This window comes from Piliocolobus tephrosceles, chromosome 14, assembly GCF_002776525.5.
Source record: "Piliocolobus tephrosceles isolate RC106 chromosome 14, ASM277652v3, whole genome shotgun sequence".
NCBI lineage: Eukaryota > Metazoa > Chordata > Mammalia > Primates > Cercopithecidae > Piliocolobus > Piliocolobus tephrosceles.
This window is the reverse complement of record NC_045447.1, coordinates 87799716-87871804: the sequence shown is the minus strand read 5'-3', so window position 1 is coordinate 87871804 and position 72089 is coordinate 87799716.

The window sequence follows — 72089 nt, the reverse complement described above, 5'->3', positions numbered from 1 at the left end:
TTTACTTAGTATTATTAGCTTAATTTCATAAATCTTATAAGTTCAAATAAAATACTATTTTGAAAAGTCCAGAAATCTTTGCCTAAATATTAGCATCTTCTAAAACTATAAGATAATTAGTAAAAGTACTCACTTGAACTCTTAAATTTTTGTATATGACCCATTAATCACATCTCAAGATTTTTCTACCTTCCAGGGAGATAATCTGGGGTTATCGTTACAATAATGTCAAGAGCAGTTCTCTGGACATTTTCAAAAAATACTGGACTATTCTGATGACAATTTGTAGGTGTGTGTCTATACTCCCATTGACCAATTTATGAAGTTAAACCAAATCCAGATAAGGCAGTTCAGGCAAATTGTCTGCCAGATGCTTAAGGAGTTACATGACTCTGACTTGCCAGAGTTAGCAGAAGAAAAGGAGGAACAAAGTAGTCAAAATCTTATCTCAGAACAGCCAAGAACATTCCATTCACTAGAGGTCAATGCTTGACATTCAGGGTCCTGTGCTTGGGAGGCCTTTTCTTTTACTACTTGTAAACTGTCTTCCATTGCTGAAGTCATTTTTTTTTTTTCAGTTTTGGTTTAGTTGTTCAGGGCAGGACACTGTGCTTGTTTTTAGTTTATTTTGTTTGTTTTATCTTTTAAATAAACAAATAATTCTGTCTTAAAATAATACAGATAAAACACAAATTCTCAGAGATTCCTCCCTTGGTATTGACTACTCACATTGGGCCTTTATGAAACTTCTGAAGATAGCCAGATTTTTCTAAACCCATCTATTTTTTACTTATCAAATGTTATCCCTGTAATTTATGTGGCATAGGGTTTTAAAGGCTTAATTTATTTGCACTCAAAATGCATAACGTATTTGGGATACTTTTCCTTCTTAGATTGCTATGACCTATGAATAATTTAGAAAGCTATTAAGTAGTGCTCAGCTTTACTAGCTCCAGAGAAGAAAACATTTTTATTAGTCATTGCCACCAGCATTGGAAAAGTTCAATAGTATCTTCCGGATTTATACTGAAACCATGGAGAGGTAGATACAATCCTGGATATTCATGTGGCCATTTCCTTAAAATGATTTGTCATTTCCTTCTTTCAACCAAGAGTAACTTTAGATAGATAGATAGATAGATAGATAGATAGATAGATAGATAGATAGATACATAGATAGATAGATATATACATAGATACATAGATAAATACCTACATGTGTATGTGTGCACATGTTTAAAGCCTTGAGAATATGGGAAACCTTAGGAAGAGTTCTAATGGTGAACTGTAGAAATAAGAACATGAACTGTTACTCTGGACTCTAACTATGCTTCTGTAGCAAGATATCTTTTCTATTCCTGGGCATTGACTCCTTCAATGATGACAAGTTGAAGGCAAAAATATGAGGGTTTGTAATCAGGAAAGAGCAGTCAGCACTATTTTCTAGGTATTCTCTTGGGACTATGATGTCTTCTCTAGATATAAAGAGATAGCAAGAAAGTAGAAAAAGAAAGTAAAACTAAGGAGTAAGGATTACTAAGGAGTAAGTATCTCCCTAAAAAAGACTCTGGAACATAATTTGGTAAGCCAGTTAATATTTTAGCATTATTCATTTGACAAATATTCATGGAGCAATGAGTACATGTTGGTATTGGGAATATAGTAGTGTATCATTTGAGTCAAGTTCACATATGAATTCCAAAAAGCCTAATGTTACAATGACTTAAATAAGATAGACTTTGATTTCTAGTTCATGTAAAAATTTGGCTTCTTCTATCTTGCTGCTATTTTAGTTTCATCGCATGACCATTGGCAAAAATTTCATCCATGATGACTGTATTCTGACTAATGGAAAGAAGAAAGAAATAAAGAAAAGGCAACCCTCTTCCCCAATCCTTATCTTTATAAATATTTTCCACAATGCACATAGAACACTTTTACTTGTATCCCACAGGCAAGAACTTAATAATATGGCAACAACAAGTACAAGGAAGTCTAGAAAATGTCTATTCTGAGTGTCCATGTTTCTAGCTAAACATTTCCTAAAATCTTTGAGGAAGTCAATTTGTTTCATAAAGGCTCATGGAAATTAGGCAAATGGATTTTTGTTGATACATAAGCCAGAAATCTAGAGGAAAAAATGAATGCTACTGATTATGGCATATTTGTGGCAACCAGAATTCAAGAGTGATTGTAGCAGAGCCAAGGCCACTAATGCAACAGCATTCTCTAGAGTTTCTTTTTCTAGAGCTTATCTTCTCTGTCAAAACCTTGGTGAATTCTGGAATGTGCGAATGTAGTTGATGAAGATATGATTTCCTGGCATTACTGATGATGACATTTTACTCCCGCAAAGGACTGGGATGCATATCTGAAGGAAGAAAGATCTAAGAGAGTAGTTGACTTAGAGATCAGTTTAAAGAAATAGGGTTTCTAGCCCTCTAAGTTAATCCTGATCTACTTATTAGATACCTCTTGACGTAGTTAGCCAGTACTTTGAGTCAGTACAAAGCAATATTTTATTCCTATATTTTAAGATGTGTATAAATTAAAGAAACACAGAACATTCCGGGTTTTAGCTAAAATCCTATCTACATAAAACCCAACTTAAGACCAAGTTCAAATGTGTTTTGGATTGGGAGCCTTGTCACTTTCAAACAAATCAACCACATGTAAGTGACAAGGTATGTATCAAGGCTCTGTATGTATTTACATTTTTATTTCACATATTCTCCTGGTAAACAGAGGAAATATTTTTAGTTATCAGATTGGTGTTTAAAGGATGTTAACTGGGATAAAATATTAATGAAATATTGCATACTTTGATTATGTTGCCATTCATAGGATTGCATCATGCATATTAATAGGCATGTTTGACTCTTTCAGTGGGATAATCATTCAAACATATTGACTGAATACCTAGCATCTGCCATATAAAGGTACGACATTGAGGGTTAGAGGTATACATTGAAATAAAATATATTATTTGCCTAAATAAAGTTTACAGTTAAGTTGAGTAAAAGGGAAGATCCACTAAATGCCAAATTAGTGAAGCAGATAATAAATGAAATTTGTAGGAATCCAGGTAAATAAAAGATTACTTTAAAGATGGGGGAGTAGGGGTTCAAATAAAAACTATTTCTTGATATATTTATTGAAGGATGGGCAGAATTTAAATAATTTTTAACGTACACAGTTATTTTAAGGTAAAATAGATTATTTTTAAGTACTTTGGATAGAATTATTCTCTAGGTATAATACTTGAAGTCATGTTTATTTTTTGAAGGGAATGTATAGTCCAATTGTTTTGTAAGTAATGCGATGGTGTGGAGAGCATAAAACCCCAGATCAGTGGAATGGGTGACTTCCATACTGAGTGATGTTGCAATAGGGCCCAGGTCACACTTTTCATAAATACACCACTCTTTTTGTGGGATAAACTGGGAGTGTTTTGAACCAGATGAGTCTTTCCTTTAGTGCATAGTGTCTACCAAGCACTCATGGCACAGAGTTTTATTAAGGAGGCTAATTAACATAAAACAGGATATAACAAACAATAACTCATTAGCTGGAAAATGAAATTGATATACGAACCCCTGGATCCACCAGATTCTATTGTTTTGGCCTCTGTTTTACCTTGCTCACACTGAGTGAATATGGGTTGGTTCAGTCCTCCCTGGACCCACTGCAGGATTATGCAAATCCATTTACTACTCTGTGCAGTTAATAACCAGTTCTTCAGTCAGCCACAGTCACACATGCGTGTTTTGCTTCTTTAGATTACTTTGATGTGTGCTCACCATAGGTAGAAAAACATGAATAGTTTCTGCAAAGAGACATTTTTAGTCTCTATTCTGTGCTGAAATCCAGAGTCTTTGGTGTCATTTCTAGCCTCTATTAAAATATTTTATTCCATAACCAAATTATAAGCTCCCCCTACTCTATGATATTTCCTGTGTCATATCAAGTTTATAATTATCAACTCTACCATGGTTAAACTGTATGCTGTTAATAAGTATATGAAGATTATCAAGAAGTTATATTAAATTCTTAAAGATTTCCATAGTTAGATTCTAGAAAAGCAGAGATCTTTCTGAAATAATAAATTGGTTGGGGCTGGGAGCGGTGGCTTATGCCTGTAATCCCAGCATTTTGGGAGGCCAAGGCAGGTGGATCACCTAAGGTTAGAAATTCAAGATCAGCCTGCGCAATATGGTGAAACCCTGTCTCTACTAAAAACACAAAAAGTAGCCAGGTGTGGTGGCGGTTGCATATCATCCCAGCTATTTGGGTGGCTGAGGCAGGAGAATTGCTTGAACCAGGGAGGCGGAAGTTGCAGTGAGCCAAGATCACACCATCACACTCCAGCCTGGGCAACAAGAGCAAAATTCTGTCTCAAAATAAATAAATACATCAAATAATAATAACAATAATAATAAATTGGGTGTAGGCAACCTTAACATTTTCCAAATGAGCACATCTGATTTGTGAAAATGGCTCAATTCTTCCTTATGAAGAAAAAGTGAAAGATTTTTTTTTCTTAAAGACATATATTAAAGTAATTTTTGTGTGTAAAATATCAAATTGAATGTAAATATCTGGGAATACATATACATGAGATTGCACTGGGGGTCTTAACACACTGCATGGCACAAAATATATAGAACCAAATATTATGTTAAATTTATAGATAAAGTCTAATATAAATTTTCTCACCACTCAAGTTGGTACATATCTCTTCAGAGCACAAAATACTCTTGGCAACCAAAAACAAATTTTAGAAATAAGCAAGGCCTTTTTTCTAAACATTAAATAACTTGTTTTTTTTTTTTTTTTGAGATAGAGTCTCGCTCTGTTGCCAGACTGGAGTGCAGTGAGAAATCTCGGCTCACTGCAATCTCTGCCTCCTGGGTTCAAGCGATTCTTCTGCTTCAGTCTCCCAAGTAGTTGGGAGTACAGGCACCCACAAAGACACCCAGGTAATTTTTGTATTTTTACTAGAGACGAAGTTTCACTATGTTGGCCAGGTTGATCTTGAACTCCTGACCTCATGATCTGCCTGCCTCGGCCACCTAAAATGCTGGTATTAGAGGTGTGAGCCACCACACCTGGCCTACTTTTTGTATTTTTAGTAGACACGGGATTTCACCATATTGGCCAGGATGGTCTCCATCTCTTGCTCATGATCCACTGGCCTTGGCCTCCCAAAATGCTAAGATTACAGGAGTGAGCCACTGTGCCTGGACTGAACCACTTTTAACAAGGCTAAGCTTATGTAAATGAGATAATAAAATAAAAATAGAAAGTTAGTATAAACATTGAACGTTGAATTTTGCATTTGTATCTTTTCAATTCACATGATTTATTTTATTCTCTCTTCTTAACAACAAAATCATCTCTTTAACTCTCGACAGTTGACTAAACCTATGAATCATTCTGATTTAAATTTTGACTTAAATTTGTTATTTTTTCCACATCTTTATTGAAGAATAATAGACAAAAAAAATTATATATAGTTAAGATGTATAACATTATGTTTTGATATATATATATTGATGTACATATACAATGATTACCACTAAAATCAAGGTAATTAACATGTTCCCACCTCACACAGTTACCGTTTTTGTGGGAATATTTAAGATCTACTGTCTTAGCAAATTTTGAGCATATAATACAGTATTATTAACTATAGTCAACATGATGTACATTAGATCATCAGAACTTATTCTGCAAACTGCAATTTTTTACCCTTTAACTAATATCTCCTTATTCCCCCATCACCCTGTCCCTACACCATTCCACTCTCTGTTTCTATTAGTTTGACTTTTTTATACTCTATGTACAAGTGAGATCATGAGTATTTGTCTTCTGTGACAAATTATTTCAATAGCATAGTATCCTCCCAGTTCATCCAATTTGTCACAAATGGCAGAATTTTCTTCAGCCTTTATTCGTCATACACTGTCCTTTAAAAATCTACCTTTATTCATTCATTGATGGACATTTAGCTTGAGTCCATGTCTAGACTACTCTAAATAATGCTGCAGTGAACATAGGACTATAGACATCCCTTCAAGATACAAATTGTATTTCTTTTGGGTATATACCTAGAAGTAGAATTGCTGGATCACATGGTAGTTCTATTTTTAATTTTTTGAGGAACCTCCATACTGTTTTCCATAATAGCTATAACAATTTACATTCCCACCAATAGCATAGAAGGGTTCCTTTTTCTCTACATCCTCATCAACAGTTGTTGTCTTTTTGATGACATTCATCCTAAAAGGTGTCAGATGGTATTTCTTTGTGGTTTAGATATACATTTCCCTGGAGGTTAGTGATGCTGAGCATTTTTTTTGTTTTGTTTTGATGCTGAGCTCTTTTTTTTTTCATATACTTTCTGGATCTTTGTACATTTTCTTTTGAGAAATGTCTATTCAGATTCTTTGTCCTTTTTTTAAATTAGTTTATTTATTTTTGCTATTGAGTTGTTTGAGTTCCTTATATATTTTGGACATTAATCCCTTATCCAATAACAGAATATTCTATTAAATAGTTTTGTCTTTTAATTTTTATATTAGAGTTAAAAGTGATTTATCTATCACTCCAGTGTTCAAGTATTCTGAATTTGCCTATATTTTTGCCTTTAAGATGAATTTTATACTGTCATATGTTGTCATTTTCTTACTGCTCTTTTGTTTTAACTAGAAGACCTCCCTTTAACATTTCTTGAAAGGTAGGGCTAGTGGTGATTAACTTCTCAGCCTTTGTTTGTCTTGGAAAGTCTTTATCTCTCCTTCATTTTGATAAGATAGTTTTTCAGGATATAGTATTCTTGGTTGGCAGGTTTTTGTTTGTTTTATTCGGCACTTTGAATATATCATCCCACTCTCTCTTGGAATTAAGATTTCTGCTGAGGAATCTGATGGTTTTATGGATATTTTCTTATAGGTAAAGTCACTTCTCATGTGCTGCTTTCAAAATTCTTTCTTTGTCTTTTACTTTTCAGAATTTGATTATAATGTAACTTGGTAAAGATCTCTTTAGTTTTTATTTATTTGAGCTTCATGGATGTGGATGTTTATTTTCCTTTACAGATTTGTTTTTTTTAAAAAAATAAGTGTCTGCCCCTTTATTTTTCTTTGCTCCTTTTGAAACACCATACTTCATACATTCATTTGCTTGACAGTGTCTCATAAGTCCTGTAGGCTTTCTTCACTCTTTTTATTTTTTCTTCTTTGTGTGTCTCTGACTGGGTAATGTTAAATCACCTGTCTTTGAGCTCACTGATTCTTAAGTCTGGTCTTTTGATCAAGGCTGGTGTTGAGGCTCTCTGTTTTTTTTTTTTTTTATTATTATTTATTAAAATTAAAAAAAATTTATTTTCAGCGATTGCGTCCTTCAGCTATGGAATTTCTATTGCTTTTATTTTTATTATTTTCATCTCTTTGTCAAACTTCTCATTGTGTTCATGATTAATTTTATGATTTTGTTTAGTTGTCTATCTATGTTCTGTTATATCTTACTGAGCTTCTTTAAGATTTTACATTAATTTCCAGGCTGTTCACAGGTCTCAATTTCATTAGGGTGAGTTATTGCTACTTTACTTTGTTCCTTTGATGGTGCTGTGTTTCCCTGTTATTTGAGAAACTTATAGCTTTGTGCTGGTATCTGCACATTTGAAGGAATAGACATCTCTACCAGTCTTTATATAGGGGCTTCAAAAGGCAAAGCTCTCATCAGTTAGCCTATTCAGAAATTCTAGGTGGACCAGCTGGGGTCCAAAAGTGAGGTGCAAAAGTAGGTATGCTGCTAATGTCATCAGTCAGGCTGGCCTGCTGCCTGGGTCATCAGATGGGTAGACCTGGCACCTGGGACCACAGAGGCTGACGTGGTCCCTGAGTTTGTGTGAGTCAGCCTGGAGCCTGAATCATGGGGGACATACTGGAACCTGGTCTGCAGGGACTGGACTCGTGCCTGGTGTATGCAGTCAGACCTGACCCTGGGGTTTGCAATGAAGTAGAGTGCTCACTTCAGTCTCCTTCCCCCACATGGAGGAAGTCTCTCTCTCTCTACCAACCTGCACTACATGGGCTTAAAGGAGGATATACATATGTATATATGTATGTATGTATAATGTATGGATGCATGAATAATGTAAAACTCTCTTATTTACCCCCATCAATGTGTATTTGTTGTTGTTGTTATTTCTGTGTTCTACTCAGGTACTTTAATCTCTCACCGAAGAGAGCTCTAGTGAAAATATTTTTATGCAAGGACAGTTATTCAAAATGATGTTTCTGTGAGTGAACAGACACTGGAAACAATTCATCATCATGCGAATGTCCCTTTTCAGATCAACTTAAAGTTGTTATTGGCAATGATGAAGAGAGATATTAGAAAGTGAAATCACAATACACATTGAGATAAAAAACAATAAGTACATTTTCATGGACAGGTAAAAGCATAGTCACAAAGACATTTACATACACCTCATTGTATGCAGTGGAAGACATAGACTGTCTGTTTTCTTAATCTGAAAGCAGTAGGCCAAGAATTTTGCTTCTGTGTGGCAACAGAAGTAAAGTATTCCACGTGAAATAGGACACTGGATCTAGCCTGGCTCCTTGACTTTAGGAACTAAAATGAAGCAACAGTAACATAAGCCACAAAGGTCTGTTTTCCTGCTACCCTGAGCTAAAATTTTTCAGAAAGCTATGGGTTTGAGAAGGTAAGTGAACCAAGGCATGGCCTCACAGGAAGGAAGTACTTTGCTGAACAAATCACTGACCTACAGGGTCACCTCAGAACAAAAGACAGTGTGGGAAGACATTCCAAAGGTGAGACATGAGGAAGTGGCTAGTGGACACAGTGAAAAACTACTAGGTCAGAAAAGGCAAACACACCAAACACATAAAGAGGAAAGCAAAGAAAGGAAGGATAGACATAAATACACATATATAGTTATATATATAGTTTAAAATATTATGTGTGATAGATCACTCAACATAAACTAGCAAACTATAATTCCAAAACATATGAGAGAAAATTTAATTCTCATAACTGCATTCAAGAAACAAATTCTCAGAACATGAATTTCATCTAAATGCACTTAATTATGAAGAATGTTTTTAAAATATTTTTAAATAAATACCTTTAGAATGTTTAGTAATAAATGTGTATTATAATCATAAAAGAAAACTAAATTATGAAACATAATAAGACATAAGGCAAAAAGAATAAATACATAAGTGAAAGAATCAATAGAAATCCTGAAAAGTAAAAAAGGTATTCAATTTGATGTAAAGATAACATTAATGATTCAGTATGACAAATTAATACACTGGAGAATATTCAGATACAATCAAGCATAGAGAAATAAAGAGATACTGAATATGAAAAAACAGGGAGTAGAAATTGAAAGGTCACAAAAATGCATAGAATAGTTTGGAGTTCCTGAAAAACGATATAAGAAATGGTACAGGAAAAATATTTCAAAAGATGTAATTTTCCACAATTTCTTAGAATTAAAGAAACACTTGAATATCAGTGTTAAAGATGTATTTTCTTAATATAATTAAATAGTTCAGAAATATACACACACATATGGATAACTGATTTTTAATAAAGGTTCCAAAATAGATTTATAGAAAAACAGTAGGGTTTTCAACAATTGGAACTGTGACAACAGGATAATCATACAGGAATAACAATGAACTTGACCATTATCTTCCATTATACAAAAACTTAACTTGAAATGGTTCCTAGTCATAGTTATAATAGATAAAGCTATAACAATTCTATAAGTAAAATATCATGTTAATCCCTCTGCTCAAACCAATGATCTTAGTTTGCATTAACTATTGATTAAAACTTCCTTATCAGATGATTGTAAGATTGGAATTTTAGTTTTTAAATTTTACATTAAATACACACAAAAGGGCATCAATGTTTCCGCAATCAGTATCTACTTATTTTATGTATATATCAGAATTAAATACTGATGAACAAAAAATGTAGCATAAGACAACTGGTGAGGAGTTAAAAATTATTCTAAAGTTTTAAAATAGTATAAGGAGAAGTAGACAAATAGCTATATATGACAAAGATGATGAAAGAATAAACAATAATACTGAAAGAAATAATAAAATTTGAAAAGAAATAACAATTATTCCCATTAGAAATCACAGACCTCACTAACAACAACTGATAAGGCAGCAGAGTAAGAAAAACATCTGCAGCCCTCACCTTTCCTATAGATAACTTAGAATATAAGTTTGCATGCAAATTTTTATGATTATAACACTGTACATAAAATAACGACTAAAACCAATAACGATGCATAGAAATTAAGAAAATGAATATTACTGTTGAGTTGCTCAGATAATCAAAAAACAAAGGAATTCACAAGAAATCATTAAAAAATAAATGCATGGAAAATATGATGGAATTTGTTAGTTCTGATAATAAACATAATTGGCTTAAACTTATCTTCTACAACAGAGTCTCATCAATTGTCTTACAAAACAAAATCTAATTACATGCTGGTTAAAATATATATTTAAAACAAAACAAAGTTGAAAACGGCAAAGATAAAAAAAGGTTGAAAATTAAAGACTAGGTGAAATTTTATTAGGTAAAAGGAAAGTCCATAAGTGGATACTAATATTAGAATTAAATAAAATACTGTCAAATCATGTAAAGAGTGTGATTACATATTGATAAAACCTATAATTTATAATAGTGATATGGTAGTGTTTTTCATCAAATATCTGTAGAGATTTCACTATTGCTTTTCTGTTTTTTTAAATAGTGGGAATGTATTAATGTCCAGTTTTGACAAGCCCTGGTTCTTATTAAAATCAATTCTAATAAGGGAGACACAAGGAAATTTAAAAGTGAATACATAATTAATTTGTTCTATTATTGATGATATCTATAAGCAAAATAAAACAGATTAGTGAAGAGAAGAATGATGGAGATATAGCATTAGGAAAGAGAATCATGGCCTCTCTTGGAAAAGAACATTTTCACCAAGAACTAAGCAATGAAAAGGATTTGCTTATGAGGAGATTAGCAAAATAACTCTCTCAGCAGAGAAACTACAAAGTGCAAACATCCTGAGATCAAAGCAGAGGTAATGAGAAAGGATTCTCATTTCCTGCTAGAAAGTGAGGAGAGACAGGTAAGCCAATACCAGATCACATAGGGTGGGTCAGTAGAAAAAGTTTGGATGTACTATATATAATGGGAAAGCAGAGGAGGGTGTTTGGTACAGATGATGTGTGAGAAATTGATCAAAACTCTAAACAAGAGAAAACTGGGATATCATATTGGCATTTTGCAGAGGTGCTGAAAAAAAATATTGGTGACTTGGTTCCAGGTCAACAGTACAAGCTGAAAAAGGAACATAGTAGAGAAGAATATATGCAGATAGATTCAGGAACTATTTGGGTTAGAGGACTGATCATATTTTGATGGGTAGAATGTGGGTGGTGATAAAGGAGGATCGAAATCAAGGATGACATTTAGACTGACTAAAAAAAAAATTCTCTTCTGGATGTGTAAATTGGAGCTTGATAACAGATAACCCAAATGGAGGTGTCAAGTAGGTTGGAGGAGCTCAATGGATAAATCAAGTGTGAATATATAAATGTGGATGTTATTTGCACATTGATTTTATTTGAAACCATAGTGCTGAATGAGATCAATCGGTAAAAGTACATAGAGAAAAAGAAAGACTTACCTAGGATTTTACAATGATGTGTCTATGAAGAGATTTGACTGAAGAAAAGAAAATAGGAGTATGTATTGCAATGGGTATGACAAGAAGGAAATTAATACGATGGGAACAAGTCAATAAAATAAGTAAAATAAAGCTTGCATTTAATAACACAAAATGTGCACAAAATGCTTAGAGAAAAATGATAATTTAGGGCAAAAAACTCCATAGAAATATATGAGTATGCTATGTTTTTCTCATTGTTATTAGTTAATTATCAAAATGTATCAGCAGAAAATAATCAAATTGCTTGAATATACAAATTGTCCCAAATAAACCGTGTTGCATGACTAAAATTGTTGAATTTTTAGCAAATAAAAATGCAAAATGCAAAAAAAACTATCAAAACTAAGAGCTACCACAAAAGATGCACTCAAAAACTGTATATTTTTTAAAAATAAAAATACAGATTATGCTTTTGATTAAATAACAAAGTAATAAAATAAACACAAAGAAAGTAGAAGTAAAAATATGTATTTATTGGTACTACTGCTACTAACAGTATCAAAACATTATAAAGGAGCCTCATTATTTATTCTTATAAATATAAGCAACAAAATACATTAGCTGAAATTCTGAAAAGTCTATTCTTAGAAAATGTAACAGTTTAAATATGTAATGTACATATTTGGTAAAATTAAAAATGGTTATTTGAAAAAAGGAAAAAATCCTTCTTACAAATAACTAAAGAAAATAGAGTAAATACAAAATGGACAAACTCTTACACTGATCAACTATGAAAATGTTGCCAATAATATTTATTACGCTTTAGGTGGGTACTCTCAAATACTGGTAGTCTTGCAAATAGATAAACCTTTTCTGAAACATAACTTTACAATATATATAAAAAGCCCTAAAAATTTTGTGGTAAGTTTCATTTCTGACGTCATATTTATTTAGGCAGAGGAAATATTCAAATAACAATCTATTATTATTATTACCATTATATTATCATTCATCTCATTGACAAATCAAAAACATTACTTAAAGGTACCACAGTGAAGTGGTTAATTTCACTATAGTATTATCCAAATTATTTAGTTAGTTAAAAAAAAGTTTTCAAAGCTATTAAAGGAAATAAACAATGTTCTCACTTGGTGTCAAGTGAAAATAACTCCCAGGATATTGTACATAAAATATCAACTCAATTATGTAAAATGTATATAACCATACATAAACCATGCAACTACACAAATCATCACAGGTCCTAATTAAATAAAATATGTTTAAAAGCCAAAAATTGTTATCTCTCCATGATAATTTTATGGATAATGTTTATGTAGTTCTTTATATCACTCTATTTTCCAAATATTTCACAAAGAACATATCTTTAGATTCAGAAATGAATAACAAAGAACAAGGCTTAAAAGATTTTTAGAGAGAAGAAATGGCAGTTGGATTCTGGAAGAGTGAATCAGTACATAAAGTCCAATAACTTCAGGAGAGAAAGTATAAATTTATAATGATGTACGTAAGGTTTTAAATGGGTTGAAACTCATTTCAGTGGATCTTTGAAGGTAAAACATTGGAACAGTGTTTTAACATTTTCTCCCACGACACTGATAATGATCTCACAAAGTTGTTTATAATCATTTTATTGCATTCATCAGCTGAGACTAATTATAACTCAGAGGAAAATCATCCTTGCAGAGCGCATTCTAAATATTAATAAACATAAATAATGCAAGTTTACTATTAAAGTGATTCAAAACAACAAACAGAACCCACAGGGAGTTTCTTAAAATTAATCTGGTTCCACATAAATTCTGTCTTAACATGTTCAAAGCAACAACATCCCATACCACAGGATATATTAACTTTCTCCTTTCTTTTGTTCTGTTTTCTAATTTTATTGTACAACATAATAGATGTGAGTGGTTGGCAGTTCGGGAAAACTTCAGTGGTAACTTACAGTAATGAAAATGAAACTGATATAAACATCAGTTGTCTAAGAAAAAACTGAGAACAAGTTGCTCTTGATATTGATATTCTAACCATTTCTAGACTGACAAAAATGGACAACTGACAAGGATATGAAAACACAACTTTCTAACTTCAAATATGTATTTTAAATGACTGGGTTTCAAATCTCAGATAAGTGGACACATTTTAGTTTTTAAGAAAATCTCCTATCAAATTTTAAGGAGTCTTCATTTTGATTGTCTTAGAGTTGAAAATATTATATCACACGCCCAAAATGATTGGCTTTATGACCTTGAGCAAATTAACCTTTTGGATTTGACATCTGATAATTGGTGATAAGTTTTTCTCCCTCGTAAAATTGTTAGTAATATGAAATATGATATGATATCTTAAACACAGAATACAAACTTTATTTATGCCCGTTTCTATTATTACCACCACATTTTCCTTTCTGGCTGTGTTTGCCGTTACCGTTTATTGCCATTACTCTCCTGTGTTATAGGAGTCATTAAATTTAAAGAAACATATGGATACTAGTTTCAGCTTTGCCACTTAATATGTGATTTCACCTTTGACATCCTTACTCTCTTCATTTGTTAAATGCCATTAGCAACACATGATATAGCTACTCCAAATACATTGGCAAGGATCAAATAAAACTAATAATTTAAAAGACTACTTGTAAACTATAAAATACTATTCAAAGGCTTATTTCCTATTCAAATACACTCCATGTACTCATGCTACTATCAAAGATACACAATGCCAAAACTTAGGCACAATCTGACATGAAAAGAACAAATGCTTCCAAACATTTGAATATTACAATGTTTCTCAATGCTTTAACATATCATAGAGGTAACTTTTTAGAATTGTAGTGATTTTGTTCGGATAAAAATATACAAATTAAAAAAAAAAGTGATACTTGCTTAAAGTTTCCTCTTGTCATCCAGAACCATTGGTGTTAAATAGACACAACGTATGTTTTCTTGGATAATGTCAAAAGGTTTGTTTTTCATTAAGAAATGTTTAATCCATAACATACAAGAAATCTTAATACTATTTTGATATTATTTGCAATTCCTTGTTATCTTAATTTCTAACATGACTAAAGGAAAAATCTTTTGTTTCTTCCCTTCTCTATAAAACTACAAATTTTATTTTGGAAAGAAAAAGGCGATTTGATAAATATAACTAAGATTACTATCACATGAAAGTTAAAAGCATTTCAAATTCAATAAAGGTAATGGATAAACAAAACTCCAAAACAGAAAGTTTGGCTTGAAACATATACTGCATTTTAATTATCACATTAAATATCACATATGGCAAACTCTTAGTAAACTTTAAAGTCATAATCATAGTTGAGAGCCAAACTGCTAAATAGGTCATATTTTAAGTGAAGTGGAGAAATATCTAGATTTAATGCTAGATGATTCAATATTATGTATTTGGTTAAACCATTCATAAATCCAAATAATTATTGAATAGGAGAAAACACAAGAGTAACCAACTTACATTATTTCATATAATTGTTAAAATTACTAAAACTCTTAATATTTTGTTATATTATTTTATATTTGCAGATTTTTCTGCTCACTCTTTGATCAGATATGGTAAAATCCTATAAAGAGGTTTCATTGAGAAGTCGTCTCAGGAAAGTGGTGGAATTTAAAAGTTTTCTCAGATTCAGAAAATTGTGTAAATTAGTTTTCTCAAAACTTTTCCAGGAAATAGAATGCTCCCAAACTCATAATATGAGGCTAAATAAGTTTGAGGCTCAAACTGGACAAGGATAATAAGATAAAAGAAAATTAGAGTCACTTTCATTTATGAGCATAATTATTAACAAATGATAAAAAACAATATATGCTGATGAAGTGAATTTCATCACAGAAATGCCAGGCTTAATTGATTAATTCAGTTTACCACATTTACACCTTCCAAATTCCAACTCTATGGTTCATCTCGGTATACCCCCTTTCTTTTCTTCTATTTCTCCTTGTTTTCTCTTTTATCTTTCCCTAATCCCAACCTCTCCCCAGCTCTCTCACAAATACCCTGAAGTTTTCATATGATTAAATTAACTTAGCCTCCTGTCTCAGAGTAAAGATATCTTGAAAAACATACTCAGACTTATGTGTTACACTCATGGAAACATTTATGTTTCAAAGATGTGTATAGGAGTAAGACAATAACACCTTCATTTAGAGTGTTAGTGACAATGCAAGAGCCATTTTGAAGTTGGAATGAAGGTGGCTTCTATCTATCTATGCAAGTTAACTATGGTTTCCGTCTATGGGAGAGATCACAGAGGTGCTTGCTACTATATACAGACTGAGTTGTTTTTTTGCTGCTGTTTCCTTTTGGCTCCAGAACATGACAATTTCCTTTCTTTAACTTTTCCCATTTGTGTAATGTTGATGTGTAGTTTTCATTCCATAGCCAGTAATGGTTAGATTATTTGGCCTCGTACTAAAACCTGTTCTTAGGATATTTCCTTCAACATTTTTTTTTTTTTTTTTTTCATGCAGGGGACTGCCTCGCTACAAGCCAAAGGGTTTTACTTGCCATACTCTGGCTCAAAGTCCAATATCCAGAGATAATTTCTTCTAATAAAAACCTTTCTCATCTTCATTTATACAGAGTTTCTAAAAACAAAATTAGGCATTTTGATTTTTACATTTATATAATAACTTTACTCCACCATAAAAGGTGGAGTACTTTTTATCTACTAAAATAACTTACAAAAGTAAAATACGTGAAAGAATAAAATCTTTATACATTTTTAAAGGAGCCAGTGAGAGTAGATGGTGTCAAGTATTTAGAATGTCTAAAATTAGGCATTGAATGTGGTAACCAAGACAAAATGGAAACTTAGATTATAGGATTTATTTTTGTAACCCATCCCATCTCACAAATACCATGAATCTCACAGCTGACATTTCTTTTTTTCCCCATATATAGAGGATACAGTTCTACAATAGATATGGAACAGGAAGAAAATTATAAAATAAATTTATTTCTATTGCTCTCATCCTTAAGGGTGTCCTTTTGAAATATGGATAGAAAAGAAAACATGTGCAAAGTGATTTTCCTCTAGATGAGAAAATAGGAGAAAAAATAGGACAACCATTCCTGCATCCCTATCACTCTGCTCTTCCCCAACAATAAGGAAAGAATGCATTGAAGGTACACTTGCAAATGTATATTTTGATCTTAACTGTCAGTGGGCAATATTTTTGTAAAATTTCCTAACAGAAAAATAATTAAACTGGAAGAAACTTGAGAGATCTAATAATTTTTCTTGGGATTGAACTGTTCAGAACAGATGGTTATCTCTTTTATTTTTAAGGATTTACACAGCTATCTATGATGTGATTTTATATCCTGGGTGGTCAAGAATGAAGTAAACCTTGTCCTCCTCAATTAACAACAACAAAAAAGTGCAAAAACAAACCAAAAAGGCTAAAACATCAAAATGTTCCGTGAGATAATATTTAAAACAGATTTTCAATGGAGTATGTTATAAGTGATTTGAGTGCAGATGTGATTAAAAAACATAATTTTCTTAAATACAGTCATACGTTATAGCATCTCCTAAAATACTCCATAGATTTTTGTTAAAAACACAGTAGGAAATTCATAACAAAAAAATAAAATTTTTCTTAGTAAGAACCTTCACAAAGTCATCAATTTACAGATATGTATTACAATTGCTTTTGATGATTCAAAAGAAGGAACGCTTACATAAGCATGTTCTATACATATCCTGTAACTTTGTTTTCTTTTTCCCCCATTGTGAAATCTTAAGTTTATAATGCCCTGTAGGATAGAGTTGGTTATCTTTCTTTAAAATATTGTACAACCACATGTATCTATAGAGACATAGGGACAATTACTAAAATATCTAAAATAATAAAACATGTCAAGAAAATAAAAGCACATAGAATGTATAAGGTCAGTATAAATGCCAATGTAGTTGTGATTGATCTCTATATGCTACCTTCATAGTAATATAGTAATCTCTATATTACTACCTTCATAGATTTAATTCAATTTAGAAAACAAGTTATTAAAGTGAATTCCATTTGTGTTATGTGCAGAAAAGTTTAGAGTGATAATAAAAATGCTTCAATAATTAGACTAGTTTTGGTATTCAGCAAATCTTCCTATATATGTATTTTTTTGTCGTTTGGTTTTTTTTTTTTATGATACTTTAAGTTCTGAGATACATGTGCAGAATGTACAGGTTTGTTATATAGGTATACCCGTGCCATGGTGGTTTGCGCACCCATCAACCCGTTATTTACATTAGGTATTTATCTTAATGCTATCACTCCCCTAACCCTCACCCACTGACAGGCCCTGGAGTGTGATGTTCTCCTCCCTGTGTCCAGGTATTCTCATTATTCAACCCCCACTTTTTACTGATAAAATGTGGTGTTTGGTTTTCTGTTCCTGTGTTAGTTTGCTGAGAATGATGGTTTCCACCTTTATTCATGTCCTCTGCAAAGGACATAAACTCATCGATTTTATGGCTGCATAGTATATCATGGTGTATATGTGCCACATATTTTTTATCCAGTCTATTATTGATGGGCATTTGGGTTGGTTCCAAGTCTTTGCTATTGTGAATAGAGCTGTAATAAACATATGTGTGCATGTGTCTTTATAGTAGAATAATTTATAATCCTTTGGGTATATACCCAGTAATGGGATTGCTGGGTCAAATGGTATTTCTGGTTCTAGATTCTTGAGGAATCGCCACACTGTTTTCCACAATGATTGAACTAATTTATAATCCCACCAACAGTGTAAAAGCATTCCTATTTCTCCACATCCTCTCCAGCATCCGTTGTTTCCTGAGTTTTTAATGATCACCATTCTAACTAGTGTGAGATGGTATCTCACTGTGGTTTTGATTTGCATTTCTCTAAAGACCAGTAACGATGAGCTTTTTTTCAAATGTTCGTGGGCCACGTAAATGTCTTCTTTTAAGAGATGTCTGTTCATTTCCTTCACCCACCTTTTGATGGGGTGGTTTGTTTTTTTCTTGTAAATTTGTTTAAGTTCCTTGTAGATTCTTGGTATTAGCCCTTTGTCAGATAGATAGATGGCAAAAATTTTCTCCCATTCTGTAGGTTGCCTGTTCACTCTGATAATAGTTTCTTTTGCTGTGCACAAGCTCTTTAGTTTAATTAGATCCCATTTGTCAATTTTGGCTTTTGTTGTCATTGCTTTTGGTGTTTTAGTCATGAAGGCTTTGCCCAGGCCTATGTCCTGAATGGTATTACCTAAGTTTTCTTTTAGGGTTTTTATGGTTTTAGGACTTATGTTTAAGTCTTTAATCCATCTTGAGTTAATTTTTGTATAAGGTATAACAAAGGGGTCCAGGTTCAGTTTTCTGCATATGGCTAGCCAGTTTTCCCAACACCATTTATTAAATAGAGAATACTTTCCCCATAACTTGTTTTGGTGAGGTTTGTCAAAGATCAGATGGTTGTAGATGTGTGGCATTATTTCTGAGGCCTCTGTTCTGTTCCATTTGTCTATATATCTGTTTTAATAGAAGTACCATGCTGTTTTGGTTACCGTAGCCTTGTAGCAGAGTTTGAAGTCACATAGCATGATTCCTCCATCTTTGGTCTTTTTGCTTAGGATTGTCTTGGCTATATGGGCTCTTTTTTGGTTTCATATGAAATTTAAAGTAGTTTTTCTAATTCTGTGAGGAATGTCAATGGTAGCTTGATGGGGATAGCATTGAATCTATAAATTACTTTGGGCAGTATGACCATTTTCATGATACTGATTCTTTCTATCTATGAGCATGGAATATTTTTCAGTTTGTTTGGGTTCTCTCTTATTTCCTTGAGCAGTCATTTATAGTTCTCCTTGAAGAGGTCCTTCACATCCCTTGTAAGTTGTATTCCTACGTATTTTATTTTCTTTGTAAAAATTGTAAATGGAATTTCACTCGCGATTTGGCTCTCTATTTGTCTATTATTGGTGTATAGTAATGCTCGTGATTTTTGCACATTGATTTTGTATCCTGAGACTGCTGAAGTTGCTTATCAGCTTAAGGAGATTTGAGGCTGAGACGATGGAGTTTTCTAAATATGCAATCATGCCATCTGCAAACAGAGACAATTTGACTTCCTCCCTTTGTATTTGAATACTCTTTATTTCTTTCTCTTGCCTGAATGCCCTGGCCAGAATTTCCAGTACTATATTGAATAGGAGTGATGAGAGAGGCCTCCTTTTCTCGTTCTGGTTTTCGAAGGGAATTCTTCCATCTTTTGCCCATTCAGTATGATATTAGCTGTGGGTTTGTCATAAATAACTCTTATTATTTTGAGATACATTCCATCAGTACCTAGTTTATTGAGTTTTTAGCATGAAGGAGTATTGAATTTTATTGAAGGCCTTTTCTGCATCTACTGAAATAATCATGTAGTTTTGTCATTGGTTCTGTTTATGTGATGGATTACATTGATTGATGCAACCAACTTGATTGTGGTGGATGAGCTTCCTGATGTGCTGCTGGATTCAGTTTGCCAGTATTTTATTGATGATTTTTGCAACGATATTCATCAGGGATATTGGCCTGAAATTTTCTTTTTTTGTTGTGTTTCTGCCAGGTTTTAGTATCAAGATGATGCTGGCCTCATAAAATGAGTTAGGAAGGAGTTCTTCTTTTTCTATTGTTTGGAATAGTTTCAGAAGGAATGGTACGAGTTCCTCTTTGTACCTGTGTTATTACTCAGCTATGAATCCATCTGATCCTGGGCTTATTTTTTTTTTTTGGTTGGTAGGCTATTAATTACTGCCTCATTTTCAGAACTTGTTATTGGTCTATTCAAGAATTCGACTTCTTCCTGGTTTAGTCTTGGGAGTGTGTATGTGTCCAGAAATTTACCCATTTCTTCTAGGTTTTCTAGTTTATTTTCATAGAGGTGTTTATTCTCTGATGGTAGTTGTATTTTATTCTCTTTTTCACTTTTTATTTTGTCTACTTGATTTTTCTCACCTTTCTTCTTTATTAGTCTAGCTAGTGGTCTATATATTTTGTTAATCTTTTCAAAAAACCAGCTCCTGGATTCATTGGTGTTTTTGAAGGGTTTTTCGTGTCTCTATCACCTTCAGTTCTACTCTGATCTTAGTTATTTTGTGTCTTCTGCTAGCTTTTGAATTTGTTTGCCCTTGTTTCTCTAATTCTTTTGTGATGTTAGGGTGTCAATTTTAGATCTTTCCCACTTTCTCCTGAGGGCATTTAGTGCTATGAATTTCCTTCTAAACACTGCTTTAGCTGTGTCCCAGAGATTCTGGTACATTGTGTCTTTGTTCTCATTGGTTTCAAACAATTTATTTCTATCTTAATTTCGTTAATTTACCCAGTAGTCATTCAGGAGCAGGTTGTTCAGTTTCCATGTAGTTGTGCAGTTTTGAGTGAGTTTCTTAATCCTGAGTTCTAATTTGATTGCACTGTGGTCTAAGAGACGATTTGTTATAATTTCTGTTTCTGTTGTTGTTGTTTTTCATTTGCTGAGGAGTGTTTTACTTCCAATTATGTGATTGATTTTAGAATAAGTGCAATGTGGTGCTGATAAGAATGTTTATTCTGTTGATTTGGGATGGAGAATTCTGTAGATGTCTATTAGGTCCACTTGCCCCAGAGCTGAGTTCAAGTCCTGAATATCCTTGTTAATTCTCTGTCTTGTTGATTTGTCTAATATTGACAGTGGGGTTTTAAAGTCTCCCACTATTATTGTGTGGGAGTCTAAGTCTCTTTGTAGGTCTCTAAGAACTTGCTTTATGAATCTGCGTGCTCCAGTATTGGGTGCATATATATTTAAGATAGTTAGCTCTTCTTGTTGCATTGATCCCTTACCATTATGTAATGACCTTCTTTGTCTTTGTTTTATCTTTGTTGGTTTAAAGTCTGTTTTATCAGAGGATAGGATTGCAACCTTGCTTTTTTTATTTTTTTAAGTCTTTCCACTTGAGATGGGTCTCCTGAATACAGCACACCAATGGGTTTTGACTCCTTATGCAATTTGCCAGTCTGTGCCTTTCAATGGGGGAATTAGCCTGTCTACTTTTAAGGTTAATATTGTTATGTGTGAATTTGATTCTGTCATTATGATGCTAGCTGGTTATTTTCCCCATTAGTTGATGCAATTTCTTCACAGTGTCAATGGCCTTTATATTTTGGTTTGTTTTTTTAATGGCTGGTAATTGTTTCTCCTTTCCATATTTAGTGCTTCCTTCAGGAGCTTTTGTAAGGCAGGCCTGGTCGTGACAAAATCCGTCAGTATTTGCTTGTCTGTAAAGAATTTTATTTCTCCTTCACTTGTGAACCTTAGTTTGGCTGGATATTAAATTCTGGGTTGAAAATTCTTTTCTTTAAGAATGTTGAATATTGCCCCCCACTCTCTTCTAGCCTGTAGGGTTTCTGCAGAGAGACCCACTGTTAGTCTCATGGGCTTCCCTTTGTGGGTAACCTGACCCTTCTCTCTGGCTGCCTTTAACGTGTTTTCCTTCATTTTAACCTTGGTGAATCTGAAGGTTATGTGTCTTGGGGCTGCACTTCTTGAGGAGTATCTTTCTGGTATTCTCTGTATTTCCTGAATTTGCATGTTGGCCTGTCTTGCTAGGTTGGGGAAGTTCTCCTGGATAATATCCTGAAGAGTGTTTTCCATCTTGGTTCCATTCTCCTCATCACTTTCAGGTATACCAATCAAACGTAGGTTTGATCTTTTCATGTAGTCCCGTATTTCTTGGAGGTTTTGCTCATTCCTTTTATTTTTTCTCTAATCTTGTGTTTACGCTTTATTTCTTTTTTCTTTTATTTTTTGAGACGGAGTCTTGCTCTGTCTCCCAGGCTGGTGTTCACTGGCACCACCTCAGCTTACTGCATTAGCCATCACTGCATCAGCCAGGATGGTCTCGATCCTGACCTCGTGATTCGCCTGCCTTGGCCTCCCAAAGTGCTGGGATTACAGGCGTGAGCCACCGCGTCCCACCTAGGCTTTATTTCTTCAAGTTGATCTCCAATCTCTGATATCATTATTCCATTTAATCGATTCAGCTATTGATACTTGTGTATGCTTCATGAAATTCTCATGCTGTGTTTTTCAGCTCCATCTTTTCATTTTTGTTCTTCTCTAAACTGGTTATTCTGGTTAGCAAATCCTCTAACCTTTTTTCAAGGTTCTTAGCTTCCTTGCATTGGTTTAGAACATGCTTCTTTAGCTCTGTGGAGTTTGTTATTACCCACCTTCTGAAGCCTACTTCTGTCAATTTGTCAAACTCATTCTCTGTCCACTTTTGTTTCCTTGCTGGTGAGGAGTTGTAATTCTTTGGAGGAGAAGAAGTGTTCTGGTTTTTGGAATTTTCAGACTTTTTGTGCTGTTTTTTTCCCATCTTCATGTATTTATCTACCTTTGATTTTTGCTGTTGGTGATCTTTTGATGGAGTTTTTCTGTGGACATCCTTTTTGTTGATGTTGACGCTATTCTTTTCTGTTTGTTAGTTTTCCTTCTAACAGTCAGTCACCTCTGCTGCAGGTCTGCTGGAGTTTTCTGGAGATCCATTCCAGACCCTGTTTGCCTGGGTATCACCAGCAGAGACTGCAGAACAGCAAAGATTGTTGCCTATTTCTTCCTCTGGAAGCTTTGTCCCAGAGGGGCATTTGCCAGATGCCAGCCAGAGCTCTCTTGCATAAAGAAGCATAGGGGTCAGGAACTCACTTGAGGAGGCAGTCTGTCCCTTAGCAGAGCTCAAGTGCTGTGCTGGGAGATCCACTGCTCTCTTCAAAGCTGGCAGGCTGGAATGTTTAAGTGCACTGAAGCTGCGCCCACAGCCGCCCCTTCCCCTAGGTGCTCTGTCTTAGGGAGATTGGAGTTTTATCTCTAAACCCCTGACTGGGACTGCTCCCTTTCTTTCAGAGATGCCCTGCCCAGAGAGGAGGAATCTAGACAGGCAGTCTGGCTACAGTGATTTGCTGAGCTGTGGTGGGCTCCACCCAGTCCAAACTTCTAGGTGGCTTTGTTTACATTTTGAGGGAAAACCATCTACTCAAACCTCAGTAATGGCAAATGCCCCTCACCCTACCAAGCTCGAGCATCCCAGGTCAACTTCAGACTGCTGTGCTGGCATCACAAATTTCAAGCCAGTGGTTCTTAGCTTGCTGGGTTCCATGGAGGTGGAATCTGCGGAGTGGGATCCGCTGAACTAGACCACTTGGCTCCCTGGCTTCAGCTCCCTTTCCAGGGGAGTGAACGATTCTGTCTCACTTGCATTCCAGGCACCCCTGGGGTATGAAACAAAACTCCTGCAACTAGCTCGGTGTCTGCACAAATGGCCGACCAGTTTTGTGCTTAAAACCCAGGGTCCTAGAGATGTGTAGGCACACGAGGGGATCTCCTGGTCTTTGGGTTGCAAAGACCATGGGAAAAGCATAGTATCCTGGCTGGAGTGCACCATTGCTCTCCGCACAGTCCCTTACAGCTTCCCTTGGCTAGGGGAGGGATTCCCCAACCCCTTGCACTTCTTGGGTGAGGCAGCCTCCCACTCTGCTTCTGCTTGCCCTCCATGGGCTGCACCCACTCTCTAACCAGTCTCAATGAGATGAACTGGGTACCTCAGTTGGAAATGTGAAAATCACCCACCTTCTGTGTTGATCTCTCTGGGAGTTGCAGACTGGAGCTGTTCCTATTTGGCCATTTTGCCAGCCACATCCTGCATATTTTTTTAATTGTCATTTTGCAAAATCCTGTTTCAATAAAAAAATGCATTAGTCCCCTCTTATCCATGACGGATACATTCTGAGCCCTCTAGTATATGCCTGAAACTGCAGGTAGTACCGAACTCTATACATATCATGTTTTTTCCTACACATACATATCCATATTAAAGTTTTATTTATAAATTAGGTATAGTAATCTTGGGCTTTAGGCCATTATTAAGGAAAATCAGTGTTGCTTGAACACACGCACTGTGAGACAATGACAGTTTAACTGATAAATTACAAGGCTACTAAGTGACTAACAGGCCAGTACATTGACAGGGGTTTATATGCTGGACAAAGAAATGATTCACATTCTGGCTTGGATGCAGTGGAACAGTGTGAGATTTCATCATACTACTCAGAATGTTGCACAATTTAAAACTTATGAATTGTTTATTTCCAACATTTTTTTATTTAATATTTTCAGATGGCAGTTTATGTGGGTAACTGAAACTGTGGAAAATAAAACCTCAGCTAAGGAGGGGGTTACTGTAGTGTCTACCTGCATGTTTTCTGGGTGCATTTGTGTATAATAAACTATAAATTGATTTAACATATTAATTCCTATTATATTTTCAAGCATCACACCACCATCACAAGAAACATACATGACAATAGGGTTATTTTGGTATAGCAAATGATAGAAGGATAAAGCCCATAAATTAGTTGATTAAGTCTATGGTTGAATTGTGAATGAATTTTTTACTTTATATTTCTTTAAAATGTTTAAATTTTTAAAAGCACAATTGTACTATTTTGTCCCATTAGAGCAACAACAAAAAAATCTAAGTGGTAGAAAATTCCAGTACACCCAACAAACTTCACAAAGAATAAAGGTAATTCTCTCATTCCAAATACACACACACACACACACACACACACTTATGCACACTTTAGCTTACAAGGTAAAAATACAATGAACAGTAAGAGATTAAAAATTAGTAAATAAAGAAGAGAGAAGAGATGCCATCAATAAATGAAATATGAAAAATCTTCAGAAGTACTGAGAATACTGCAGTTCAGTCTTGCAAATGGATAGCGTTAACTGTTTATGCATAACTCAATGTTCTGAGAAAGAAAGACAGTTTCAGGGAAAGCAGATGAGAGCCCCAATGTTGAATGTAGATTTGCTTTAGTTGAAATTAACTTTTCTCTTTTACTTCTAGTTAAAATGATTAGACAATGTAAAATATGTATTTACTAGATGCTCTTGCAGTTGGGAGATTAGAAAGGTGGAAGGGGGAGACACACATATAGTGGTAGCAGTTGATTGGCAATTTACCCCAAAATCTCATGTTCTGGATTCAAGGCTGGGTGGAAAGCAGTTAAGCTGGGGTTTTTAGGAGTGGGGGAAACAGTGGTAGCAGCAGTAGCAGCAGCAGCAACATTTTTTGACCTCTGAACTACAGCTAGCAAAGTGTGGTAGAGAAACTCAGAGTCTGTTGGAACACCCTTACTTTTTCTCTCCCAATTCTTTAGCAGCTAATTCTCTGTAGTCCATTCCTTCAGCTGGAAATTCCTAGATTGGGCCTTATATCCTGCACTAAACCTAGGAACTGGAAATGTGAGTCATCCTGAGGTTTTGTGGCTTCCTAACAGAGGGCACAGAAATTGTGTAATAGAAACAAGTCATCCCTGCTGAGCTTGATCTGAATCCTGACCTGAGAAGAATCCAGTAACATAATAAAATTATTATACTAAACCACAAAGTTTTGGGGTAGTTTGTTGTGAAACAGAAATTTCTGTTTGTTAGAACAAAAAGTTGGTACCTGAACATAGTGTTCTCCTGTGATAAAAACTTAAAAATTTGCCATTGGCTTTGGGCTGGGTGCCGGGCTGAAACTTGAAGGACCTTGAGGAATCTGTTACTGAAAGTTGTATAAGGTTCAATGCAACTATTGGTGAAGTCTGCAAAGACAGGGAAAAAAATGTTTCTGAGAACTGAAAAAAGAAAGAATCCTTATTACAAAGCGGCAAAAAGTTTCCCACAACTCACCAATGTTGTGAAAAAGAGAAAATGTGTCAAATGCACATAATTGATTAGAAGTACTTTCTGAATGTGGCAAGTGCCAACTAATTTTTTAAACTGTTTATAATAACATATGGATAGAAAGAACCTTTCAATTTGCAAGGAAAATTTGAGGAAACAAAGGATGTAGGACTGTGTATTAGTTCGCTTTCACACTGCTGTAAAGACATACCCAACACTAAATAATTTATAAAGGAAAGAGGTTTAATAGACTCAGTTCTGCATGGTGAGGAGGCCCCAGGAAACTTACAATCATGGCGGAAGGGGAAGCAGGCACCTTTTTCACAAGTTGGCAGGAGGAAGAAGTGAATAAAGAAGGAACTTTCAAACACTTATGAAACCATCAGATATCCTGAGAACTCACTCACTATCATGAGAACAGTATGGTGGAAACCACCTACATAATCCAATCACCTCCCACCAGGATCCTCCCTCAACATGTGGGGATTATGTGGATTACAATTCAATTTCAGATTTGGTGAGGACACAGAGCCAAACCATATCATTCTGTCCCTGGCCCCTCACAAATCTCACATCGTTTTTACATTTTCAAGCCAATCACACTTTCCCAAGAGTCCTCCAAAGTCTTAACTCATTTCAGCATTAACCCAAAAGTCCACAGTCCAAACTGTCATCAGAGACAAGGCAAGTTCCTTTCACCATGAGCCTGTAAAATCAAAAACAAGTTAGCTCCTTGCAAGATACAATGGAGGCACAGGCATTGGGTAAATACACCTGTTCTAAATGGGGGAAATTGGCCAAAACACAAGAGCTATAGGCTCCATGCAAGTCCGAAATCCAGCAGGACATTCAATAAATCTCTTCTTTTGCATCATCAGGCTGCAAATTTTCCAAACTTTTATGCTCTATCATGTCTTGAATGCTTTGCTGTTCAGAAATTTCTTCCATGAGGTATCCTAAATCTCTCTCAAGTTCAAAGTTCCACAGATCTCTAGGGCAGGGGCAAAATCCCACCAGTCTCTTTGCTAAAGCATAGCAAGAGTGATCTTTGCTCCAGTTCCCGAGAAGTTCTTCATCTTCATCTGAGACCACCTTTTCCTGGAATTCGTTGTCCACATCATTATCAACATTTTGGTCAAAACCTTATTCAACAAGTCTCTAGCAAGTTCCAAACTTTCACACATTTTCCTGTCTTCTTCTGAGCCCTCGCAGCTGTTCCAATAGCTGCCTATCACCCAATTCCAAAGTCCCTTCCACATTTACAGGTGCTCAACTCTCCACAGTACCAATTTACTGTATTAGTCCATTTTCACACTGCTATAAAGACATACCCGAGACTGTGTAATTTACAAAGGAAAGATGTTTAATTGACTCACAGCTTCTCATGGCTGGGGAGGCCTCAGGACACTTACACTTATGGTGGAAGGGGAAGCAGGCACCTTCTTCACAAGGCAGCAAGAAGAGGGAGTATGCAAAGGAAGAATCACCAAACACTTATAAAACCATCAAATCTCATGATAATTCACTCACTATAATGAGAACAACATAGGGGAAACCACGACAGTGATCCAGTCACCTCTTATCAGGTCCCTCCCTTGACACTGGGGGATTTGGGGGATTACAATCCTGGATGAGATTTGGGTGGGGACACAGAACCAAGCCATATCAGACTGACTATGTTAGAAAACAGATTTCTCATTTCCATTCTCGCTATAACAAAATTCTCAAAGAAGGGTCTCAGAGCAAAAATCAAATCCATGGGAATGTTAAAAAATGTTTTGGGATAAAGATTAAACTTGGGAAATGATCATAACCCCTAATAAAGTCAAACAGGCTTCATAAAACTATTGAATAGATAAAGAGTTTCTAAGAATGTTAACAGCATATTGTACCCACTTTCTCTGTTAAACAATAGCTTCCTCACAGAGGTTCCAAGACACAGAAAGGCTTGTCTCACAGATATTTGTCTAATGGAGTAGATATATAAATTGCTAATTGATGCGCAAAAGATCTGTAAAGATTTTAAAGTAATTATATTTCAGTTCGTATCTGAAAGGGGCAGAAACTATGAAAAATTTATCAAATAAAAAAAAAAAAAAAAAAAAAAAGACTGGCCAGGCCCGGTGGCTCACGCCTGTAATCCCAGCACTTTGAGAGGCTGAGGCGGGTGGATCCCGAAGTCAGGAGATCAAGACCATCCTGGCTAACACGGTGAAATCCCATCTCTACTAAAAATACAAAAAATTAGCCAGGCGTGCTGGCGGGCGCCTGTAGTCCCAGTTACTCGGGAGGCTGAAGCAGGAGAATGGCATGAACCTGGGAGGCGGAGCTTGCACTGAGCCGAGATTATGCCACTGCACTCCAGCCTGGCCGACAGAGTGAGATTCCATCTAAAAAAAAAAAAAAAAAAAAAAGACTCTATTGAACTCCCTCACTTTTATTTGCAAAAAGTCAATGAGGAAGTCTAGTTAGTTGCAAACAGTGGTCAATTCTAATGAAAAAAAAAATGAATAAAGAGAGGACAGACCCAAGATTCCAAAATGTGGAACCAGGAGCCATGGAGAGCAGCACTCACAAAATGGAGCTAAGTTTTAACCAAGAAACTGGCAATGTGTACTCATCTAGCTTTCACAATTGCTATGGACCATTAACTGTTGTGTACCTGCCATGTTTTGTTTCTCTCCTTTTGAATGAAAATATTTATGAAGTTGTCCTATATGTGTTCTGCTATTGTATCATTGTATGGGGGGTGTGTGTGCGTGTGTGTGTGATGGAAAGTAATTTGTCTTTTCAGTTCATGAGTCTTCATATTCAGAGAAATTGGACAGGGGGAGCGCATCTCTGGAGCATTATCTGTACCTAGACATGATTTAGGTGACAAGATCTTGGACCTTGAATTGATTCTAAAATGGGACAAAACTTGAGTAATATGAGGAAAATGGTGAGTGTATTATGCCTGTGGAAAAATGAAAATAATTTGTGTTCAGGAAGCAAACTCTGGAGATTTTGAACATGTGTCCCAATTGTCAGACACTCCTCTGCGCAAAAGATGAGGTCCTGTGACCTCTCCCTTGGACTCTAAAAAGGTTCATGGCTGCTTCCATAAATAGAATATGACCAAAGTAATGGAATACAACTTTTGAGTTAGCCTCATAAAAAACAATGTAACTTCTTTCTGTGTGTGCGTATGTGTGTGTCTGTGTGTGTGTAGTTTTTTCCCGAGCCACCATATGAGAAGCCTGATGCTGTCAGTAAGCCAAGCCATATGGAGAAGTCACATGTAGGTACTCTGATTGGCAATTCCAGTTTTAGATTCACCCCTTTCTAGATGCCAGATACGTGAATGAATGAGCGTTCAGATAATGCCAGTCTCTGGCTGTTGAATCATCACAAGCCTTTGGTGAAGACAAACATCATAAAGATCCACAGAAACCATGGACATAACACATTAATGTTTTAAGCTATGAAGCTTTGCAGTATGTTTTAAAAGCAGAGATAGTAACTATGAGATGAATGATGCTGTATAATAATGCATAATTAATTAAGTTAAATAACTTAAAAAAGAAAGATAAGTAGAAAGTAAAGTCATGATTAATTTATTAAAAAGAAATATAAAAATTTAATTAAAACTAATTTTCAGATTCTATCAAAATGAAATTATTCCTGTTTCTTCTTTCTTAGGCATTTGACAACACTGCAGTCAACTCTGTTTCTTTCTTGATATTAAATCCATAGTATAAAATTATTACATGGAAAAAATGTCAACAGCATTGTTTTGAACCTGCATCATAAACATTTATTCTAAATGAGCAAAAATTTTAAAGTTGAATTAAAATTAAATTTGATGATAAATTTTGTGCTATTTGTCTTACAAATACATTTGAAGAATGTGGTAATTTTTGTATATTGCTTACATAACTACTGTTTCATTAAAGCAAATATTTGTGTTTTAACAAAAACAGAGTCAGGAGGAGAATCTCAAAAAGTTAATTGAGTGGTGCATGCTTTTACTATGGCATGAAGTATTTAAATCAAAATATTTTTATTCTCTTTTCCTTAAGTCCTTTGATAAATCAAAATATTTTTATAATTTTCCCGTCATAATATATAATAACACCATTACTGTGTGATTATTTATGCCTGAGTATGTATAATCATTTCTGCTTTATATTCAGAGAAATATGATTTATTGTCCTATAAAATTAACTAGGGTTTTGAAACAGGAAAATAGCATTAATATAATGACTTAATTATTAGTAGTTTAAATCATGGTATTTTTTCCCATAAATAAGCATTTTTCCATGTGGAAATCATGAATGGAATACATAGCAATAATGACTAAAATTAACACCCTAAATGTTCAACCCCTCCTCACTTTCTATATAATTTTTCTCCTTTTCTCCGTTTTGTTTTTATTCATAGGAAAATTGGTCACATGATTTTGAAATTCAGATTGAACAACAATAAAATAATCACATTACTTAGATACTTGCTACAATTATTTCAAATCAAATTTTATTTTTCAACTCTTCTCAATTTTCAATATTTACACAGAAAGCAAATTTACATTTTTTATTGGAATTTCTGGCTTTTGTGCCTTAGTCAGTTGAAGAACAATAATAGCATTTCTATGCTTCTATGCATTCTTTCCTTAAATTGTGAATCTTAAGCATAATAAAAAAATTCTTATACTTTGTAAATATTTATGAGTAAACCGTAAGTATGGATTTGAATAAATACTATAGTAAAAGAAGTCTTCTCTTACTCCAAAATTTTACTAATATTAATCGTTGGTTGAATTTATTTTTCTTTACTTCGATAATTAGGAAAAATACAGATTATTATTTTGGCATGATAGCTAAGTCTTTTCATTTATTTATCTACTTATTTATTTATTTGAGACAGGGTCTCACTGTGTTGCCCAGGCTGCTCTCCAACTTCTGGGCTTAAATGATCTTTCTACCTCAGCCTCCTGAGTGACTGGGATTACAGGCGCATACCACTGTGCCTGGCTCATAAACCTTATTTTATAAAATGTTATGTTTTCAAGAGCAGTGACTCATATTTGTGTTGATTCTCAGAGAATCCAAGATTTGTGACCTAGAAGATAATATATAGATATTCTATTACAATATTTTTATTTAGTTAGGAAAGCAACACACAGAAGTCACATGTTTGAGTGTGAGCCTGGGATTTGACTTCCTTACCCACCAATTGGGTGGTTTATCCATTAACCTGCTTACTAAATTTTCCAATTTAAGTCAATTTTAGCAAAAGCACTTTATAGGACAGTTTTTTTGTTTTTTTTTTTTTTTTTAGCTTGTGCCTCATTTGTAAGAACTCAGTAGAAAACCAAGCTAAACTAGACAGAAAAAATAAACTTTCAAATGAACGAACAAATGAATGAACAAATTAACCATAAACACAACCACAGACCAGAATTAGGGGGAATAAGGAAAGAAAACTTTAAACTTTTGCCTTACTTCTCTTTGAAGAGGATTATGTTTTCCAAAGAAAACCAAGAGCATGCTAGATATATTTTTCTTAAGTTCTGGTTAGCCCTAATTTTTCCAGTAAAATACTCAGTGACCGACAGGATCAAATTTTCCTTTTTGGTGGCTAACTTTGATCATCTATAAAATTAGTGTGGTAATCAAATTAGCTAAAAGATCCCTTTCAGCTTCAAAATCTCATGTTACTTATGAAACAAACAAGCAATGGAAAATTAAACAAAACAACCCACTTTTTCCAGTATAGTTTGTCAAATATTTTCAAATATACAGTTATAAAATATCATTTTTCAGATATTATAGCAATGGCTGCTCCAAGGAACATAAAATGTAGGAAGTTGCAGGGAAAAATGGTCAAATCCAGTATTACTTAATATTAAAGATAGGATGGTCACTAAATCAAGAAAAGGGATTTGGAAAATGAACAATAAAAAGAGAAAACATACTTTTAGATCTCAATCATTCATAAACTTATTCTTAAAATTACCATCATTATTGACATTTTATTTTCTATAAAATAAATATCTAATTAGGTAGCTAATTAGAAATTTAACTATTCCCATAAACTTTAGCTAGGTTTAGTTAAAACTCCAGAGCTTAAGATGTTAACGAATCTTACTAAAGAGACGGGAACCTACCCAAAGTTTCACTGTGGAAAAGACGTTGAAATCTTGGTCTCTTAGCATGCTTCCCTTTAAATAATTACCTACTTTCTAAAAACTATCTCTCAGATTTCATTCTAACACTAAATTGAAAGTGCAAATGAAGTTTTCAATTTGCTGAGCAGATACTGAATGGCTAGATGGATGGATGGCTGGAATGGTGGATGGATGATGAATGGAAACTGAATGATTGATTTCATTGGTGTGTAGTGCCATATGTTTGTGCAAGATTCAATAAAAAAGACTGAAAAATAAGTGGATTCATGAAGCAGTGCCGTTTAATTTAAAATTTAATTTTATTTCACGTTTCTGTTCGGGATCCTGGACACAACTCATTTAAGTGAAAAAAGGGAACATGGCAACTGCTTTCTTTCTAACTCCAGTTTTCTTTTCTGAGTGCCTTAAAAACTTCTACTGATACCAGTTCTTACCTTGTTTCCTTTCATATATCTTCCAGGTTGCATTTTGTCAGTTTGTTTTCAGCTGATCTTTATGTACTAACAAATTGGCGGAATGACAAAGACAAGCAGGGAAGTAAGAGAAAATGACAAATGTTATTTTCTCCACCCACAAGCAGTAAAAAGGAAGAACATTCCACTTTCATCTTTTTAGTATGAATACTTTTTTTCACTCCTGGAATGAGCAAGTACATCCTGCTTTATTTGAACAATGTTCCCCTTAGGAATAAAAGCACTAAAGATAAAGGAAAACATATTAAACTCTATAGCACTTTTAGCTGGCTCACTCTTGGTACCTCTTCTTGCAAAACTGATTCATCTTACAAAAATCCAAAGCAACTTTTGCTGGAAGATACGGCAATTTTTTTGGTATAGAAAATGTATCAAATTCATTAAATTTTCTCACATTATTAATTAGTAATTTTGCCAACAAATGCTAGAAGTAATGAGTTAACTTTTAAGTATTTTCACAGCTTGGAGAGGATGGCAACTTAATTTGGGATTGTAAAATTCATTGGCCTACATTTGAGTAAATATTATTTCAGTTGACTTTGAATGAGTTGTGAGGCACATTGCAATATTTTTAAAGCATCAGGACTGTGAACTTTGTATTGTTTAATTCTTTATCTTGTCACTCTAATTTCTAAGACATCAGAATTATTCAAATTCATGTTTTTCTGGTTTGTTTTGTCACCCAAACCTGATTATGACTCAAGATAACATAAAATTTATGTTGATTTACAGGATCAATATAAATTATTGTATCTGTCTTGTATCACATCACAGACAATGGAAATCTAAATCTAAAACAAGGGCCAGCTTTCCCTTTTCCCCTTAAGGAGAGTGTTTGCTCAAACAGATTTTAGAAAGTGGGGAAAAAATGCTTCTTTTTCATTTAATTTGGGAGTTGAGTACTCTTCCTCACTCTGAATGGGCCACAGATACTGTGCTAACCATTGTTTGAAATTCTTTGGTTGCAGCGTTTCTCTCCTTAGTATAATGGAGCTGTCTTCATTGATTTTCTTTCTCTTATAAAAATACTCTTATTCTTAACTTCCCTCCTATGCCTTACTTTTCAGGAAACTATACATACAAGTAGCCACACAGATTCTCCATTCTACAGGGTGTATTAACCAAAGCTAAAGGATTTTCAGTCTAGAATAAATATCCCACAGGGCTCCAGAGGGATATTTGATATACAAAGCTTCACATGGAATTCTAAGCAAGACAAATATATAGCATGAGGGGTGGATATGTATTTTTTTATGATTGTCACATGGGTCCCTCTATTTTTTTAAGTATTTAGCTGGTAATTATTAAACCACTTCTTTACATACAATATAACACACACACACATCTCAAAAATAAAAACTAATTATTAGAGAAGTTGCAGTCTAAATCAGAGTGCAAAAAAAGCTCAATTATGAACTTCAAGATTGTTTCACTTAATCTCATATGATTCTAAAGAGTGAAATAAAGATTTAAAAATCAGAAATTTCACATGAAAGTCAGGATAGTGGCATTTCTTAAATTTTACGTTGCATTGTGATAACATCTCCAGTGATAATAAGCAGATGGATCTACGTAGTTGTACACTAAGCTTGAGCTCTCCATTTTGACAGCTTCATCACTCACACAGTGTCTGTGTATGCCCTCTTGACCAGCTAACTGTCACTTCATTCTCTTGGCCCTTAAAACATTTTTTGTCTCCTTATAGGTTGAGATTTGGTTAACCTATACTGATAAAAATAAATCTTCCTATATGCATGATAATTAGCAGAGTTGCCTTTTCCACAGAGAAATTAATACAATGCACTACTTCATAAACAGTTCCTCTCTTTTTCCCTATCCCTGCCTAGCAAAAGTATAACTGTTCCTTAGACTCCTCTTAATGATTGCACCTGAAAGCTGTAAGACAAAGCTTTCAAATGACTGCATTTAAAATTTGATTAGGATAGTAGACAAGTTCTCCCTCATGTAGAAATTCTCTACATGCTTTTGAGGGAAGAGGGGACAAATTTTTTATAACTCTTCTATTTATACCTACTCATGTAAGATGCTCTATAAATGCAATTCAATGGACTTACCTCAAAAGTTGTAATTATGAAGAATATGCTTTAAAGTCTATTTCATTTTATCTAAATTTAATTGTATGCTCTATAAAGAGATATCAGGACTAACAGCACTCTTGTTTTTATGTCATACATTCAAAATTGTAGTGCCAGTCAAAATAAAGGCGGTGCATAGTTACTCATGTTTGACTTGAATTATGGAAACTGAATACATGGATGTAAAGTACACAAGGAAATGTTAGTTTAGGTGGGGATAGCAGCCTGCGCACAGGCATAGGGCTGTGAAAGGTATGCTATGTCTGAGGAACAGAAAGCATTTTTATCATAGACTAAAGTAAACGATAGTGAGAGAGTGATGGACACTGCAAATGTTTGCTGAGGAATCAATGGACACAGAGACATTGCTCTCAAAATAAACCTCATGTATCCTACAAAGGATACAAGAGACTATCTTTGAAGCTTGGTGGTAATGGTTGGCCAAAGGTGGATGTATAGAGCAGTAACATAGTAAGAATTGTATTATAAGAGAATTTACACTGTCGACAATGTGTTATGGGTCACAGAGGAAGGCACCTGGAGTCATGATGTAGAGTAATGAATTGTTTTTAATGTTATATACAAAGAGTAATGTATATGCTCTGTAAGGATTTAGGAATAGGAGCAGAGTATGCAAGAGAGACTTACCAGATATTTTATAGCTAAAACTGGCCCACTGGATATGGAAAATTTAGAAATGGCAAACAAAATTAACCAATGGGTTGAGAAAAGAGAAATAAGTCAAGAAAATTTAGTTTGAGCAAGTGTATTGACAGGGTTACCACTGAAATGATCTGCAAGATCGATTTCAAGTCTTAACACAAACAACCACACACATACATATGGACGCACATAAACATACACAAATAAGCTTCGCATCTTTCTTTCTAAAGTCTTAATTTGATATTTCAGACTTCGAACTGTCTTTGTTAACAGGAAAAGTAACCCCATCCCAGTCAAAAGAAATGCTAGGAATCTGTCTCTCAGTTTTTTCCCCCTAAAGTAGCAGTTTAGCCACTTACTGTTTTAACTTCCAATCCTTGTCAGTCTTGCTCATTATCTGTTAGAGGTTTCATTGAATTACATGTTTTCATTGACCAGTGAATAAATGAGGAGAAATTGTGAACAGTATTTTTTCAATTCCATAGAAATTATCAGTAAAGGACAAACAAAGCAATATTTGGAGTCATCAGAGTCCCTGACGATGTATCCACACATGTCTCATCATCAAAGAACCAGCCTTTGACTTTATGTTATTGACTCTATTCCACATATTAGGAGTAAAAATCCCTTTATGACTAAAGAGCAAATATTAAGATGAGAATGATGTCCTTCACAGGACACAAAGATAACCAGCTGTTAATAAACAGAATGTTAAGTCCAGACCTCAAAAACAAAAATTCCCCAAAAAAGTCTGGTTTGAATCTGGAAATCATAAGAATATACATGTAATTAAAGTCAGGTTTGTTTATGAGATTTTCAAAGGACAGAAACAGAAAGAAAGAGAGGGAAGAAGAGAAGGACACTACGGAGGGTCCTGGTAACTCAAGCTTTTAAGGAATATCTAAAAAGGTAAGAAAAAAATTGAAGAGGTTGAAGAAAGAAACGAAAACAGTTGTCCCAAAGACTAAGAAGAGGATTTCAAGGGATGAACAAATGATCTACTGTATAATAGCACACAGAGTTGAATAAAGTTGAGTTCTTCAAACGATATATTAAATGTGACCATAGGAGATGATAGACGGTCGTATCAAGAGGAGGAGCAGTGTAGTGTCTTCATATGAAGATGTCCTGGAGAATATATTTATGTTTTTGCTTTTTTAAGATAAACTGTCTAATACATTTCAATTGAAAGGATTATGTAGGTTATAAAACTTAAAAATTGGCAGGGCAGAGTGTATCACACCTATAATCTCAGCACTTTATTTAGGAAGCCAAGGTGGGAGAATTGCTTGAGCCCAGGAGTTTGAGACCAGCCTGGGAAACAAAGCAAGACCCAAGACCCCCATCTCTATTTAAAAAAAAAAAAAAATAGCTGGGCGTGTGCCTGTAGTCCCAGCTACTCAGGAGGCTAGAGTGGGAGGATTGCTTAAGACCAGTAGGTAGAGGCTGTAATGAGCTGTGACCAAGCCATTGCACTCCAGCTTGTATAGCAGAGTGAGACCCTATCTCAAAAACAAACAAACAAACAAAACTAAAAAAGGAAAAATTAATCTGAAGTATGTTTGGAAGTTTCTTATAAAATTTAACATACAGCTCTAACCTTTACCTTATGACCCGATTATTTCACTTCTACATATTTATTCAAGAAAATTAAAATCATATGTCCACTGAAAAGATCTGATCATGAACGTCCATAGTAGCTATTCATAACAGCTAAAACTGAAAACAGCCCATATGCCTATCAAGTAGACAATAGATAAACAATGGAATAATATTCAACAATAAAATGGAACACAGTATTGATGCATGCAACAACAAACAGGGAAGATCTCAAAAAAATTATGCTGAGGGAAAGTAGACACATACAAAAGAGCCACTATTGTATGATACTATTCATATAAAGTTGTACAACAGGCAAAATTAAACTATGCTGCTAGAAATAAAAACAGTGTTTGCTTTTGGTGTGGTGAGGGATTGACTAGAAAGGGATAACAAAGGAACTTTCTGGGGATGGTATTGCTTTTTTTCATATGGGTGTAAACTATACAATTGTATGCATTTATGAAAATTCATAAAACTTTAACATTTCATCATATGTAAATTCTTCTTTAATCGAAAGGGAAAAGAAACATTGATAGGAAGAATGTTTGTAAACAATGTTATAGGAGCTTATCTAGATTGAGAGGGGCGAAGAGAAAGATCTAGGAAAAACATAAGGCTAAGGGAGACTTATTTTAAAATAGTGTAAACATGTTAACATTAAAAAATAGAGAGGAAAATATTGGATTTAAAATGCAGGGTATTGATAGAGCAATATCCCAGAGTAGACAAATGGAACTATATTAAAGGAACCAAACATGTTTTACTTTCCTCCTCTAAAGGGCCAAAAAAGAGACAGAGCAGGCTCAGGAGGTTTAGGAACTTGATCCAATTAATTTATAGTGGGTTACATAATCAATCATGAGAAGAGACTAAACATAAAAATTTCGTTATTTGGGCTCCATGTTGTCCTCACAAGGATAAGAGTACCTCCGGGGCCTCTGTAATTGACTTCTAACAAGGTAGATAATTTTGATCATGTTAGAGACATATCTGAAATGAACTCAGCCCTGGGCTACTGCATTGGTAAGGACTAAGCAATAGTAATGCTCATCTAAAATTGTTTTTATAGAGAAAAAGTCAAGTACCACCAGAAACTTTGCACAAGAATTACAGTGAACTATGAAGTCTGATGCAAACCAAAATTGCCAGATGTATTTGGAAAGAGCTTATGTATCCGAATATAAAATGTTAACTCAACCGTGAACACTTTCATCTTACTGAGTTTAATGAAAAAGTATTTGGATATCTGTAAAACAACAGAAAATAAATGGGAAGTATCTCAACAACCACTGAGACATTTTGGCACAAACACATCACAACCCCATAAACCTTAGAACCGAATAGAATATGTTGGCCAAAATTATTAGGGACGAGTGAACGGGTAGAAAGCACTCCATGTATGTTTATGCAGTGTTATTTGAAATTTGAGGAGGCATGAGAATGGCTAGAAAATCTCAAAGAACAATACTGGTTTAAATGATGATAGCTCCAACACTCCAAAGACAAAGCTCTAAACTGGCTTCATTGAAAACCACTTACATTTCAAAATACGGATTTGAAACATCAGGAAATAGACTAAATGGAAACCATCTGAGAGGAGAATAACAGAAACTAGAAATATATCCCAAAAAACTCCAAAAATACGTAGGGGAAAAACATTAAACACTGGAGCTCATTGGGAACAAATCTCTTTACATTGTCATTTAAAGTCTTTGGCCGTGTTTTACCAGGTGAAATTTTGCTTTTTAATAATTATTTATTTTAATTTTATCATTAAAATTTCTCCACTTCTGTAAAATTGACTTACTATTGCAAAATCTGTGATTTTTTTTATTACTGATGTCATATGAAGCTGCCCTTAAAACACAGATACAAATAATGTAATAACACAGGATTTTCATTAATATTTTTGTAGAGATAGTATAGCACGTAAAAAGCCATTCTTTCACAAGCAACAGTGAACCTAGGAAGTTGACTCATAGGGATATCATAACAAAATGCCACAGATTAGGTGGCTTAAACAACAGAAGTTTATTTCTCGTAGTTCTGGGGGCTGGAAGTACAAGGTCATCTTGGTGCGTTTGATCTCTCCCGAGGCCTTTCTCCTGGCTTTTAGATGGCCACCTTCTCACTATATTTTCACATGACCTTTTCTCTGTATGTACCCATCCCTGATGTCTCTCCTTCTTCTTATAAAGACACAAGTGATATTGCATTCAGAACCCACCCACATGACTTCATTTAAACATAACTGCCTTTTTATGAGTTCTATCTTCAAATACAGTCATATTGGGAGCTTAGGACTTCAACATGTGATGGGTTTGAGGAAACATAATTCCGTTCATAACAAGGGTCATGTCAGATTCAATATTTGGGAGTCCCTTTAAGACTGAAAGCTGGGCAGTGACTTAGAAATGGGTAAGGGATAGTTCACACAGTTAATGTTACGAAAATATCTCAGTTAATAGACATATAAGATTAGACGATGTGTTTTCATCAGGATGTCTTCTCACCCCGCACCCCAGGAAAACAAATCGTGTAAGACTACCTATTTTCCCTCCTGCAGAGCTGACCTTTGTAATTTTTCTAGATGAACTTGTATGGTAGTGCATGTCATTCACATCTTAAGTGCCTTCTCATTAGAGAGGGACGTTTTCATAACGTGGGAAAGCCAGGCCTACATATTTTGCCTTTGTGCCTTTTGGATTGTGAGATCCTGATAGAATTGGGAGTGCCTTGTGGCTATAAGGTGGTGGAATTAAGGGAGAGCCAATCAGATTGATTTTGTTTATTAGAGGAAGATATTTTTTCAGCACAGGTTCAAACACACAGAAACTCTGCCTGTTTCATTTCTTCTGAACAATCTCTAATTAGTAAGGTCCTACCAGGTCAGATGAAAACAGTTGAAGAAGAAAAGAGAAGGAAGGCAAAATTCAGATTGCTCTGGCTTGAGATGGTAAAGAAGTAGGACCTGCTCTTTGAAAACGCTGACTCCAAAGCAAATTTTCTCACCCTCAGCACTAGTCGCACTTTGAGCCAGTTAACTGCTTGTCATTGGCGGGTGGCTGTCCTATGCATTGTAGAAAGTTTAGCAGCATTCCTGGTTTCTCCTTACTAAATGCTGACAGCTCCCCCTCACCCCAGTTTTGACAGCTGAAAATAACTCCAAATATTGCTAAATGTTCCATGGGAGATAAAATTGACAGCAATTGAGAACTATTGACCTAGAGAAAAGAAGAAAAATTAGGCATTATCAAGAGAGGGGTATAGTGCCCTTTTTTTGCAGTTTTTTTGTTTTGTTTTGTTTTGTTTTGCTTTAGAATGAAGGATGCTTGTATATATTTAAAACTGGCAGAGTAATGTCCAATTATCCATGTAAGGTTGACTACCTGAGATTCTTTTCCTCACTCTTCTAAAACATTACTAAAATAACAGTAGCAATAAAGGCTCAAAAGAGATACAGAATCCAAAGGACAAAGAAAACAGTGGAATAGACATGAACGGATGAGCAGTTTAAGTAGCTTTTCTGAACCCAGAAAAGAGACATTGTGGTGACTACTGAGTTAGAAGATCAGAGAAAGACGTAACTTTTTTTGCTTTTTTCTTTTTTTTTACTTTAAGTTCTGGGGTACATGTGCTGAACATGCAGGTTTGTTACATAAGTGTACATGTGTCATGGTGGCTTGCTGCACCTATCAACCCATCATCTAGGTTTTAAGCCCCACATGCATTAGGTATTTCACCTAATGCTCTCCCTCCCCTTTCCTCCACCCGCTGACAGGCCCCAGTGTGGGATGTTCCCCTCCCTGTGTCCATGTGTTCTCATTGTTCCGCTCCCACTTATGAGTAAGAACATGCGGCGTTTGGTTTTCTGTTCCTGCATTAGTTTGCTGAAGACGATGGTTTCCAGCTTCATCCATGTCCTCGCAAAGAACATGAACTCATTCTTTTTTATGGCTGCACAGTACTCCATGGTGTATATGTGCCACATTTTCTTTATCCAGTCTATCATTGATGGGTATTTGGGTTGGTTCCAAGTCTTTGCTATTGTAAATAGTGCTGTAACAAACAGCACTATTGTATAGTAAACACTACTACTATGCATGTGTCTGTATTTCTAGTAGAATGATTTATAGTCCTTTGGGGATATACCCAGTAATGGGATTACTGGGTCAAATGGTATTTCTGGTTCTAGATCCTTCAGGAATCATCACACTGTCTTCCACAATGGTTGAATTAATTTATATTCCCACCAACAGTGTAAAAACGTTCCTATTTCTCTGCATCCTTGCTAGCATCTGTTGTTTCCAGTCTTTTTAATGATCACTATTCTCACTGGTGTGAAATGGTATCTCATTGTGGTTTTGAGATATCTCAAACTGGTGTGAGATGGTATCTCATTGTGGTTTGCATTTCTCTAAAAACCAGTGATGATGAGCCTTTTTTCATATGCTCATTGGCCACATACTTATGTCTTCTTTTGAGAATTGTCTGTTCATATCCTTTCCCCACTTTTTGATGGGGTTGTTTATTTTTTCTATAAATTTGTTTAAGTTCCTTGTAGATTCTGGATATTAGACCTGTCTTGTACAGATAGATTGCAAAAAGTTTCTCCCATTCTGTAGGTTGCCTGTTCACTCTGATGATAGTTTCCTTTGCTGTGCAGAAGCTCTTTAGTTTAATTAGACCCCATTTGTCAATTCTGACTTTTGTTGCCATTGCTTTTGGTGTTTTAGTCACAAAGTCTTTGCCCTTGCCTATGTCCTGAATGGCATTGCCCAGGTTTTCTTCTAGAGTTTTTATAGTTTTAGGTTTAAGTCTGTAGTTCATCTTGAGTTAATTTTTGTATAAGTTGTAAGGAAGGGAGTCCAGTTTCAGCTTTCTGCATATGGCTAGCCAGTTTTCACAGTACTATTTATTAAATAGGGAATCCTTTCCCCATTGTCTGTTTTTGTCAGATTTGTCAAAGATCAGATGGTTGTAGATGCATTTTGTTATTTTTGAGGCCTCTGTTCTGTACCATTGGTCTATATATCTGTTTTGGTACCAGTACCATGCTGTTTTGGTTACCATAGCCATGTAGTAAAGGCTACAAGGGCAGCCAGAGAGAAAGGTCAGGTTACCTACAAAGGGAAGTCTATCAGACTAACAGTGGATCTCTCTGAAGAAACCCTACAGGTCAGAAGAGAGTGGGGGGCCAATATTCAATGTTCTTAAAGAAAATAATTTTCAACCCAGAATTTCATATCCATAACTTAAGTGTCCTCAAAGGTATAAACAATTTACCACCAAAACATTTAAAACACCAAAGGTATTTCAGAAGGTGTGTGATACACAGAGATAAACACTGGATAATTTATTTAAAATTTTCATTAGACGTCGTTATGCTTCCAAGTGCTCACCCCATTTGTGATAAACCAGGAGGACATTCCTCCAATCCCAATAGGTTATTAGGATACCTTATCCCTAGCAATGGAATTAATTGAAAAAGCTGTAGATTTGAGCAAAAGATCTGTTGCTATTTGTACATCTTAGCACAAGGCTCAAATTCGCAAGCATAGATATATATAATAATATTCATACTCTATGTTGGAATCTTAGTTGCCTTCTGCATCTGATACTGGGAATATTGTGTCTGGCATTTATCCACTCAGGTTGAAATTTGCACAGTTTCCATATTAACTTGGTTAGTCAAACTGTTGTCAAAGTAGACTTTAAAAAATCGTTAAAAAAAAAAAAGAAGTTATTTCCCACTTATGTAAATAGTCCAAAGGAGTTCAAGTCCAAGGAAATCCAGGAAGAATTGGGAATTGATCTGGATGAACAACTAGTTATTCTATCATAGTGACAGGGTTTGTTTGTTTGTTTCTTTGTTTGTTTATAATTTTTATTTTAAGTTCAGGGGTACATATATAGGTTTGTCACATAAGTAAACTTGTGTCATGGGGTTTGTTTATAGATCACCCAGATACTAAGCCTAGTACCCATTAGTAATTTTTCTTGATGCTCTCCCTCCTCCCTCCCTCCACCCTCCAATAGGCCCCAGTATGTGTTGTTTCCTTCTATATGTTCATGTTTTCTCACCATTTAGCTCCCACTCATAAGTGAGAACTTGCAGTATTTGGTTTTTCTGTTCCTGTGTTAGTCTGTTAAGGATAATTGTCTCTAGATTCATCCATGTTCCTGCAAAGGACATGATTTCATTCTTTTATATGGCTGCATAGTATTACATGGTGTATATGTACCAATTTTCTTTACCTAGTCTAGCATTGATAGATATTTAGGTTGACCCCATGTCTTTGCTGTTGTGAATAGTGCTGCAATAAGATGAGTGTGCATGTGTCTTTACAAAAGAAAAATTTATATTCGTTTGGGTATATACCCAGTAATGGGATTGCTGGCTTGAATGATATTTCTGTCATTAGATCTTTGAGGAATCTCCACACTGTCTTCCACAATTGGATGAACTAATTCTCACCCCTACCAACAGTGTACAAGTGTTCCCTTTTCTCCACAACCTCTCCAGCATCTGTTAATTTTTTTGACTTTTTAATAATAACCATTGAGTCTAGTGTGGGATGTTATCTCACTTATGGTTTTAATTTGCATTTGTCTAATGATCAGTGATAATGACCTTTTTTCTTTTTTCATATTCCTGTTGGCCACTTCAATGTCTTCTTTTGAGAAGTGTTTTTTCATGTCCTTTGACTACTTTTTAATGAGGTTGTTTCTTTTATTCTTCTAAATGTATTTAAGTTCTGGGTAGGTGCTGGATACTAGACCTTTGTGGGATGCTAATATGGTTAGGCTTTTTGTCCCCACCCAAATCTCATCTTGAATTGTAATCCCCGTAAGCCGCATAATTTCAACTTGTCAAGAGAGAAATTAGGTGGAGATAATTGAATCAGGGAGGCAGTCTCCCTCATGCTGCTCTTGAGGTAGTGAGTGAGTTCTCATGAGATCTGATGATTTTATAAAGGGCTCTTCCCCTTCAATTGGTGCGACTGCTTCTTGCTGCCTTGTGAAGAAGGTACCTTCCTTCCTCTTTGCCTTCTGCCATGATTGTAAGCTTCCTGAGGCCATTCCAGCCATGCTGTACTGTGAGTCAATTAAACTTCTTTTCTTTATAAATTACTCAGTCTGAAGAAGTTCTTTATAGCAGTATGAGAATGGACTAATACAGTAAATTGGTACTGGGAGTGGGGCACTACTCTAAAAAGACTCAAAAATGTGGAATTGACTTTAGAGCTGTGTAACCGGTAAAGGTTGGAACAGTTTGGAGGACTCAGACAAAGACAGGAATGTGTGAGAAAGTTTACAATTTCCTAGAGACTTGTTAAATGTCTTTGACCATAATGATGATAGTGATATGGACAATGAAGTCCAGGCTGAGGTGGTCTCAGATGAAGATGAGGAATTTGTTGGAAAGTGGAATAAAGATGACTCTTGCTATGCTTTAGCAAAGAGACTGGTGTTATTTTTCCCCTGCTTTAGAGATCTGTGCAATTTTGACCTTGAGAGAGATGACTTAGTGCATTTGGTGGGAGAACTTTCTAACCAGCAAAGCATTCAAGATGTGACTTCAGTGCTCTTAAAAGCATTCAGTTTTATGCATTCACAAAGACACCGTTTGGAATTGGAACTTATGTTTAAAAGAACAGCAGAACATAAGCGTTCGAAAAAGTTGCAGCCTGACAATGTGAAAGGAAAGAAAAACCCATTTTCCAAGGAAAAATTCAAGGGGGTTGCAGAAATTTGCATAGGTAGAGGAGCCAAATGTTAATCACCAAGACAATAGGGGAAATGTCAGAAGTCTTCGCAACAGCCCCTCCCATTACAGGCCTGGAGGCCTAGGAGGAAAATATGGTTTCATAGGCTGATTCCAGGACCTTGCTGCTTTGTGCAGTCTCAGGACTTGGCAGCCTGCATCCCAGCCATGGCTAAAAGGAGCATTTACTGCTATAAATTTCTCTCTTAACTATGCCTTGGCTGTGTCGCAGAGATTCTGGTTATGTTGTATTTTTGTTCTCATTACTTTCAAAGAACTTCTTAATTTCTGCCCTAATTTGATTGTTTACCCAAAAGTCATTGCAGAGAAGGTTATTCAATTTTCATGTAATTGTAAGATTTTGAATGAATACCTTAATCTTGGTTTCTAATTTGATTCGTCTGTGGTCCAAAAAAGTGTTTTTCTTTATTATTTCAGTTCTTTTGCATTTGTTGGGGAGTATTTTACTTCCAATTATGTGATCAATTTTAGAGCATGTCCCATGTGGCAACGAGAAGAACATATATCCTGTTGTTTTTGGGTGGAGAGTTCTGTAGATACCTATCAAGTTCATTTGATCCAGTGCTGTTCTCAGGTCCTGAACAGCATCATTAATTTTCTGTCCCAATAATCTGTCTAATGCTGTCGGTGGTGTGTGAAAGTTTCCCACTATAATTATGCAGGAGTCTACGTCTCTTTGAAGGTCTCAGAGAACTTGCTTTATTAATCTAGGTGCTCCTGTGTTGGGTGTATATACATGTACATACATACACAGACACAGACATACACACACACACACACACACACACACACACACACGATAGCTCTCCTTGTTTAATTGAACCCTTTACCATAAGGTAATGCCATTCTTTATCTTTTTTCATCTTTGTTGGTTTAAAGTGTGTTTTGTCAGAAACTAGGATTCCAACCCCTGCTTTGTTTCTGTTTTACATTTGCTTTGTAGATTTTTCTTCATTCCTTTATGTCAAGCCTATGTGTGTCATTGCATGTGAGATGGGTCTCTTAAAGACAGCATACCAGTAGGTCTTGGTTCTTTATTCAGCTTGCTACTCTGTGTCTTTTAATGAGAATATTGAGTCCATTTATATTTGAAGTTAGTATTGATATATGTGGATTTGATCCTGTCATTATGATATTAGTTGGTTATTTTGCAGACTTGTTTCTTTGCTTGCTTTATAGTGTCACCAGTCTGCATACTTTAGGGTATTTGTAGTGACTGGTAACAGTCTTTGTTTTCCATATTTACTGCTTCCTTTGGAGCTCCTGTGAGGCAGGCCCAGTTGTAACAAGTCCTCTCAGCATTTGTTGTCTGAAAAGGATCTTATTTTTCCTTTGCTTATGAAGCTTAGTTTGTCCAGATATGAAATTATCTGTTGAAATTTGTTTTCATTAAGAATAATGAATATTGGCCCCTAATCCCTTCTGGCTTATAGTGTTTCAGCTCAGAGGTCTACTGTTAGTCTGATTGGCTTCCCTTTGTAGGTGACCTAGCCTTTGTAGGTGATGTGGCCTTTTTCTCTAGCTGTATTTAACATATTTTCTTTCATTTTGACCTTGGAGAATCTGATGATGATGTGTCTTGGGATGGTTTTCTTGTGGAGTATCTTACTGGGGTTCTCTGCATTTACTGAATTTGAATGTTGGCCCCTCTAGCTATGTTGGGGATATTTTCATGGATGATATCCTTAAATATGCTTTCCAAGTTAGTTTCATTCTTCCCATATCCTTCAGGGACGCCATTCAGTCATAGATTTGGTCTCTTTAAATAATCTCATGTTTCTTAAAGATTTTTTTTATTACTTTTTACTTTTTTTTTCTCTATTCTTGTCTTCCTGTCTTATTTCAGAAATCATCTTTAAACTCTAAGATTCTTCCCTCCACTTGGTCTATTCTGCTATTAATACTTGTGATTGCATTATAAAATCTCTCTAGTGTGTTTTCAGCTCTATCAGGTTGGTTATGTTCTTTTCTATAGTGAACTTTTTGTGTGTTAGTTTCTGCAATGTTTTGTCATAATTCTTAGCTTCCTTGCATTGGGTTATAACATACTCCTATAGTTCAATGAACTTTATTCCTATCCATATTCTGAATTCTACCTCTGTCATTTCAGCCATCTTAGCTTCAGCCTGGTTCCAAATCCTTGCTGGAGAGGTGATGTGGTCACTTGGAAGAAATAAGGCACTCTGGGTTTTTGAATTGTCAGAGTTCTTGCACTCATTGTTTCTCATCTCTGTAGGCTTATCTACCTTCAACATTTGAAATGGCTAACCTTTGGAATTATTTTCTTTTATACTATTTGATGACCTTGAGGGTTTTATTGTGGTAAAGTTAAATTCAGCCAATTGGCTTAATTTCTGGGAGATTTTTAGGGGGCCACCACTCAGCTCCAAACTTCTGGACTGTGTGCTCTAACTCTGAGGGACTTAAATTGGGCCTTGACTTTGTTCTCTGGCTCCTTGAGGTTTGGAGTCTACTGTGCTAGGGGTACTGAGGTGCAGCAGCTGCAGCAGAGTGTTAGCAGATGCAGGGATGCCTGCCTCCCTACAGGTGTTCACCACAGTGGCAGAGGCAAGGCAGCTAGTGGGGAGCAGGGAATCCTTGCTGGAGACTATGTGAACTGTTGCACTGGAGATGGTGTTGGCTTGAGACAAGGTGCTGGACCATATAGGTCTGGGTGCCTTCTCTGTGCCCTGCAAACAGGACTAATCACTAAGACTGTGGGAGGATCACCTGTTTTCTGTGCAGTATTTGTACAAGGGTGGGGTGCTGCTGATGGCGGTGGGGTGGGGCAGGGCTTGCGGGTTCTGCATGTGCCAAGGCTCTGTATGCAATGGCATTCTGTGGTGGGGGGGTATAGTATACTTGTGTAATGGTGGGGCAAGTGGAGCGAACCCAGCTCATATAAACATATGACAGGAAAGTGATGTGGGGTGTTGCTTTAGGCTCAGGGCAAGCTGCAGTATAGGGAGGGAATGTGCAGACTAGTGTCAGCCATAGGGATCACCTCACTGGAGCTCTCCAATGGTCAGGCATGGTCCACCGGCACAGAAGCTATGGTGTGGTCTCCAGCGTACCTGAGACTGACCTGTAGGCAAGCATGGCCAGGCTGGGGCCCTGGGAGAGGCCAGCAGAGCAAGGAGTGCTCAGATCAGACCAGTCTCATGTGATATGCAAGACCACTCTGCAGAGATTAGGTCCAACAGTTCCCCTAGGGCGAGAGTCTCTTATGGGATCATATCAGCCTAGAAAGATGGCCATTCATGGCCACACTCCAATACAGATGTTCCTGCACAAAACTTTCTGGGCTCCACATCAGCTGGCTTGATGCTCTACCACTTTGCTTGTCTCCTGGGGGCTCCATTCCAGTGGGATGCAGGTCAGCAATCACTCATTGCAATCAGCCCAGAAGGGAGGGCTCCTGCTATGGGCCCAAGCCAGGGGGTCCCTGTTTGATGATGGGCAGCTGGGGGTGTGTGGGACCTGAGAGAGATGGAATGACCTCCTGTCTTTGGGTTGACTGCAACTTGTTGGAGGTATGGATAAGGCACTTAGGGTCTTTGCCCTTTCATTAGCCTGAGGGTAGCAAGGACAGTTCCACTGCAGAGGCAGTAGCAGACAGGCTTTCAGTTGCCCCTCTGAGGCTCTTCCAGGGAGTAACAGCTGATACTGGCTTGAGAGCTCTTGTGGGGGGTGGCTAGAGGCCCAGGCCTAGAGGACCTGCCCAGTGAGGAGATCTGGGAATGGGCATCCATGTGACAGTCTGACCACTTTTCCATAGGGTTGCTGTGATATGCTGGGGATCTGCTGCGGTCCCAATCACCTCAGATTTTTCAGTACCTGAAGGTATCACCAGTGAAGGCTACAAAACAGCAAAGACAGCAGCATGCCCCTCCCACTGGGAGTTCCATTCCAGGGAGGTATGGACCTAAAGCCAGGCTGACCATACCTGTAGGAGGTGGCTAGGTCTCACCCAGTGAGGAGGAATGGGACTGGAGATCCACCTAATAAAGCAGACTGGCCACATCTTCGTAGAGCACCCGTGCTGTGTGGGGGTCTGCTTCAGGCTCTGGTCACCTTGGACACTCCAAAGCTCGAAGACTGGAACGGCTAAGTTGCCCAAACAGCAAAGATGGCTGCCAGGTCCTCTCTCTAGGAGCTCCATCTCAGGGAGGCCTGAAACCTGTTAGCTGGAGAACACTGGTGGCAGTAGCCAGAGACCCTGGTTGAAGGCTCCACCTGACGATAAGGAACAGGATTGGGAACCTGCTTTAAAAGTAGCAGTCTGGCCACATTTTTGTAGGGCAGCTGTGTTGTGCTTGGGTATTGCTTCCACCTCTGATCAGCTTGGACTCTTCAAAGCCCAAGTTGTCCAAACAGCAAAGATGGTGGTCCACCCCTCCCTCTGGGATCTCAGTCCCAAGGAGTTTTCAAATCTCTGTAGGCCAGAAAACACCAGTGGTGGTGGCTGAAGGCCCTGGTTGTGAGGTTCCTCCCAGTGAGGAGGAAGGGGCTCAGGGACCCGCTTCAGGAATCAGTCTGGCCATGTTTTCATAGAGCAGCTGTACTGTGCTGAGGGGTCTCTTCTGTCCCTTGTCAGCTTAGACTCTCCAAAGCCCAAAGACCAGAACAGCTAAGTCACCCAAACAACAAAGATGGTGGCCCACTTCTCTGTCCAGGAGTTTCAACCCAGGGAGGTACAATGCTGCTACAGGTGGCTGGCTGGAATTCCAAGCCAGTGAGTTTTATCATGTGACCAGCCATAGAAGTGGGGCCAGTAGACTGTTGTTGCTCAACCCCCTGGCTTCAGCCTCTTTCCTAGGGTCATATATTGGGGGCTAATCTCCTGCTTTCCCAGACTTGCAGCTACTTTTCCTGGGAAGCCTGGAAAGCCCAAGTGTCTAAAGCTCCCCGGTGTCTGCCTGTGCCTGAGTGGCTGCTCTGCCAAGACTCCACATAAGTCTGTGTGTTAGACTGAAGGCCCTGATGGAGTGGGCTCATGAGGTGATCTCCTGACCCAAGGATGCAAATATCCGTGGGTGAAACAAGGGTTCCCAGGAACACACATTCACTCGCCAGTTCCCCGGGCAGGAGAGGTTCCTCTGGCACCATGTTCCTCCTGGGTGGGCTGTCGTCCTGCCTTGCTTTTCTCTGTTCTCTGTGGGTTGAATTGTTTCCTTGATTATGAACAGTTGGGATTGTGTGGGACCCAGGGAAGATGAAATGACCTCCTTTCTTTGGGTTGACTGTAGCTTGTTGTAGGTGTGGATAAGGCACACCTTGGAAATATCCAAGTCCCAGTGTGAGTACTTGGATATTTCAGTTGAAGGTACTGTGTTTACTCACCCCTTCTTTCCTTTCTGTGACCACCACACACACACCCCCACACTAGCTGTTTCTAGTAAGCCACCTTGGTCATTCCCCCTTCTCCTGGTTTATTTATTTTTACCAATACAAAGTGCGATTTATCACATAATTCAATTTGTCATTGGCTTATCTATTTATTTTGTAAAATTAGATTAAACTCCAACTACGTATCAGTTTTTATGCTAGTAGTTCGTGGATGAATAGGAAACAAACTTTCTTCATAGAACCTGAACTTTGTTGGAGGAGATATACACTAGAAAAGTAAAGACATAAATGTTGTGCTTTCAAATAGCATTAAGCTCAAGAAAAAAAAATAATACAAGGCCAAAGGAAGCAGAAAGGTAGGTAGGTTAATATTTTAGATAGGGCGGTGGAATGGTTTGAATGTTCCCTGCAAAACTGATGTTGAAGTTTAATCTTTAGTGTGGCAGTACTGATAGGTATGACCTCTGAAAGGCAGAGTCCTCATGAATGGACTAATCCAGTTTTGGGTTTGCGGATTAAAGCTTAATGAATGAATGGATCGTCATGGTGGCAGAACTAATGGCTTTATAAGAAGATAAAGAAAGACCTGAGCATAACACATTAGCATGCTCAGCCCCCTTATTAGGTGATACTTTGCTCCACCTAAGGACTATTCAGGAGCCCCCACCAACAAGAAGATTCTAACCAGATGAAACCCCTTGAGTTTGGACTTTCCAATCTCCAGAAATGAAAGAAACAAATTTGGTTTCTTATACATTACCCAGTTTCAAATATTCTGTTATAAGCAGTAGAAAATGAACTAAGACACATGTTCAGAAAGGTTTCTCTGGGGAAGTGACATTTGAACAAAGATGTAAAGTATAAAAAGAAACATACAATGCAAATATTTGGAAGAGGAGAATTTCAGAAAGAAGGAACAACATGTTTAAAGGCCTTGAGGAGATAGCAAAAAGGCTCCTTTTAAGAGAGCAAAAATCTAGATAGAGTTAGAGTAGTAAAAGCCATCATTGAGGTAGAGGAGGTCTTTAATGATCGTGAGGAGCTTGTGCTTTAACTGTGATAGAGAACCACCGAAGGGGTTTGAGCAGGGTTGTGAAGAGATCTGATTTGTCAATTAGAGGATGTTTGCAGCTGCTACAATGGTGTAAACACAGAAAATTGGAGATAATAGAGAACTTTGCAGAAATCTGGGCCAGAGAAACAGAGATTTGGATCAAAGTCATGGTGGAGGTGTTGGGAAAGTTTAGAATCAGAATTAGAATTTGAAGATAGAGCTGACAGGCTTTGCTAATGGATATAGGGCCAAAGGGAGAGAGAAGGATCAAGAATGGAAAGCTTGTGCATATGGCCAGAACACCTTGTAAAACAGAAGCATATTTTACAGAAATGGGACAGAGTAGAAAAGGTTAACTCTTTGTGGCTAGATATCAGTAGTTCTGTCTTGGACATGTTAAGTCTACGATAACTACTCAGCAGCGATCTCCAAGAAACAGATATATGACTCTGGGAATTCGGGGTTTGACTAAGGCTAGAAATATAAATTGGAAGTCATTAGCATACCAATAGCATGTAAAACTATAGACCCTGATTAATTTACAAAGGGAGACACTGACCATGGGAGAAAAGACTTTGGCTGAAATACTTTGACATTTGTCCAGAATCAGTAAAGAAATATGAAATTCAGACTTCAAGGAACGGACAAGAGGTGGAAGGGAAACTAAAAGAGATACCCCAGATTCAAATTCAAAACCAAAAGAAACTCTCCAGGAATGAGTTATCAACTATGTAAGAGTTTGTATGAATAGGGATAGATCAATAACCATTATATTTCGTGATACAAATGTCAAATGAGGGTGATTTAAATGTACTGGTGGGACTGGCTGGAGACAGTTCAAAAGAGAATAAAATTTCTAAAAGGAGTTTTGCTACAAAGTGCTTCAGAGAAATGTAAGGCTAGCTGGAGGCAGATGTGGAATCAAAGGAGCATCTGTTGATTTTTGCAGTGGGACATAATATAGAATATGTGTAGGTTTAGGAGAATAGTTTAGTGCAAATGGGTATAATAATTGAAAGAGAGATGAAATATTTGTGGCATTTAAATTCTGGGGTAAGCAAAAGAGAATAAAGTTCAATACACAGGTGGAAAACTAGCTTCATGTTAGGATGGAAACAAATAGTGTAGTTTAAATAACTATGGGAAGATGCTTTTATTTCTTTTTTTGCTTACGTTTTGTAATTGTTCCTCAGGTGAACAGATGGATTATTCAGAATGGTTGGTTTACCCCACACTTCTATCGCTGGTTCATACATAACCATCTTTTAAAAATTTTTTTTGTTAAATAATAGGAACTAGCAGTTGGAAAAACCAGTTCTTGTTATTTGATACCCAACTTAGTATCAAATCATTACTACCTAAAATATCTTTTAGAGATAATTAGTGAAGCAGGAACCCTGAGAAACAGGGGAAAAAATAGTTTAGAAAGTAACTAAGAATATATTAAAATTAAGGTAGTTTTATACCAAACAGTATTATGTGATTTAAAATGAAGTTATTACAATTGTAGATGGTACAATTTTATATGTGCCATACATATACATGTGCCATACATATGTATGTATAAAATATCTACATTGTGATATAGCCCATAAATGAACCAATAGTACTGTCTTCATTGGACCACCTAATGCCAAAAAAAAAAAAAAAAATACATAAAACATCTTTAACTTTTTTTTTTTTTTTTTTTTGAGACGAAGTCTTGCTCTTGTCCCCCAGACTGGAGTGCAGTGGCATGATCTCGGCTCACTGCAACCTCCATCTCCCAGGTTCAAGTGATTCTCTTGCCTCAGCCTCCCGAGTAGCTGGGATTACAGGCACCTACCACTCCAGCTACTAGATCTTGCCAGTTCTAGCTCTAAATTTTTCTGAACTATACTAAGATTATAGTATAATGATTAGAATGATTAGGAAATATACCTTCCTAATCATTCTAAACTTTTCTGTATTGTTAAAATTTTTAATTATTTTCTCCCAGGAAAAGAATAAACTGGTTTCTCTGCTTTCGTACTTGGACTTCTAATCTTTCTAGCATATTGCCAGTCGAGTTACCTGATGATAATACATCAGGATTAATTGCTTAATCCTATGCCATGAAATTCTAATATGCCCATACTGCTTTCGATGAAGTCCAATTCTTAAATTTGATATTTTATGTTCTCTTTCATCTATTCCTAACCTAATTTAAAGTTTTTATTCCCCTCTCTTCTTAAGCTTTATCCATAAGACATAGATAGTCGATATCCCATATCTTCTCAAGCTTCTGTGCCTTTACACACTCCAATCGCTCCACTTGGAATAACCTTTATTTTTCAAGTGTGCAATTAAATATCTGTTGTCATCAAATTTACCCACTTTTCTACTTCTACTGTAGCAGAATTAAAATATTCTTCCTTTGTGTTCACACATACACACATACACACACACACACACACACACACACGAGAACACAAAGGAGAAAGAAATTAAATGTGTTGTAGTACAGGTAGAAAAGTGAAGTGAGATAACATATAATAATGTAGGAGTTATATATATATGTAATTATGTACATACACATATATATGTATAATTCATCTATATTTTGTACCCCTCAATGGAAGTTTTGCTAATCCAGATTTGCTTATCTAGATTTTGTTTGGCATGACTGCAGCATCCATACTAGCCTTGTTTCCTTGCCGTATGTATCTATCCACCATGATCATTGGCTGACTCCCAAATGGTCCCAGATGCTTCAGCCTTTCGTGAAAACTTCATGGTACTCATTATGTCTGAAGTTGTAGCAACTTTAGCATATAGTCTAACTCGATTCGCAGAGACAATGGCTTCTTCAAAGTCTTCCTGAAAGAGCCAGGTAACACAATCAAGAAGCATGGCCAGAATGCCCTACCATAGACTATATTTTGACCAGTGCTGGACAAAGCTGACAGGGAAGTTCCATGACCTTCCTCCCCTCATGGACTTGACTATTCTGTAGCATGTGATTTTCAAACGGCTCCTCCAGAGATGTTATATAACAGAACAGGAGCTATGATGTTCACGTGATTATAGTAAATTTAGTAACATACCACCCTCATTTAATTTCCTTGCATGCCTACCTCACTTCTCTTTGTACTTCACTCTTTCTCCCCTGTAATTATACCTCACAAAAGATTAGCAATAAAGTTTTGCTTCAGACTCTGGAAGAAACCAAAACAAACACAAATATTTAATGTTATTTGGAATTGATTTTTCATGTGTATTTTAGTAGTATGGCCATCTCTCTTTTAGGCTGAACTTATCAAAGTTGTCTCACTGTACTTTTTGCACTTCTTTGCATTTCAGTGGAGAACAATGTACCTCTATTAGTGAGTTTTGACTGTGAACCACGTTGTCTCCACCTCCCAAAAATAAAAAGTAGATTAAGAAAGTGTCTTTAGAAAATGGTTGTTGATGACAATTTGGGGAGCAGTTTAAGGTCTGTAGTGCTCGGATGCCAACCAACAGTAACTGCATTTTTCATGAATGATTCCCTAATATAGTCCATTCCCCGCTGCCAATTTAGTATGAGTGAGGAGGAAAAGTGAGCTGTGTATGTATAATGTATTTTCATAGGATAATTGACTTAGTAGCAATTAAAATAGTAATATGTAGACATCAAAAGTGTATCTGTGGATTCAAAGGGGTTTCCAGCAATGCATGGGTGAGGAATTCTCTGAAAGATAAATCAAACGTAGGTGTTTAGGAAGTGATCCTAAACTTACTTGGTTAGAAACATAAATTATAGAAAATCTTATACAAGTTAGAGACCATTATGGTTTTTGTCACTCATGGCAGTCCTTGAATGCTAGGTGAGCAATCAGAATCTATATTGATACTTGATATGCAAAAATATTTTATATATCTGCAAAAATAAAGCAGAATGCTAAAAATTTTACAATTATCTTTCTTATTCTCTGAATATTTTGCCAGCTAGTGTACAGCTAACTCAAATCATGAGCAAGAAGATCTTTTAAATGAATTTTGTGTATGTAACTAAACATTTTTTTGAAGAACTCAGAGAATTACAAATAATTTTCAAGGGACTGGTTGCATTATGCACTTCATTGACAAAAACATTGAGGCTTCTTTCATAATAGTGCAAATATGTGTGTATGTGTGCAAACAGTAGTAATAATCATACACTCTTCATTCATTTATAATGTTGGGCATCATATAAATAGGGGTGGACCTTAGAGGAATAGGGAGGCATTACACTGAGTTTTGGAATATTGTTTAATTTAAATAATGTGTAATTTAATTTGATTTTCAACAAACAACACGTAAATCTTGTTTTTACCAAGAAACAGAGATAAATATAACACAGAATGTTATCAATGTAATTCTTTATATTAGTTAATAAAGACTTAACATTTTTAACTACACGATAATTAAGATTGTGGAAATAATAGAAATCACAGAGAAGCAATACACACCAGAAATAATTATTTGAATCTCTCTACTTTGGTAATATTTTGGTGTATATTATTTATGATGTTTCCTCCATGATTTTACTCTCTGTCAAAGAAAAGTGACTTTGCCATATCTACTCTTCAATACATTTTTCTCACAATTGTATTGAGCTAATATATATTTTGCATATACTTACATGTATATCTGATAATGTGGTGAAAACATATCAGTTATCCACTTTTCAAAAAATTTTAAAACTTTATAATTACAATTATAATAATATATAAAAGTAATATAATGTTAAATTTGGCAGTGGTGCTTGGGATAATTATAAACAAATAGAAAATTCTAATCTAAGAATGATACACATGTAATAACATATATTATATGTAGTTTCATTTTCTTATGGAATAAGGTGAGATTCACTTTGGCTGGATAATAGATAGTACATTTCACATACCACTGTAAGGGTCATTTGAAACACAGCATCTGAAGCACATACTTTATACAGCCCCTAATAAATATAAAATATTGGGAGATGACAGTGTCTCATGTCAGAAATACTGCTTACTTTCAGTAGAAAAATGTTGGCTTGTTAAACAATGTGTTAAAATACTTTACTAGTAAAATAGACTACTAGAGAAGAAATCAAACAATACGTTGGATCTCTTCTTAGAGATTTGTCCACTTCCTTAAGTTTACTACAGTGAAGCTAGTTATAGTTAGGTACTTTATAGTTACTCTCCTTTATTTTTTCAATGAGACACGGTTAGCTGCTTGGAGATGCTTATGGAGAGAATAGCAACAATGTAAACACTAGCTAGGTGGCAGGCTTCAAATAGTGCAATGATAAATACATCAGTAGTTCTCAACATTGGTTGCGCATTAGAATTGGCTGCATCTGTTATCATTTGTAAAGCCCAGTTGCCTGGGTTCCTCCTGCAGGGGTTCTGATTTAATTAGATTGGGAACTAGCCAAGATGTAGATATGTATTGAGAGCTGGGTTTTTCACTGGAAAACAGCTATATTTAATAACCTCAACTTTTCAAGTAAAAAAATAAAAACAATAATAAAGGAAACCTAAATCATATAACATTGGAGAACTCATGATTCAATAAGGATGAATAAAATTTAGAATATAGCTCTAATAAATCTTCTTTTTTATTTAGATAAATATGTAAAGTGCTAAAAACATAACCTTTGTGCTCGCTCTGGTGGTCTTAGAAAAACAAGACACTTATTATTTCTTTTATATCGCTAGTTAAAATGGCCACCTATAAGGTTTTAGAATATGTTTGTAAGAATTTTATGTTAAAAGTCAAATTCAAAACATTCCAAGTAGCCCCTTTCAATGATATAGTTAAATTATAATTCATTTTGCTTCCTAAAATTCCTGCTCCAGAAACCAACAACTTGAATTGACCCAATTATCTTGCCATAATTTTACCTGTCTCTGTGTAAAGTTATCTTTAAAGTTAATTGTAGAGATGAGCTCCATAAGGTTTACTGAACTGTTCCCCCACTCTGCCCATCAAATGAGGTTAAATTACACTGAATAGGAGGAATAGGTATGTGTCTGGGTTGGTACCCAAGCAGATTACACTTGGGTAAGTCATCAATTGCTCCCTTGGCTTGTGCAAATGGTGGGCAAAAGTGTGCAAAACCGCTATCAGCTTTCAGTGAACTGGGAGGTCTTGCATTTGCTCAGTCACCTTGTCATTTACCTTTTTCCAGTGCCACTAGATGATTATAATGTGTTTAAAGAGTCCTACTTCTAACTTTTTCTTTGAAAGAGAGATTCTCAATAGTGTAGAAGCAGGAGGAGGGTGTATCAAAATGACGTGAAAATGTATTTTTAAACCAACTCTATTGCCCTCTTTGTGAACACCTTCTTTATACTGAAATATGTCACCATTGTTTCATAGGCAGCTAAATTAGAAGGGGTAAGAAGATAACGTTATATTACATTCAAATCTCTCTATCAATTCCAGTAACCAGCTTACTGAATGTGAACTCTGAAAGCACATTCCTGTATAATAGACTTGGGAGTTAGACAAGACCTGTCATTTTTAACAGTTTTTAAATTAATATCTATATACTTAATTGATGCATAATAATTGTACATATTTATAGGATACCAAAAGATATTTCAGTACACTCATACAATGATAAAATAAGGGTAACTAGCATATATATCACTTCAAATATTTATCATTTTCTTATATTAATAACATTCAAAATCCCCGATTCTAGCAATTTTGAAAACTACAATATTGTTTTCTATAGTTACACTACCGTTAAACACTAGAACTGATTCCTCCTATCTATCTGTAATTTTGTATGTTAACTAACCTCTCCCTAATCCCCTTTTCTTCTACCTTTCCATACTCTAGTAACTGCTACTCTACTCTCTACTTCTATGAAATCAACTTTTTTAGCTTCCATGTATGAGTAAGAACATGTGGTATTTATCTTTCTGTACCTGACTGATTTTACCTAACATAACATTTAATGTTGCCATGATGATAGGCTTTTATTCTTTTTTATGACTAAATAGTATTCCATTATATATATGTGTGTGTGTGTGTGTGTGTGTGTGTATACCATATTTTCCTTATTAATGCACTGTTGGACACTGGATTATCTCCATATCTTGGCTATTGTGGATGGTGTTGCAATAAATACAGGAGTGCAGGTATCTCCTTGATGTACTAATTTTCTTTCCTTTGAATATATGCCCAGCGGTGGGATTGCTGGATCATATGGTAGTTCTATTTTCAGCTTTTTGAGAAACCCCATACAATAACTGTATTCTAGTTATTGTTTGAATTCCATGCCTCTCCATTCTTTAATGCAATAATGAAGAAAATAGTATTTATATTTTAGGGTTGCCTTAACCACCGAATAAGTAACAAATATAAAATGTTAGACTCACAGTATTTAGAATATGTTGGATCATATCTTTTCTACTTCCTATCAAATTCTAGGGAAATTTATAAAGAATCCCCTAATCCCAGATATGGATGGAATGGAATCTTCCATGAATACTGTTGCATAACACAGGCAAGAAAAGGCCTTTAGAGACCATCAGTGATGGGGCCCACCTCCCAGTGTACAAGAGTGAAAGCATAGCTTGAGTGAGAGTTCAGGTCTCCTAAGTGTTATGACATTTACATTTTTTTCTTGCAATTAGTATATTTTTATCTTTTATAAATATTTAGGTGCAAGAAAGGCATGACCATATCTGAGTCTCCAACCTCTACTAAATAAAGTTCAAAATATTACATTAGAGACATAGATCTGGATACAGGTTCGTACAAACATGTTTTCATGGCCATAAGCTAAAGATATGTCTAACTATTGTCTGGTTATTTTTAGTGCTATTGAGTTATTTTAGTTCTAACAAAAAAATTGCATGGAAATAATAGGACTAAAGTTTCAAAAGTTGTATGGTTTTAGAGTTGCAAAATCACAAAAAGTTATAAATATATATTCCTATGGTCAAGAATTAACTATTATCATATTTGTATAGTTGTTTCTAGTCTTTTAAAATAGATGATAGATAGATAGATAGATAATAGATTGATAAATAGATACATAGATGTAGATATATCTAAAGTCCCCTTTTATTATCACGCTAAACCCAAATCTCCTTCTCCCTTTTCAAATAATCCTTACCATGAGTGTAATTTAATTTCTTCTGGGAAAGGAGGGTAACAAGATGGTCAACTAGACACAGCCAGGAGGTGCTACTCCAACTGAGAGAGATCAAAGTTTTGAATTAGCCATTATATTAATAACGTGGACAGATCTTTAGAGAGAAGACAGCGGAAATGGATGGAGATGCAGACACTGAGTTTAAGGAGAGAGGAATCTGGGAATCGTGCATGAGGTACCCAAACACTGAATCTAGTTCCTAACCTTAAAATATCCCTGAGGAATGAGTGAGTGAAGGGACTGTGGCACTGCCTATCCTCTCCACAGACCTCTGGGATTCTGGCTACAGGAGGCCTCATGTTCTCCATGGATGTTGGAGCTGACAGAGGGATTTTCCCAGAGAGTAAGCAGAGACATGGTTTCAGCCAGTGTGGAACCATGGGCCTCTGTGCATGGTGCAACTCTGGTGGAGTGTGGCCATAGGCTCCCATTCCCCAACCTTCTCCATCTTCCTCCAAGAAGCTCTAGCCCAGCTGACTGCTAGGCCAGGAGAGAGCAGAGTCAACTTCCTCATGGGACTGGGGCACATCTGTTCTCTAAGCCCTCTTGCCCTGTTGCCCTCCAGCCCTTTTCAGGTCCCTATCTAGCTGCCCTGCAGGAGTGTGGACAGAGAACAGCCTCTGCTGCCCAGCCTTGGTGATTTGCTCTACCTGATTACTTTCCCAGTGGTCTGGGAGTGCTTTGAATTCCCCAGCATACCCTGAACTCATCTGCAAGGGTCCAAAGGATGGACCTGTGAGCCGATACCAGCATCCCAGGTCTGTGGCACATAGTCTGGGAATGCTGAGCCAATATCTATGGCTGGCACTCAAGCGGGAGAGGAGCCCACATTCTCAGAGCACTGAGAGGAGTGAGACGTGCAGGTTCGCGGGCTGGAATGGGAGCAGTGCATGTCTGCCTCTGCAGGGACTGCCTATTTCCCTCCTGTGGTCTCTGCCAAGAGATCCCTGCAGCCTGGACACCTAACAAAAGAAATGTGGGCGCAGTGCCAGTGATTGGAGGGGGCTTCCCAAGCCCTAGGAGCGGACCTGGTGAGGGTATCAGCTCTCTACCCCCTGTACCACAGAACATGGCTGCAAACATGAGGAAATACAAAGAAGCCACAGCTGAATAAAAGCCTATCTGCCACCCATTACTTTTTTTTTTCCTCTGATCTCAGAAGTTAAGTAGGGTCGGGCCTGGTTAGTACTTGGATGAGAGACTGCCTGGAAATACTAGGTGCTGTAGATTTGTCTACAGCCTTACCACCCTGAATGCACCAGATCTCATCTCACCCATTACTATTAAGTGCTATCTACTGGATCATATTCAAAACTATAATACCAAAAGTATTTTGCTAATATACCTCTCTATGAAACCAAGGACAATAATTCAGCCACAAATGATCCTGGACAAAGCCCTGGGCTTCTGAAAACACCAAGAAATGAAGCCTACTGACTGTAATAAATGTATGTCTCAGTTTAAGGGACACCAGTCCTCCTAGATGAGAAAGAATTAGTGCAAGAATTCCTAAAATGCCAGTCTCCATCTACCTCCAAACAAGTTCACTAGCTTACCAGCAGTTGTTCTCAGCCAGTCTGAAATGACTGAAATGACATACACAGAATTCAGGATCTGGATGGCAAGGAAACTCATCGAGATTCAGGAGAAACTTGAAACCCAATCCAAGGAGTCTAAGAAATCCAATAAAATAATCCAAGAGTGGAAAGAAAAATTGCCATTTCAAGAAAGAAGCAAACGGAACTTCCAGAGCTATAAAACTAAAAGATTTTTATAATACAATCAGTAGTGTTAAAAGTAGAATAGACCAGATGAGGAAAGAAACTCAGAGCTCAAAGATCAGTTCCTTGAATCAAATCAGCCAGATAAAAATTTTTAAAAATTTAAAAATAAACAGAATTTTTGATATATATGGGATTTTGCAAAGAGACCAAATCTGACTCATTGGCATTCCTGAAAGAGAAGGAGAGAGAATAAGCAACTTGAAAAATATATTTGAGGATATAGGCCATGAAAATTTTACTAATTTTTCTAGAGATGTTGACATTCAAATTCAAGAAACACAGGTATTCCTGGCTCCATACTATACAAGAGGTCCATCGCCAGGCCACATAGATTCCCCAAGGTCAATGGAAAAAAATTCATAAGGACAGTTAGAGAGAAGGATCATGTTATGTACAAAGGGAGTCCCAGCAAAAATCTTAAAAGACAAAAACAATTGGGATCCTATTTTCAGCATCCTTAAAGAAAAGGAATTCCAATTAAGAATTTCATATCCTGTGGACTAAGCTTTGTAAGCGAAGGAGAAATAAAATATTTCTCAGACAAGCAAACATTGAGGGAAATTTTTTCAGCTAGGTCAGCCATACAAGAGGTCTTTAAGGGAAAATTAAGCCAGAAAACAAAACAGCAACACCTACCACCACAAAAAGACACTTAAGAACATAGCCACAGGCAGTATAAAGCAGCTACATGAGTAAGTCTACATAACAACCATCTAACAACACAGTGACAAGACCAAATTTGACATACCAGCACTAATTATCAAATAGCCTAAACAGTTCCTTAAAATAAATAGAGGAGCAAGCTGGAGAAAAAGCCAAGACCCAACAATCTGCTATCTTCAAGAGACCCATCTCAGACATATTGACACTGACACCCACAGGCTGCAAGTAAAGGGATGGAGAAAGATCTACCATGAAAATGGGGAAAAAAGAACAGGAGTTGCTCTTCTTATATCAGATAAAGCGGACTATAAATCAATAAAAGTTAAGGACAAAGAAAGGCACTATAGAATGATAAAGTGATAATCCAACAAGAAGGCTTAGCTATCCTAAATATATACATGCCCAATAAAGGAATACCCAGATTCATAAAATGAGTTATTCTGGACCTGTGAAAACACTTAGAGAACCACACAATAATAATGGGAGACTTCAACTCCCCACTGACAGCATTAAACAGATCACTGAGGCAGAAAACTAACAAAGAAACTCTGGATTTAAACTTAGCACTTGACCAATTGAACCTAATAATAATCTATTATTAGTACTCTACTAAACTCCACAAAAAATACATTCTTCTAATCTGCACACAAAACATATTCTAGGATTGACTGCATGCTCAACAATAAAGCGAGTCTCAATAAAATCATTTTCTAATTAAAATAATACCAAACACACTCTTGGACCAAAGTGCAATAAAAATTGAAATCAATATCAAGATCTCCCAAAACTACACAAATACATGGAAATTAAACAACTTACTCCTGAATAACTCCAGGAGTGAACATGAAAATTAAGGCAGAAATCAAAAAATTATTTGAAACTAAAAAACTAGTGACATAATTTACCAAACTCTCTAGAATGCAGCTAAAGTAATGTCAAGAGGAAAGTTTGTAACACTAAACACCATCAAGAAATTAGGAAGATCTGACATAAACAATCTAATTTGCACCTAAGGAAACTAGAAAAAAAGAACAAAGCTAGTAGAAGAAAAACAACTAAAATTAGAGAAGAGCTGAAGAAAATTGAGAAGTACAAATCCATACAAAAGATCAATGAAACCAAGAGTTTGTTTTTTGAAAAAAAAATAGCAGGAATAATAGACAACTAGCTAGATTAAAAGACAAGATTAAAATAAGGACAATCAGAAACGACAAAGATAACATTATAACTAATCCCTCAGAAATACAAAAGATCCTCGGAGAATAATACGAACAATTCTAAGTACACAAGCTAAGAAATTTGGAGGAAACGGATAAATTCCTGAAAACACACAATTTCTCAAGATTAAATCAGGAAGAGATTGAAATCCTAAACAGACCAATATCAAGCTCTGAAATTGAATCAGTAATAAAAAATCTACCAACCAAAAAAAGCCGTGGAACAGATGGATTCACAGCTGAATTCTACCATACATAAAAAGAAGAGCTGGTCCAATCCTACAGAAACTGTTCCCAAAAATTGAGGAGGAGGAGCTCCTCTCTAACTTATTCTATGAAGCCAGCATCAGCCTGCAACCAAAGTCTGGAAGAGACACACACAAAAAAGAAAACTTCAGGCCAATACCCATGTGAATATAGATACAAAAATCTTCAACAAAATACTAGCAAAATGAATCTAGCAGCACATCAAAAAGTCAAATTCACCATGAACAAGTAGGCTTTATTCCTGGGATGCAAGGCTGGTTCAACCTACACAAATCAATGTCTGTGATCCACCAAATAAACAGAAAAAGCAAAAACTGTATGATCATCTCAATAGGTACAGAAAAAACTTTCCATAAAATCCAACATCTCTTCATGATAAAAACCTTCAACAGATGCAACATCAAAAGAACACATCTCAAAATAATTAGAGCCATCTATGACAGACCCATAGCTAACATCATACTGAACAGGCAAAAGCCAGAAGCGTTCCCCCTAGAAACTAGAACAAGACAATGATGCCCATTCTCACTATCCCTATGCAACATAGTGCTGGAAGTCCTACCCAGGGCAATCAGGCAAGAGAAGGAAATAAAACACCTCTAAATCGAAAAAGAAGTCAAATTATCTCTCTTCACCAAAAATATGATTCTATGACTGGAAAGCCCTAAAGACTCTACCTAGAAATGACAAATGACTGTAGTAAAGTTTCAGGATACAAAATCAATTTAGAAATACCAGCAGCATTTCTATACACCAATAATGTCCAGGCTGAGAGTCAAATCAAGAACACAACCCCATTTACAATAGCCAGAAAGAAAATGAAATATCTCGGAATACATCTAACCGAGGAGATGAAAAATCTCTACAAGGAGAATTGTAAAATACTGCTGGCACTTTGGGAGGCCGAGACAGGCGGATCACGAGGTTGGGAGATCAAGACCATCCTGGCTAACACGGTGAAATCCCATCTCTACTAAAAAATACAAAAAATTAGCCAGGCGAGATGGTGGGCGCCTGTAGTCCCAGCTACTCAGGAGGCTGAGGCAGGAGAATGGCGTAAACCTGGGAGGCGGAGCTTGCAGTGAGCTGAGATCCGGCCACTGCACTCCAGCCTGGGCCACAGAGCGAGACTCCGTCTCAAAAAAAAAAAAAAAAAAATACTGCTGAAAGAAATCAGAGATGACACAAATAAATGGAAAAACATTCCATGCTCATGGATTGGAAGAATCAATATCATTAAAATGGCAATACTGCTATTTTTATCAAACTACCAATGTCATTCTTCATTGAATCAGAAAAAAAATTCTGTAATTCATATAGAACCAAAAGAGGGCCCAAATACTAAAAGCAATTTTAAGCAAAAAGATCAAAACTGAGTCATCAACTACCCAACTTCAAGTTATATTATACGGCTACGGTAACCAAAACAGCATGCTACTCATACAAAAACAGATACATAAACCAATGGAACAGAATAGAAAACTCAGAAATAATGCCACACATCTACAATCATTTGATATTTTATAAAGTCATCAAAAACATGTAATGGAGAAAAGGACTCCACATTCAATAAATGGTGCTGGGATAACTGGCTAGCCATATGCACAAGAATGAAACTGGACCCTAACCTTTTATCATCTACAAAAATTATCCCATCATGTATTAAATATTTAAATAGAAGACCTCAGGCTATAAAATGCTATAAGCAAACATAGGAAATCTCCTTCTCAACATTGGCCTTGGCAAATGATTTTTGGCTATGTCCCCAAAAATAACTGCAAGAAAAACAAAATTCACAAGTGGGATCTAATTAAACTAAAGAGCTTCCAGGGAGGCTGAGACAGAAGAATTACTTGAACCAGGGAGGTAGAGGTTGCAGTGAGTCAAGATCATGCCACTACTCTCCAGCCTGGGTGACAGAGCGAGACTTCATCTCAAAAATAAAGGGGTGCTTCTGGACAGGAAAAGAAATTATTAACAGTGTAAACAGACAACCTACAGAATAGGAGAAAATGTTCACAAACTAGGCTTCTAACAAAGGTCTTATATCCAGAATTTATAAGAAACTGAAATCAACAAGCAAAAAGCAAATAACTCCATTAAAAATGGGCAAAATACATGAACAGACACTCCTTAAAAGAAGACTTACAAGTGGCCAACAACATATGAGAAAATGCTGATTATCATTAATCACCATAGAAATGCAAATGCAAACCAGAATAAGACACCATCTCGCATCAATCAGAATGGCATTATTAAAAAGTCAAAAAACAACAGATGCTGGCAATGCTGCAGAGAAAAGGGAACACTTTTATGTACTGTTGGTGGGAGCATCAATTAGTTCCACTAAACCAATGTGGAGATTTCACAAAGAGCTTAAATGGAGCTACCATTCAACCCAGCACTCCCATTACTGTGTTATGTGTCCAAATGAAAATAAATAATTCTATCTGAAGGACACACACACTTGCATGTTCATCACCACACTATTAACCGTAGCAAAGACATGGAATCAACCTAGGTGCCCATTAATGGTGGATTGGGTAAAGAAAATATGGTACCTATATACCATGGAATACCACACAGCCATAAAAAATAATGAAATTGCATTGTTTGTAGCAACATGGATGCAACTGGAGGCCATTATGCTAAGTGAATTAGTGCAAGAGCAGAAAGCAAAATTCCACATGTTCTCACTTATAAGTGGGGAAAAAAACATTGAGTACCACATGGACATAAGTATGGGAACAATAGATAGGGCAGATGACTAGAGAGGGGGATATGGGAGGTGAGCATGGGTGGAAAAACTACCTATTATGTACCATGCTCATTATCTGGATGGTGAGATTTGTACCCCAAACCTCAGCATTACTCAGTATACGCATGTAAAAAACCTGTACATAGGCTCCATTTATCTAAAATAAAAGTTGAAATTAAAAAAAAACCTCAACCTTTCCAATCTAGTTTTAAGCATTATATACATATATATTGTATGTATGTGTGTATGTGGCTGTAATCTTACATAATTTTATTATTGTTACGTGTGTTTTCATGTTAAGGTTACATAAATAGCTTCAAACTTCATCATCTCACATTTTATTTCACTCAATATTACATTTCAAAATCTCGCTTATATGTAGTTCACATTAATTTAAGTGAATCCTAATTATAGTGGCATGCAATTTTTCTATAGGCTTTTGCTCACCCTCATAATCAGATTACAATTTTATAAAGACAACTCTTTGCCTTAATAATCCAGATGCTATAGAATGATGTTTGTTCCCATGTACCAGGTGGATTGTAGATGCTCTTTTAGTGCAAATGTATTTTGCATTAAATTATCATCAAAAAGAGGAAAAGGATTAATTTTAGGTGTGTATGAACACCTATGAAGGACCATATGAAGTTGTTATGAGCCATAATATTTTATGAATAGCAAATAGTTCCACAATGGGAGAGAAATTCCTAAACATTATTTTTGCCAGTCATTTAACAATACCAAGAGTGTTTCTCAGCAATACCTGTAGACTATATACCAGAAAGTATATACCATAGAGCAAATTTTGTGATTTGCAAATTGGTTGTGAGATATTGGTCAGTGCTATGAAGTTGTGACTGCAAAGTTTGTATTTGTATGTGTAGTTGATTCATACCTGATATAGTTTGGATATGTGTTCCCATCCAAACCTCATGTCGAATTATAATCTGCAATGTTAGCGGCAGGGCCTGGTGGTGGGTGATTTGTTTATAGGGGTGGATTTCTCATGAGTAGTTTAGCACTATCTTCTTTGTGCTGTTCTCATGATAGTGAATTCTCACAAGATCTGGTAATTTAAAGCATATGGCACCTCCCTGCTTCTCTCCTGCTTACTCAGGCCATGTGAGGTGCCTGCTACCCCTTTGCCTTCTGCCATAATGGTAAATTTCCTGAGACCTCCTGAGAAGTCAAGCAGATGCCAGCACCATGCTTCCTATAAAGCTGTGGAACTGCATGAGCCAATTAAACATCTTTTCTTTGTGAATTACCCAGTCTTATGTATTTCTTTATAGCAATGCAAGAATGGCCAATACAATACCCTAGGAAACATATTTAAATATTAGGATTTAGTAGAATGAACAAATCACGACATTTCCATAGCTATGGCAATACAGCAGTGGAATTTTATACTAATATGTTAATCGTGTTAATCATCCTATACTGTTGTTTCATTTAAGATAACATTTTTTCACATTTTTATCTCATTCATTTCAAAATAAATTAATCAAAAATCAATATAATGCATATTTTGATGAGTTAAGAAAATGTAGGATAGAAAATTAACTTAAAGTTTGAGAGATTGTCTAAATGATACATAAGTGAGTATACAGCATTTACTAGAGAAGCAGATCAATGATGAAGCCTTAAGTAGGAAGGCTGTTAAGATGGGAATATATGAATGAATCATTGAAGGGTGACTTGTTCTTACAGAAGAAAAGAGACATCATAACTGCCTCAGCTTGGTTAACTCTTAGTCATCAAAGCAAATCAGATAATCAACATAAAGATAGCTTAAATAATCAGCAGCAGTAACTTTATAGAGGTCAATTCTATGATAATTACCAAATTCTGCTTTCAGATAACAAATTAATAAATTCATTGTATGAAAAATATAACAAACTTTCACCTAAAGAGCCTATTAGAGTCAATCCTAGGTCCTAAACCTAACAACTTCCTTACTTTGTTCTTGATACTCTTTTTTTATTCATTGTTTTATAGTACATGAGGATTTGGTTTCCAAGGTTTCTTTCTCATATGAAGACACTAATTGAGAGAATTAAATGAGGTAATATACAGGAACTCAGCACAATGTATATAAAAGTACTTAACCAACATACAAGTGTGTAACACACACAGGTGCAAAATTACTTAATTCAGATTGAATAGCTATAACCTAATTACAAATTGTTTCAGGAATTATAGGGTAAGTATATAAATTCATACTAGTAGAATATGGTAATTTGGGATAACCTAGGTTGCCATGATGTAATTTTATTCCTTTGAGTGAGTTACTAAATTTCTTTGGGCATCAGTAACCTCATGTTTGATAATAACATGTTATTCTAAAAAGGATGAGTAACTGTCAGTCTATGAGCTTTATCAGGCCTGTGAATATCTTTATTTTGTTTTGCTTTACTTTCTTTAGTACTCACAGTGTTTATTTTTTAAAATTAATTGCCAATTCTTAAAATGTGATTTCACATAGAATCAAAATTTATGGCTCTTTCAAAACATTGAATGAACTGGCCATATTGAGCTGCCATGTCTGTATGGCAGCAATTAACTGGAACCGAATAGAAGTTGTCCCTTCTCCAGGGGCATGAACTCTGCTGTTTGCCACAGTCTCTACCTCACCTTTTAGTAGGGCCACTTACCTCCTATTAGATCACCTGTTGGGTAATTTGCCTCTTTGAGTTTGCTTCTCTTGGTCTAAATCATGTCTGATGTTTCTATAAATGCTAACAGTATATGCCTAATAACTATCCATAAAAATGCTATTTTAAATGTTTGCTTATTAAGGTCCATTAAAAATGTTAAATATATTATTTTTAGTGCTCTACTATTAAAACAAAGATTAAAATTACTAGGTAAATTTGGTAATAGGTACTATGACAAAAATTTAGCTAAAAAGTTTAAACTACCTCAAATGCCAAATTTGCTAGTATATTAAAAGCATGAACATTTTCAAGTTTGTTTCCAATTCACAGCTTATGCAATGATGATGATACGTAATATCATGTAATAAAATATTTGCTGTTGGTGAAAAGGGCTTTCTGATAGATTTTACATGCCAACAAAGGTCCTGCAAGCAAGAAATCCAATTATAAATTTATTAGCTGTAGATTTCAGCAGTAGCACCCAGTGGCCAAGAACACATAAAATGATGCTAAACAGATCAGAGATATAAAGATATATGTAAATATGGTTGGCTAATGTGTTATTTTCAGGGGAAAAGATGAAGATAGTAAGTTCTTGGTCTTATAAATCTCATACTAGAAAAATTTCATTATAACTTATCTATAAGAATTCTGGCCGGGTGCAGTGGCTCACATCTATAATCCCAGCACTTTGGGAGGCCAAGGTTGGATTGCTTTAGCCCTGGAGTTTGAGACTAACCTGGACAATATAGTGAAACTCTATCTCTACAAAAAATTAGCCAGGTATGATGGCATGTGTCTGTGGTCCCAGCTATCCAGGAGTCTGAGGCGGAGGATCACTTGAGATGAGGACATTGAGACTGCAGTGAGCCAAGATCACACCACTGCATTTCAGCCTGGGTAACAGAGCAAGACCCTGTAAAAAAAAAAAAAAAAATCAGTTCATGGCATATAAACCAATGAGAAAACTATCATAAAATATGGAATATCATAAAATATAGAAGACAAAAGACAAATGATTAAGTCATTAAATTAAGTGCTCGAAATACAAACAAAAATCATCTATTTTAGTGGTAAAATCTCAGAATTCTCAGTATGTTGGTTTGAGTGGAATAATGAACGTTATAATAATATCTTTTGAGTTAATGTTCATTTTACCAAAAAAAGCACTTAAATGTTGTATACACACACAATACACACATATACATATAGCTATACATTTATACACATATGTATATATTGCATTTTATCTAGAAAGGAGGCAAACTGAGAAATTGTATTCATACATACTCATGTCAATAAACAAAATTACAATACTAAAAAGGAGTAATATAAATATTTGAAGTATTTGCTCAGGATAAACCCATGAGGATATTACTGGTTTTGTTTTAAAACAGAATTTTATGGCCTTTATTTAAACAGGTAAAAGCAGATTTAACTATACAGCTAAGCCAGGGACAATGTGAAAATCAAGGTCATTTTTCAGCCTGTGTTAACTAGCATGTCAATTACTCTTTTGCTTTGACACAAAGCAGTCATAGAGTGTTAGTGCACAGCCTGGGATCACGGGTACCCATTCTGCAATAGCCTCCAGGCTGCTGTCTGGAAAACAGTCTCTCTTTACCCTGTTTGTAGTCAATATAACCTATGAGAGAATTTTAATTAAAAAATAAAATAGTTAAATTTAAATAACCAACTGTATTTTATAATACCAATAATGCTTTCTTTAAAAGTCTGGAAGTTTAAAATACACATTTTCATTTTCTCCAACAGTCAGGATTCATTAATACATAAATATTGTCCTTGTTTGTAAACATTAACAATCTGTTATTTTAAGGTCAGAAAATAAAAGTAATTGTGACCACTTTTGAACATTTATTATGTGTTGGGCTCTGTTTTAAGTGCTTTATTTAATCTTCACAACAATGATTGGCTATAGTAACAATTAAAACCTTCATTTTGCATGTCAGGCTGGCAAGGAATAGGAAAGTTACCCCTTGAGCATAACTCACTCTAGTCATGTAGCTGCTAAATGGTGGAATTGAACTGCCTTTCTTGTCTCCACTACACCATACTGTAACCTCATCTCTCCAGGAACAAAAAATAATAATGAAACGCTAATTAATGAGCTCAGGTTAACAGTGTAAAGAAGAACAGCCCAAAGCCACCTTTGGGAATTATATGTTACATTTAGGATTTTGCAAAAATTTGCATTTTTTTCTTTTTTTCCAGAGGAAAAGTCATTTGTAAATTCTTCTTCTCAGCATGATTTTGCGTTTCAGTTCACAGTGCAGAGTGTACCACAGAGATAAAAAGTCAACTCTAAATTTTCAATTATTGCATTTAAATATATATGTTCTGAATTCTACTAGAATCCCTGCCTAGTACTGAACTATAGGGGAGCTTTTGACTTAAGGGGATCAAAATCACCTCAAGCTTGCATTAGTAGAGTGTTTTTTGTTTACTTTTTTTTCAGGGTTTTCGCAGTAGGATACATCAAAGAAAGGAATGTTTTGTCTCTTTCCTCATTTCCATTTAAAACTTCTAACACATAATAATACCAGAAAAGTTTATCAGTTCTTAAAGTTAACATTAATAGGAATGACAATGGATCAGATCACACATTCTGAAGTTAGATTTCTTGGATTCAAGATCCTGCTCACCAACACAAGCAATGTCACCTAAGGCAATTAGTGAGGCTTAATGTCTCTGTGCCTCAGTTTCCTCATCTGTAAAATAAAAATAACAACAGTACCTTCCCCCAAAGGTTCTTGGGAAGATTCATGACCTAATTCTTGTACAGTATTCTGGCACCTAGGAAACTCCTTGTTATTATTCATTGTTTTTATTACCAAAATCAATATCATCATAGTCATCAGCAGCAGCATAAGTTATTTTCCCTCACTTTAGCT